This window comes from Benincasa hispida, chromosome 6, assembly GCF_009727055.1.
Source record: "Benincasa hispida cultivar B227 chromosome 6, ASM972705v1, whole genome shotgun sequence".
Classification (NCBI taxonomy): Eukaryota; Viridiplantae; Streptophyta; class Magnoliopsida; order Cucurbitales; family Cucurbitaceae; genus Benincasa; species Benincasa hispida.
This window is the reverse complement of record NC_052354.1, coordinates 18835513-18907601: the sequence shown is the minus strand read 5'-3', so window position 1 is coordinate 18907601 and position 72089 is coordinate 18835513. Positions and strand designations below refer to the sequence as shown.

General features: G+C 36.0%; 1 protein-coding gene and 1 non-coding gene across 6 annotated transcripts; one reads left to right on the top strand and one right to left on the bottom strand.

The window, feature by feature from the left end:
* Positions 1–2851: 2851 nt before the first annotated feature.
* LOC120080668 lies at positions 2852–2957 on the top strand. The gene has a single exon (XR_005482618.1). It is a non-coding gene; the product is annotated as a small nucleolar RNA R71 (small nucleolar RNA).
* Positions 2958–41565: 38608 nt separating this feature from the next.
* On the bottom strand, positions 41566–53956 carry LOC120079016 (paired amphipathic helix protein Sin3-like 4). 5 transcript variants are annotated; one of them, XM_039033186.1, is made up of 24 exons: positions 53797–53956; positions 53420–53610; positions 52865–53020; positions 52580–52769; positions 52331–52429; positions 52059–52211; positions 51672–51960; positions 51232–51353; positions 49632–49707; positions 49520–49549; positions 49070–49353; positions 48804–48958; positions 48362–48477; positions 47996–48250; positions 47273–47914; positions 47084–47157; positions 44444–45073; positions 44236–44336; positions 43567–43705; positions 43314–43466; positions 43045–43208; positions 42626–42737; positions 42182–42361; positions 41566–42017 (listed from the first exon to the last, which is right to left on the bottom strand). In XM_039033186.1, the coding sequence occupies exons 2-23, from the start codon at positions 53491–53493 to the stop codon at positions 42203–42205; spliced, it is 4173 nt and encodes a 1390-aa protein (XP_038889114.1). In that variant the 5' UTR covers positions 53494–53610; positions 53797–53956; the 3' UTR covers positions 41566–42017; positions 42182–42202. The 5 variants fall into 5 exon arrangements, with proteins under 5 accessions (XP_038889114.1, XP_038889116.1, XP_038889115.1 ...); XM_039033188.1 differs by lacking the exons at positions 53420–53610; positions 53797–53956 and having other exon boundaries at positions 52331–52367; positions 52865–53006; XM_039033187.1 differs by lacking the exons at positions 53420–53610; positions 53797–53956 and having other exon boundaries at positions 52591–52769; positions 52865–53006.
* Between the last annotated feature and the right edge of the window lie 18133 nt (positions 53957–72089).

Below are 72089 nucleotides of genomic sequence, written 5' to 3'. Positions count from 1 at the left end.
TCCATATCAAACTCACTACTATAAAATTGGCAGACAAGGTTGGGCCAAATCCTCATATGCCCAACGCATAGTTGACCCCAGCCCATTGCGTCCACAGTTTTGGTTATATATGGTGGCAATGGGTTACGTTCGGGGAAGAAGTCCTTCTCAGTAAAGATGTCACTAAACTGGCGCTTCCTCCCTTTGGTCTTTTTAGGTAACACATCATTTATCTTGCATTTTCCCGCCTCGTGTGCTTTGGCTTCCTACACCAGCTCCCTTAATTCATTTTCCAACTCTTTTTGGAGGGTTGACTTCCTTGGCTTGCCCGCCTCGTGTGCTCTGGCTTCTTGCACCAGCTTCCTTAATTCATTTTCCAACTCTTTTTGGAGGGCTGACTTCCTTCGCCCCTGTCGTGCAGGCTGGTAATGCTTCAATTCCTTTTCTAACACTCTAGACCTTGAGCAGCTCTCATGCGTTGCACCCTCAGGACCAGATGCAAACTGCTCTTCTTCATCCTCCAAAATTAATTTCCTTTTTCTCATCACTCTCTTTTCTTTCGATGGCCTTTCATCAGCGTCAGATTGGTGAGGTTGCTATGCATCCGGGCCAATTTCCCTTTCTCCCTCTTCTTCTTCCAACTCTGCTTCAAGCATCATCGCATAATGCTCTGCTTCATCAATTTCAAGTGATGCATCGGTTGGGTTAGGACACATCACTTGTTCCTCTTTTTCTTGGCCTTGATTCAAACTTGCTAAAATTGATCCAAAAACTTCTTGCTCGTCTCTTCGATCCAATTTCGCAAGTTCTGCACTATTTCGCTCTAACGCAAGACTATCAGAGTTGGGCTTGGGGGGAGTGATTGGTGGGGTGCCGAATGGGGTAAGCGGTGACCTGGGAGATGAAATGATAATGGGTGAATGCGGCTGAAGGGTTTGGCTAGCTCCTTCTACTTCAATGGGGTAAATGGTGGCTAAGGGTTGGATGGATAATGGAGGAATGGACGCACTACGGGTGATGTGCGGTGTGGAGATGAGCGGGAATAGGGTCATGCATTGCACCCACCGGCATAATATTTGGAATGAACGGTGGTGGGGCAGGCTTTGTATAGGGTTTCTCGGCAGCTGCGGAAGAAGAAGGGTGCTGCCACCTCAATTTTGTGGGAGTTTTGGTTTAGAGGCGGTTTTGGGTTTTTATTGGGTTTTAGAGGATTTCGAGTGTGTGGTGATTTCGATGGGCTTCGACCGAGATGGTCGTTGAGATATAGAGGAAGGCCCTCCGTGCGAAGACTTGGTCGGAAACGGAGTTTTTGTGGTTTGGCGAGGGTTTGGAGGGGGCAACATTGAAGTAGAAGAAGATGAGAAGAAACTTACCGGCGACATATCTACATAGCTCGTTGATTGGTTTTGGCTGTCGGATGCTGAAGACATTGTGGCTGAAGGCTGATCGGCATAACAGACTTGAACGAAGGGCGGTAAGGCTTCGGGAGCTAGAGTTTTTTTTTAAGTAGGATTGAAGGAGGTGGAAGAAGAAGAGGTTTTGAAAGTTCGCATTTTATAGGTCTAGGGAGAGAGGATGGTGATGTCAGGCGGCGCCTGACATCCTCATTTATTAAGAAGACGAAAGGACGTGCCTAGGGTTTCTAGGTAATCGAGTGTTTTGTGTTTTCAAGATGCGTCCTTTCAATTTGGGCCATGCATTGGCTTACGTCCAACGCGTCAGTTTTATTCCCATCCTAAGCTTCTTCCGGTTGTACACAATTTTTTTATTTAAATTAAATAAATATCTTAAATAAGAAAGCAATAACATTCATCAATCAACTTAAAATGTAATGCAAAGACAAGCAAACAATGAGTAAACACAAATGCAATGATAAAATACATAATGGAAAAGAAATGAAGGTAGAAGAAGCATCCCTGGAATATGTGTCGATGTGAATGCAAGGGTGCTTCGACGCAAGCCTCATTTTTCTTCGCGTAATTCGAGGGATGACTTTTGTCGTTCTACACCATCTTCAAAGTAGGGTTTCACTCTTTGCCCATTCACCTTGAACATATTTGTGCCATCCTCCCGCATCAACTCTACTGCTCTGTCCTGGGGTTTCCATGTTGCTGGGCAAGACTCTTGGCTGATGACTCTTCAATTCACTCGTAATCTACCCCTCCTGTATCTCCAGAGTTTTGATGGAAGACGCCTGGCTTTTTAGCAATGCATCATTTTGGGCAATATACTTCTTTAAGAGGTTTTCAAGCGGAGATGTTGAACTTGACCTGACCTCCTCTATTAAAGGATTGTTGGTGTGGTTGTTGTGTTGGTTGGAATCCAGGCGGCGGTCCTTGCCTTTGCTGCTGGTTTACCCTTGGGTGATGTGGCTTCTGTTGATTACCTACCTAAGAGAAATTTGGATGGTTCCTCCATCCGGGATTATATGTGTTTGAGAATGGGTTATTTTTAATAAGCATACTGATTGTGGATTTTGTGGGCAATCAGAGTAGGAATGGGGATCTCCACAACCCACACAGCTAACCATGGACTATACGAATGTTTCTATCTGATTTACCTTTTCCGAGTTTGATGCATTCCCCAGGGACATATTCTGCAAAAGGTTTGTCATAGTAGCCACTTGTGCAGAGAGCGTGGCTATTGCGTTAGAGTTAATAGAATTCACATTCTGAGATCACCTCTTCCTTTCTGCTCTTGCATCGTAAGTGTCGTCCACCCATTCCATATTATGCTTGAGTATGCAGTCCAATATTTCCTTAGCTTCATTATAAGATTTTCCATGATACCACCAGTTGCAGCTGCGTCGGCTGCCATTAAAGACGCTCTATTTAATCTACCATAGAAGGTCTCCATCTGGAGGGTTAACGGTAATCCATGATTGGGGCAATTCTTAACTAATCCTTTAAAGCGCTCGTATGCGGCACTCAAGGTTTCAAATTCTTCCTGCTTGAAGTTTATGATCTCTCTCTGCCTTCTTACATTTGTGGTGAGTGGGAAGTATTTCTGCATGAATTTCTCTACCAACTTTTCCCAGGTTGTGATCTCTCCAAGCTCCAAAGAACTTACCCATTGCTTTGCGTCGTCACGCAGAGAATATGGGAATAAAGATAGCCTAATAGCGTCTGGAGTGATTCCAGGAATCACAAACGAGTTGCTTGTCTCCAGGAAACATTTCATGTGGGCGTGAGGGTCTTCTCCCCGAGCACCCCCAAATTGTCCAACTGTTTGGAGCATTTGTAACATCACAGATTTCATCTCAAATCTTGTCCCATCTGGCGTTGGATATATAATCCCTAGTGAGAAATCATACAACCCAGGAGACGCATACTCCCACATGGGAAGCGTACTACTGTTTGCCATTATGATAGAATTTTTCGCAATGTGGGCTAGATGTTGAGCTAAGTTATGCTTCGCTTGTTCGTCCGACATTTTTTGTTGCCTGGTTTGTTGTCTGAGTAGTTGTAGCCTTAACCTACGGCAACGATTAGATCGATTTCTTCGTCGGAATGTCCTTTCAACTTCGGGGTCGTATACAAGTTCAACGGTGCTTTCCCACTCATAAACATTTACAAGCTTCGGCTTAGCTCGTAATACTCCCTCAGTTGAAGTTTTCCTACAAAAGATACAAACAAAATTTCTGGTTAGTTTTATTGTTGAATCCCCGACAATGGCGCCAAAAACTTGTTCGTTGATCGTAATTCGAGCTTAGGAGTGTATTGTATAAAGTAATTGGAAAAATAAGTGCAAATGTGAATGATGCGTCGATACGTTTATGATGCGTTACTGACGCGTTGATGCATTAGTGATGTGCAACAGAACACATGACACTCCTCTATTGACGTTTAAGTTTTCCTGACTCAGATCCAAGCATAAATCCAACTCAGGTTCTTGTAAGTCCAAGGTTGAACTCAGGGATTCAAATTTAAAGCTAACGCAGACCTTGCGTTGTAACTGTTGTAGAAATATACTAAGTGTATGTAGAAATGAGTTATTTACACTAAGTTGTTTTGTGTGTGTGCAAGAAGATACAAAAAGGTCGAGTAGAGAATGATGGGTCGTGTGAAAATAGGGTTTAATGCAAGTGATATGCATCGATCTAAGTTAGATGTACACAAACAAGAATATGATGCGAAAGAGATGACTTATTTATCTCCGTTATGCGTTAGACACTATTTGGCACTTCTCAATGCGAATATCATACAATACCTATCTCTAGGATGTATGCGTCAGATACAGGATCCAATGAAACACCAGTGCGTCTATCTTTAGATGTACTAAGTGTTTCTAACTTGATGCTAGCTTACTTATTCTCTCGAATAATTTAAGCTAAAGTTGCTTTTACCAATTGATTTAGTTGGTTTAAGCGTTTCGAAATGGAATTTTTCATGGAGTTATAGATGCATCCAACATAAACAAGAAATAAACAATGGCAAAGTATGATAGATCAAATATGTGAATTTATAAAGAAACTGATTGTCTTTACAAAACCAACACTTAATCAAATGAGAAGATGAAAACGATAAGTAAGATGAAATGAAAGGAGTCAAGCCACAGTGTACAATCTCTTGTCCTCTTTGGCTCAATTCTAGTTCGTGTACAAACACTTGTGGAAGAATTGGAAGAAATGTCTCTCTCGAGCTCAGTTTCCTCCGCTCCTTGATCGACGATGGTGGTGGTTCTCTTCCCTCTTGTTCTTCTCGTCACCACAACATAGCTCTACAGTCTCTAAATTTCAGAATTATGCAGTGCTAAAGATTAAAGATTAAGCTTTTTCATCTGGTGGGATTTCTTCTATTTATAGGCATCGGTCTTCTCAACAAATTCCATTCCGTGGTCAGCTGCCTGACACTTAGATGCTTTTTAGACGCTGCTCGCTGCAGATGCCCATGCTTGCAAGTGGTGATTTGACACAAACAGCCTCAATCAATGAATCTTCCCTGCGTTGAATCCCTCGACCACATGCCCCATGCGTTAGACTTTGTCTGCGACACCTTTCTTAATCATGTGTTAGACTTTGTTGAGATCCTACAATATCATGCGTTAGTGCAGCAGTATTTTAGCAATAAACATTCTTTTGCATTAGTTTGATAGTGTTCGAGTAATTCCATGCGTTTTCTCTAAAAATGATGAGATTTTATCATTAAAGACCCTAATTGTTCCAACTTTTGAGCCACAATAACTTATATTTCTACAAGTTATCAGTAGACGACTATTTGGTCAAAGACTCTGTTAAAGAGTTTAAGGGATGATGATCAAAAAGTTGTTTAACTATCCAAGGTAAATGTTACTCTTGGACAAACCTAAAAATCACTTAGTTAAAATCCTTAGCCATGTTTTTTCTAAGTAAGCTAACCCTAGATTATAAAATACTCGGTGGGAGGAAGAGATGTATCTGATTTGTCTATGATTCCACTCACGTTTCTCCTTGAATGTTCACACCGTGAGATTCATGCTTGGCCTCGTGGTGCCCTGGGAGCATCCCCCTTCGGATGGTGTTTGCATGAGTCAATATCAACATGGACGGAGAGAGTGTTTATAGTAAATGGGTGAAGGGGGTGTGTCAACACGTCCTATGGTCTCTGTCATTGGTTCACACTGTGAGATCATTCTGTACTTCCTCGTGGCGCCCTGGGAGCGTCCCCCTTCAGATAGGTTTTGTGCAATTGGTCAAGATCAAGGTGAGCTCCAGAAATGGATAGGGTCACTTTAGGTTTTTTCCCAATTGGATTTTTTCCCTTCAGATTGGCTTTTTGGGGCGGACCTCTAGGGCCTAAAATGGCGGGTCACACTTACGGAAGATTATTCAGTAAGTTAATGATCTTTTGGCCAAATCAATGATGACTAGTCGTTAGAGCAAGAGTTATTTTGGTATTAATGACTGGTTGAAAACTTCTCAATTGAGAAGAGGGATAACTGAACTCTGATGCGTTATTTTATGTGATGAAATAATGGAATGAAATGCGGTGATGGGAATGCGTTGAGCAACAAGTTTTCTCAGCGGAATCCAAGTATAAACCTTACTGAGTTTCCTGGTAAGTCCAAGGTCGAACTTAGGGACTAGGGAAAACAGTATGTGGTGATAATTTCTAAGAAGACTTACGGTAACCAAATAATCGAATAGTTGTTTTGGGTTGTTGTTTGCGGTATAAAATAAATGTATGCGACGGATTTGAGAAAAGATTGATTATGCGGTAGATACACTGAGTATAAGAAGGAACGGGTTGAGAAGGTCTTTAGCTAGCGTTTTTCGGGAATACGTCAAACTATGCGATCATGCTACATTCATGCGACAGCAAATCATTTTCCAATGCAAATGCGGTGCTCCTAGTTCTAGGACGCATGTGTTGAATGCAATAGTGTCCATAGAGCTTATTCCTAAGTCTATGCTCTTTTCCTTATGCGATGATACAAGATGCACACAAAGACAAGGTTACCGCACACAATCATATCCTATCTCTAGGATGCATGCGATGCGTTAATAGCAAATAGTGCTTATTCCTAAGCTTCTATCTTTTGATTATGCGTTCTAATCTGACTCTCCCAAGGCTAGATTCTAACCTGACTTTTCCAAGCCTAGATTCTGCACTTAGACTACCCTCCCGAGTATCTCTAACGGACGAATGATGCATACATAATACAAGATAATTGCATAGAATGAAGATCCCCAGTTAAGCTAGCTAAGTGCTTCTCAACCCATTCGACAGATTTAGCTACTCATGCATAATAAACAGAGAGTGAACAGATATAAAGAAGTAAATTCCATTTCTATAGATAAGTAAGTACAAAATGACAATGGAAGATAAGGATAGGGATCCTGGTAGTAATCCCTTGCTTCCCAAGGCTTTTACACTGTTAACTCTATTATGTTCAAAAGATATTCCTACTTCCGCAGAAGTTGGCCCTCTCTCTGATCTCGATGGTTCCGGCACTCTTCCAAGTTCAGCGGAATGATCTATCAGCACAATCTCGCTTCTCTCGCTTCCACCTTAAATAAAAGAAAAACTAAGAACAAGGCTATTCTAACTATAGAGAAAATTATCTAAGTGTTCGAACTCCTTTACTGAAGGTTTCCCTCGGTATTTATAGAGCTTTGGGGTGAAAGGCGCTTCTCTCTTATGATTGCACTGATGGGATGGCATTAATTCTCTATCTGATATGCCGAATATTTGTCACCGAAAAGTTGAGTGTACTTGCTATAGTAATTCGTTAGCGGCTTATCAACTTAATTCGTAATCAACCGTCATTAGCTTTTTGTCCCATCGTGATTAATTATGCTTTTCACCCAGATGCGCCCACCAAGTTGCGTCGACTCTATGCAGCAATCCTTTTTGAGCAGATGTTTGCGACCACAAATCATCGCAAATCCTTGCGATAATGCTGCACTCGACCGTTGCTTTCTTGTGATCGCATTTTACGCTTTGCGTCAATGTATATTCTGCACAAAAATACAAAAGTTAACTGTTTCTATGCGATGAACGTATGCGACCGCAATTTTATAAACTTAATGCTTTTTGGACGCAATCTTATATATTTTATCAACACAAACTTGCATTGTTTAATAACTTAGCACTGTAATAACGTGCATTTCTGCCCGTTATCACACCCTCAAATTTAAACAATGCTTATCCTCAAGCATAAGCCAAAGATTTCCTTTAGAAAGTCGATCGCAATCTCTTTTCCTAGATTTCTCAAGGATACTTCATTCAAATCCTATACACCAAAATTTCCTTAATTCTTATTCAAGTCTCTTCTTAAAATATTTCTAAAATCTAGGGACAGCAAGTTTAACCTTCAAAAAGACACCAATAGTATCAATTGTTCTGACACTGATCCCACTACTCTTCAAAAGAAAAGGAAAGACAGTAAATCTTATTTATTGGTCTTGGAGACGTGTTTTGTAGAGAATGATGATTCTGCCTAGATTTTAGATTTGAGTGCTACCAATCATGTTAGTTCCTCTTACCAAGGATTCAGTTCCTAGCAAACATTGCCACAGGGAGAGATGACTCTACGAGTTGGTATTGGTAAGGTTGTTTCAGCTGTTGCTGTAGGCAGGTTGAAGTTATTTGTTGATAAGAAACGTTATATGCTACTGGATAATATTTTGTAGTTCCTCATATTTAGAGGAACTTAATCTTGGTTTCTTTTCTCATTGAACAAGGCTATACCGTCTCCTTTTCTAAGAATATAGTGTTTATTTTCAACAATGGAATGGAGATTGGTTATGGTTCAATGGAAAGTAACTTATATGTACTAAGGTCGTTGGTCATAAAAGCCTTGTTTAACACTGAAATGTTCAGTACGGCAACAACAGCTAAAAGACCAAAGGTTTACCCTAAGGAAAACGCCCATCTTTGGCATCTTAGGTTAGGTCACATTAACCTCAATAGGATTGAGAAGTTGGTGAAAAGTGGACTTCTAAAGAGTTTAGAAAAAAAAAAACTCCTTGCCGGTATGTGAATCATGCCTTGAAGGTAAGATGACCAAACGACCTTTTACTGGAAAAGGTTACAAAGCCAAGGAATTCTTGGAGCTTGTACATTCAGACCTCTGTGGTCCGATGAATGTTAGAGCTCAGGGTGGGTATGAATATTTCATCTCTTTTATAGATGATTATTCAAGGTTCAGGCATCTCTACCTAATGCAACGTAAGTCTAAAGCCCTTGACAAGTTCAAGGAGTATAAGGCTGAAGTTGAAAACTTGTTGGGTAAGAAGATAAAAACACTACGATCTGATCGTGGTGGAGAGTATATAGACCTCAAATTCTAGAACTATATAATAGAACATGGGATTGTGTCCTAACTCTTGGCCCAAGGTATACCTCAGCAGAATGGTGTATCAGAAAGGAGAAACGAAACCTTGCTGGACATGATTCAGTCTATGATGAGTTATGCTCATCTTCCAAACTCGTTTTGGGGTTTTTCAGTGGAAACTGCATGTTATATAGTGAACAATATTCCCTCGAAAAGTGTTTCTAAAACACCTTTTGAGTTATGGAGAGGCTGTAAAGGTAGTTTACCCCAAGGAAACAAGAGGTGGATACTTCTATGATCCGAGTGAGAACAAAGTGTTTGTTTCTACAAATGCTATCTTCTTAGAAGAAGACCACATGAGAGATCATAAGCCACGAAGTAAGCTCGTTTTGCGTGAGATCTCTAGTGAGACTGAGACTATTGAAGGTTCAATAAGAGTTGTTGAACAGGCCGACAGATCAATAAACGTTGTTAAGGTCGGTTCATCTAGTCAACCAGCTCAAGAGTTGAGACTGCCTTGACGTAGTGGGAGGGTTATGAACCCACTAGATCACTACATGGGTTTGACTGAAGCCCAAAATGTCATTATGAATGATGGGTCGAGGATCCGTTGTCTTTTAGGAAAGCAATGGAGGATGTTGACAAAGATGAATGGATTAAAGCCATGATCCAGGAAATGGAGTTTATGTACTTCAATAACGTCTGGGAGCTTGTTGATCCATCTAATGGGGTAAGACCTATTGGGTGTAAGTGGATCTATAAGTGAAAGAAAGGTATAGATGGATAGGTGCAAACCTTTAAGGCTAAACTCGGGGTAAAGGGTTATACCCAGGTCGAGGGAGTTGACTATAAGGAAACTTTCTCACCTGTTGTCATGTTCAAGTCTATCAGGATTCTCCTATCCATAGCAACATTTTATGATTATGAAATATGGAAAATGGACGTCAAGACTGCTTTTCTTAATGGTAATCTTGAGAAGACCATCTACATGACTCAACCAGAGGGGTTCATAGTTCCAGATCAAAAGCAAAGAGTTTGCAAACTTAATAGGTCCATTTATGGGCTGAAACAAGCATTTAGATCTTGGAACACCAGATTTGACACTGCTATCAAGTCGTTTGGCTTTGATCAAAACGTTGATGAGTCTTGTGTATACAAGAAGATCATCAACAACAAAGTAGATTTCCTGGTACTGTATGTGGATGATATCCTACTCATTGGGAATGATGTAGGATATCTGATTGACATTAAGAAATGGCTAGCTGCCCAGTTCCAAATAAAAGATTTGGGTGAGGTACAGTCTGTTCTAGGGATCCAGATTATTTGGGATCGTAAGAACAAACGGTTAGCCCTGTCTCAAGCATCGTACATTGATCGAATGTTGATGAGGTATGGGATGCAGGATTCCAAAAGGGGTTTGTTACCCTTCAGGCATAAAATCGTTTTGTCTAAGGATCAATGTCCTAAGACACCTCAAGAGGTTGAGGAAATGATACGGATTCCCTATGCTTCAGCTGTAGGAAGCTTGATGTTTGCAATGTTGTGTACCAGACCCAACATTTGCTATGCAGTAGGGACTAATAGTCGGTATCAGTCCAATCCAGGATTTGATCACTAGATAGCAGTCAAGATGATCCTCAAGTATCTTCAGAGAATGAGGGACTACATGATCGTGTATGAAGATAAGGATCTGATCTATACAGGATATACAGACTCTGACTTTCAGATCGATAGAGATTCTCGCAAATCGACATCAGGGTCAGTGTTCACTCTGAATGGAGGGGTTGTAGTCTGACGAAGCATCAAGCAAGGATGCATCGTAGACTCCACTACAGATACGACCTGCTTTGTAGAGGTTTGCAAGTGTTGTAAACTACTATAGATGGTAGATTCTGACCATTCATGTAGAAACGTGCGAGTGGAGGTGTCCTATACAAAGAGTTTGTATAAAACTGAACCACGATATGACTAGACTTTGTATATAACGTCGATGATACTAGAGTCTTACATCTCACCTAAACGACCATAGGTGACATGACCTTAATCCTGAGTGTTTTGGGAACTTCTGCCTTTAAGGGCGGTCCTTTGATTAGTATGGGTGAGAATGGCCAAATTGCCAACACAACATTCCTACCTTTTTGGGGACTTGTCTGATTTGGGAGCTGGGAACTCAATCCACAAGATGGAATTCACTTCTTTCCTGAAGCAGGATAAGTAGAGAGATTGGTCCCTTAAGAGCTGATTATGGGGCTTGAACATAGTGGTCACAACTTCTCTTTGGAAGAGAGGACTCAGTTATAGTAGGACTATGACTTATGTTCAATAGAGGGATCAGTGGTACTTAAGGTGTTAGATGTAACTATAGGGGCATAACAGTTATTGGCCGAGTTGTACTTACGAGCAATCTGTGAAAGGTTGTCGCACTACTGATTGGTTAAGATGGGTATATAATATATCTGTGGTAGGAGAGTTTAGCTGTCAGTCTTTAGTGGAGTCCCTGACAGTTAATAGATGGTAAATCCCGTGACTAAAGAGTTTAGTCAGTTATTCACATACCGTTGGAGCTTCGAGCTACAGGTCCATAAGGTCCCCTTGGTAGCTCAATGGATTCAATTGAGGATCAATTCCTGGTGTTGATTTGAAATGTTCAAAGACAAGAGGTAATTCGATTATATATGATATGATCGGTATGATGTATGAGATACATCTAGTGGAGGATTAATGTAAATGAGATTTACATTAAGTGTCATGGAATAGAAAAAGAGTTATAGTTTATATGTTTCATAAGATGAAATATTAAAACTATAAGTTATAAATATAGTATGATAAGTTGGTTATCATTTATATTTATAATAATACTAATTATTGGATAATTAAATATTTTTCTTTAATAACCAATTGAGTGAGACGTTATTGGTGGTTTCATGGTAATCATGAGATAAAAGGAAAATTGTTTTCCTGATTTAAGTAAGTTTTTTTTACAAGGTTGAAAATTGTTTATTGAGATTTTCTCTCTCGAAAAATAAACTCACGAAAGTTGTCAAGTAAATAGGATTTAATAAGCGACAACTTAAAGCGAGCTAAACGATCGTGTAGTGTTTGTAGGCGACAGACATGCAGCTAAGCGATGAGCTAAACGACCGCTTAGCTTTTGCTAGACGACCGCTTAGCTTTTGCTAAACGATTGTGTATCGACCTATGCGATAGGTTCAGTCTTCTCCCACTTGCTCAATCGTTTACACGATTATTGTTTCCTCCATCTTCTGCCTCAAACCAAGTCCACACAGAGCCCACCCTCTGGATTCTCACACCGAGAATACCAAGGTAGCCTTCTTGGTAGTTCCATACTCAACTCGACACCGTCGAGGTTCTGTGGAGGCCATTCGTGCTATTGGGGTGTTCGTGACCGAGGTGATCGCTGAATTCGAGTGCGTGGTGTTCGTGCTGTGTAGCAGTCATGTTGGACGAGCATTCGAGGTTGCTGTGTTCGAGCGTTCGTGAGCAAGAAGCGTAGAGACGAGTCTACAAACGTGTGTAGAGATTTCTCCTTGATTTCTTGTTGTATCNGCAGTCATGTTGGACGAGCATTCGAGGTTGCTGTGTTCGAGCGCTCGTGAGCAAGGACCTTGGCGATGAGTCTACAAATGTGTGTAGCATTTCTTCTTATTCATTTATATTATCATGTTATAATTTCTGTATTGAATTTATAACCATATGTTTCTATTTATGACTGTAATTGTAAAAGTTCATACATGATTGTAATTTGGAATGATCTTTCCGCTGCTCATGGAAATCTTCGTGATCAATTTCCTTCACCTCTTAACTAGGAACTGGATGGAAACTTGAGTTGAATTAACTGAGGTCCTATTAGCATGCAATGTCACTAAGTAAATTAAATGGTTTAATGCACCTAGAACTATAGTATAAAGATCTTATTATAAGAGTTAGAATTGGCATAGACTTAGATTCATTAGCCGGAATTTAGCTAAGTATAACAAAATCCTAAAATAATTAGAACATTTTAGTGGGAGAAAATGGTATATAAGATATATCATTTTTACGCTCTCACGTCCATAAGAGTTCACACCGTGAGATCCATGCTCGACTTCGTGTCACCCTGGGCACAACCTCCCTTCGGAAAGTGTTTGCATGGGTCAATATTAAGGTGAACAGGGGAAATGTTCAAAGTAAGTGGGAGAAGGTCACGTGTCAACGTATCGTACAGTCTCCTTCATTAGGTTGCACCATGAGATTCTTATGATCTGCCTGCATGTCATCCTAGAGTGAACATCCCTTCAGAGGGCCTGATCATAAGTTTTGGAACAATGCAATCTCCAAAAATGGATAGAATTTCTGATAACAGGCAGAAATGCACGTTATTACAACACAAAGATATAAAACAATGCAGGATTGCGATGGTAAAAATATATAAAATCGTGTTCAAAAGCATTAAGTTTAGAACATTGCGATCGCATGCATCCATCGCATTAAAGCAGCTAATTTATGTATTTTGTGCAGGAAAATGCGTTGGCGCAAGGTTGAGTTGCGATCCAAGGAATTCAGTGTCTGAGCACATTAAACGATTGCGACCGCAAGGCTATGAAATCGTATGCGTTTGTAAAAATTTGCTCAAGAAGGTGGTCGCACTGTCTCTTATACACATCTAGATGTGTATAAGAGACAGAGATCATTCCTAGTCAGCTCGAGAGAGTGCCGGGAAGTGTTGAGAATGGAGAGACGGTCAATTTTTGCGAAAGCAAGACTATTCTTTTGGACAGAGTAGAGAAACTCAGTGTAAAAGCCTTGAGAAGCAAGAAATTGCTACCAAACTCCCTATCTTCATTTCCGATTGTCATTCTGTATTTTGATTTCATTTATAGAATGGAACTTGCATATCTACATCTGTTCACTCTCTTTACATTATGCATGAGTAACTAAACTTCCGAACGGGTTGAGAAGTACTTAGCTAGCATGACCTAAGATCTTCATTTTATGCGATCATCTTGTCTTATGTATGCATCCATCACCCCTTTAGGTCTACTCGAGAGAGAGTCTAAAGAAAGAACCTAGACTTAAGAGAGTTAGGTTAGAATCTAGACTTGAGAAAGCAAGATTAGATCCACATAAGCAAGAGATAGAGACTTAGATATAAGCTCTGTTTGCTAACATGCATCGCGTGCACCCTAGAAATAAGTTATGATAGTATGCGGTCACCTTGTGTATGTGTGTGTCATTCATCATCGCATAGACAAGAGTAGAGGCTTAGATATAAGTCCTATAGACATTATCGTATACATCGCATGCGTCCTAAAATAGGAGTTATAGCATTTGCATTGAGAGATGACTTACTATTGTATGTGTGTAGCATGATCGCATAACATGAACGCAATCTTAGGAAGTGTTAGCTAAATCCCCTTCTCAACCCATTCCCCCGCATACTCATTGAAACTTTCGTGCTATTAACTCTTTTCTCAATTCCGCCGCATAGAATCCATACCTTAAACAAACATACCAATCAAATCACTATTTTATTTGTCAGCACAAAGTAATCTAAATCACCGTCGCATATTGTCTCCATAGTCCCTGTGTTCGACCCTGGGCTTACCAGGTAACCTAGTAGAATTTATACTTGGATTTTGCTAGGAAAACTTGCATGCGTAACACATACATTACCATCGCAATATACACCATTATTTCATCATATTAACAACGTATCAATTTCTTAGGTTAATTTTCAACATTTGTTTTTCCTAACGGTAGCTTATTGAAGCATACCTCTAAAATTCAAAAATGAAAGGGTCAGACTTACAGGATGAATTAAACGGATTAATGAATCATTGACCAAATTAACGATAGCTAAGAGCTATAGGAATAAGAATTATTCTGGAATTAGTAATTAGCTGAGATAGTCTCAATTCAGGGGAGGGATAGTTGATCACCCTTCAGTGGCTATTGTTCTAAACCTCTGAAGTATCGTTACCAAATCAAATCAATAGTTTGTTTATGGTTCTATGATTGTCTAGTTTTGCTAAACTGATTGGATGTTTTGTGTGATGGATCAAGGCAAAGATAACTAAAATGGTCGTTCGTTTGTTTTTTTAAGCATGTCTTCCTCAGTTATCACTTTACTTAAAAACGAGAAATTAACCAGCAAAAATTACGCAACGTGGATATCGAACTTGAATATGATTCTTGTTATCAATGACCTGCGGCTTGTTTTAACAAAGGAGTGCCCTCAGGTCCCTGCTCGAAATGCACCCCTAAATGTTAGGGACACATGTGACCGTTGGATAAAGGCCAATGGAAAAGTCTGAGTTTATATCTTGACAAGTCTATCTAATGTTCTCAACAAAAAGCATGAGGTCATGCTCACCGCTCGTGAGATTGTGGAGACCCTCTAGGGTATGCTTGGGCAACCTTTTATTCAGATCCAACATGAGCCCCTCAAATATGTTTATAATGCACGTATGAAAGAAGGTTAATCAGTTAGAAAACATATTCTTGACTTGATGGTTCAGTTCAACGTGGTTGAAATGAACGGGCCAGTCATTGACGAGTAAAGTCAGGTGTCTTTTATTCTAGAATCTCTTCCAAAGAGCATTCTTTAATTCTGCTGCAATGCAGTTATGAATAAAATCCAGTACACCATAATGACTCTCCTGAATGAGTTGCAGTCTTGCAGATCTACCAGTCTCTTATGAAAGGTAAAGGATCGGCAGAAGGAAAGGCAAATGTTGTCAATTCCAGAAAGTTCCATAAGGGTTCAACCTCAGGAACTAAGTTTGTACCTTCATTTTCTGGTCTTAAGAAGGTACAGAAGAAGAAAGGAGAAAAGGGGAAGGCTCCCTCTGTTGGGAAGAGTAAAGGAAAGGCCAAAGTGGTCGAAAAGGGTAAGTGCTTCCACTGCAATATGAAAGGCCACTGGAAACGAAACTACCCAAAGTACCTTGTTGAGAGGAAGAAGGAAAAGGAAGATAAATGTGATTTACTTGTTTTAGAAACATGTTTAGTGGAAAATGACCACAATGTCTGGATACTTTATTCAGGAGCCGCCGATCTGTTTGTTCTTCTTTACAGGAAACTAGTTCCTTCCAGCAACTTGTTAAGGGTGAAATGATGCTCAAGGTTGGAACTGGAGACACCATTTCAGCTCATGCAGTGGGAGCTGCAAAGTTGGTTTTTGGAAATAGAATTCTTTTCTTAAAAAGTCTATATATTATTTCTAAAATGAAAAGGAACTTAGTATCTATTTCCTACTTAATCGAACATATGTATTCAGTATTTTTTACAAGTAATGAAGTGTTCATTGAAAAAAATGGGGTACATATTTGTTCGACTAAATTAGAAAACAACTTGTATATGTTAAGACCAACCGAAACAAAAGCACTTTTAAATCATGAAATGTTTAAGACTGCTAATACTCAAACTAAAAGGCAAATAATTTCTCCAAGTAACAATAATACTTATCTTTGGCACTTAAGATTAGGTCATATTAATCTCAATAGGATCAAGAGATTGGTAAAGAATGCACTTCTAAGTGAGTTAGAAGATGATTCAATAACTCCATATGAATCTTTCCTTGACGGTAAAATAACTAAACGGCCTTTTAGTGGAAAAGGTTATAGAGCCAAAGAGCCTTAAAGCTCATATATTCGGATCTTTATGGTCCAATGAATGTAAAAGCTCGAGAAGGGTACGAATAATTCTCTTTTGTAGATGATTATTCGAGGTATGGTTACTTATACCTAATGGAACATAAGTTCGAAGCCCTTGAAAAGCTTAAGGAGTATAAGGCAGAAGTTGAAAATATGTTAGGTAAGACTATTAAAACACTTCGATCTGATCGAGGTGGAGAATATGTGGATTTAAGATTCCAAGACTATATGATAGAACATGGAATCCAATCTCAACTCTCAACACCTGGTACACCTCAGCAAAACGGTGTATCGAAAAGGAGAAATAGAATCTTATTAGACATGGTTTGTTCTATGATGAGCTATGTTCATTTCCTAGCTCGTTTTAAGGGTATGTAGTAAAGACTACAGTTCATATCTTGAACAACATTTCATCGAAGAATGTTTATGAAACACCTTTCGAGTTATAGAGGGAGCGTAAACCTAATATGTGCTACTTCAGGATCTAGGGTTGTCCAGCACATGTGCTAGTGACAAATCCTAAGAAATTGGAACCTTGTTCAAGATTATACCGATTTGTTGGTTACCTTAAGAAAACAAGAGGTAGTGTATTCTTCGATCCACAAGAAAATAAAATGTTTGTATCAACAAACACTACATTCTTCGAAGAAGACCACTTAAGAGATCATAAACCACGAAGCAAATTAGTATCAAATGAAGCTACTAAAGAATCAACAAGAGTTGTTGATGATGATGTTGGTCATTCATCAAGAGTTAATGAAGGGACTAACACTTCAAGTCAGTCTCGTCTTTCTCAATCGTCGAGAGTGCCTCAATGTAGTGGAAGGATTATAGCACAACCTAACCGTTACTTGGGTTTAACTAAAACTCGAGTCGTCATACCAGATGATAGTGTTGAGGGTCCATTGTCTTATAGGCAGGAAATGAATGACGTAGACAAGGACCAATAAGTCTAAGCCATGGACCTTGAAATGGAGTCGATGTACTTCAATTAAGTATGGGATCTTGTAGATCCATCTGAAGAGGTTAAACCCATAGGGTGTAAATGGATCTATAAGAGAAAGAGAGATGCAGCGGGGAAGGTATAAACCTTCAAAGCTAGACTTGTAGCAAAGGGTTATACCCAAAGAGAAGGGGTTGACTATGAGGAAACTTTTTCCCCTGATGCTATGCTTAAGTCCATAAGAATTCTCTTATCCATAATCACATATTATGACTATGAGATATGGCAAATAGATGTCAAGACAGCCTTTCTAAATGGAAATCTTGAAGAGAATTATCTTTATGTCTTAGCCTGAGGGGTTCATAGCCCAAGGTCAGGAGCAAAAAGTTTGCAAACTAAATCGATTCATTTATGTATTGAAACAGACGTCCAGATCTTGGAATATTAGGTTTGACACTGCGATCAAATCTTTTGATTTTTACCAAAATGTTGATGATGTTGGGATTGATGCCCTAAAGTCTCGTGTCCTGTAGTTTGTAAATAGTTTGTACAAACGCTTGTGTTGTATAATATATGATATTTACTTCACATCTTGTATTTTGCTCAATTACTTGTTTTATTTTCTTTACCACAAACCAATAAACATAAAATTCCTAGTTATCTGTATGTGACCCAAGCATGTATGTGGTGACATACAAGTGGATCATGTCTTGAGTGATAACCAAAATGGTCTGTAGAATATGGATAAGGAGGGAAACCTTTTCCTGGTAACGCTACAGATGCGGCCCGCTTTGTGGAATGGTCACAAGTGTTGTGACTTGTCACAGATGGTCTGATCCTGATCATTCGTGTTGAGGATATGTGAGCGAGGGCGTCCTATACAAAGAGTTTGTATAAGACCTGACCACGAAGTGTTAACGTCTCGTTATATAACACCGTTCATGACAGAGACTTCACTTCACTAGGATGACCAATAGGTAACATGACCTCAATCCTAAGTGAGTTGGAAACTCCTACCATTGAGAGTGATCCTTTGATTTGTATGGGTGCGAGTGGCTAGTTCGCTGATTCAAACCTACCATTTTGGGGATTCGTCTGATTTGGGAGCTGGGAACACAGTTACACAAAATGGAATTCACTCCTTCCTTGAAGCAGGGGTAAGTAGATAGATAGCTCCCATAAGTGCTGATTCCAGGGCTTGAACATGTGACGTCACACACCTTCTCTTGGCCCGAAAGGTGTTCACACATAGTTGGACTATGTTATATTGTTTATTAGAGGAATCAATGGTACTTAAGGAGTGAGATGTAACTACAGGGAAAAACGGTAATTTGGCCCAACTATAATTACGAGCATCTGTGAAGGGTCATCGTACTCATGATTGATTATATCCGATGGACCCAGAAATATATCTTTGGTAAGAAGAGTTCAACTGTTGGTCTTTAGTGGAATGCCTGACAGTTAACGGATGGTGGATCTCATGGCAAAGAGTTTAGTCAGCTATTCACGTACCGTTGGAGCTTCGAGCCATAGGTCCATTAGGTCCCCTGGGTAGCTTGGAAAGTCGAGAATCAGTGTTTGGTTAATTTGAAATGTTCAAATTGATAAGAGGAAGTTCAATTATATATGATATAATTAACTAAATATATGAGATACATTATTTTGGAGGAAATTAGATATAAATATGATTTATATCATGTGGAGGAGAAATTACTACAGTAGATATGTGATACCAAACTATAAGATAAAAATATAATATGATTATATTTATTAATTATTAAATTAGTTAATTGATAATTGGCCTAAAATTTCTCTCGGGCGTGCGTTAGTGGGAGCAGCCTCATTCGATTATGGTAATCGGTGAATAAAATGAAAATTTGTTTCATTTTGCAAAAGTTTGGAAAAATTGGCATTGGTGTGGAAACGTAAACGATTGCATAGTCGAGAACCTATACAATAGTCGCTCAGTGCCAAAACGATCGCATACGTCGCGCCTAAACGATCGCACACTAGTCCCTAAACGATCACATAATGTGCCATGTTTTCTAAACGATCGTCCACCTTTTACTAAACGATCGCTTAGTAAAACCTACATGATCGTGTAGCTTCTTCTAAACGATAAGCATTTAGCTATACGATAACATCTTTTCTCTCCCACTTGCTTATCGTCTACATGATTACTTCCTTCTCCAACCTCTACCAAACTCACCAAAGACCACACTTTGGGTTCTCACTCCGATAATACCAAGGACTCCATTTTGGTGGTGTCATCCCCGCTACTGTTCACTTGTTCGTGATAGTTCATGCGGCTGCAGACGACTTGTTTGCTGGGCGATGGAGATCGCGTAAAGGTTTTCCGTTGCATCAGAGTTCATCACTTGAAGAGGGTCTTCAACTGGTATGAGAACTTTTTCCCTTATACTTTATTGTTCGAAGCATGCCTTTAATTATTTTAAATTGCATAACTATCTGTTATAATGTATATGTTGTATTTCGGTCACGGTGAAATCGGAAAGATCCAAACGTGCTCATGGATGCTTTTCGTTAAGAGATCCTTCAGATGAGCCTTGTGTGTACAAGAAGTAACTTTCTTAGTACTTTATGTGGATGATATCCTACTCATTAGGAATGATGTAAGATACCTTACTGATTTTATGAAGTTGCTCGTAGCCTAATTTCAAATGAAAGATTTGGGAGAGGCGCAGTATGTTCTTGGGATCCAAATCATTATGAATCGTAAGAATAAAAAGCTAGTTATGTCTCAAGAAACTTATATCGACAAGATGTTGATTCGATATTCGATGCAGAACTCTAAGAAGGGTTCATTGCTTTTCAGGCATGGAGTTAATTGTCTAAGGAACAATGTCCTAAAACACCTCAAGAAGTTGAGGACATGAGACGTATTCCCTATGCCTCAATTGTGGCAGCTTAATGTATGCTATGCTCTACACTAGACTTGACATTTGTTATGCAGTGGAAATAGTCAGTAGGTACCAGTTTAATCCAGGGTCAGACCAAAGAACTGCGGTTAAGAATATCCTCAAGTATCTTACAAGAACAAGGGACTATATGCCCGTGTATAGAGCTAAGGATTTGATCCTTATGGGATACAAGGATTCTGATTTCCAAACTAACAAGGATTCTAGAAAGTTCACGTCAGGATTAGTGTTCACCCTGAACAAGGGAGCCATAGTATGGCATAGAATCAAGGAATGATTCATTGTAGACTCAACCATGGAGGTTGAGTATGTAGCTGCTTGTGAAGTAGCAAATGAGGCAGTTTGGCTAAGGAAGTTCCTAAGTTATTTAGAAGTTGTTCCAAACATGAACTTGTCGATCACCTTATACTGTGACAATAGTGGGGCTACGGCCAACTCGAAAGAACCTCTTAGCCACAAACGAGGAAAGCACATTGAGAGAAAGTGTCACCTGATATGGGAGATTGTGCAACGAGGAGATGTGATTGTCAGAAAGATCGCTTTGGAGCACAACATTTTTTATCCAGCTCTCTCGGCTAAAGTGTTCGAGAGTCGTCTAGAGAATCTAGGTCTAAGAGATATGTACATTGTGTAATTTAGGGAAAGTAGGAGATGTATAATGGGTATGAAATCCCCTTGTTTATTGTATTTTACTTTGTATTTGTAACAGTCCCGTTGTTCCATGTAATGTACATCCCACTAACTAGAGTTTTAGTTCAAGTGGGAGTTTTCTAGGTTTTATGCCCTAAAACTCGTAGATAATGAATGTAATTAAATTACCGTCATTAATAAATAGTTATTAATGTTTTTATCAATAAGTGTTATCGATGTTTTATTTAATTTTATCTTATTAACCTTAAAATACAATAAACTAATATCCTAGGTTGTCTTATAAGTCTTGAACTATATGTAGAGACATATAGGGATCAATGTTCACGATATAGCCTAAAGGGTGTATAGAAGGTTGGGTACCTTATCCTGGTAACACTATGGATACAATCCACTTTGTATTTGATACAAACGCAATGATCCAATGCGTCCTTGTAGGAGACACACGAGTGGGGGTATCTTGTGTAATGAGTCTGCATAAGTGTAACTCCGTTTAGGGAACCGTGAAATAGTAACCACTAAATGTAACTCCGTTGACTAGTTAGGTTTCTATTTCAATAGGATGACCTACGCAACTTAGTCTTACTTCTGAATATATTATAAACTCCTGTTCACGAGGGATTGTCCTTTTATTTGTATGGGTGGGAGTGGCTAGTTCACTAACTCAATATGCCTACCATTTTAGGGATAAGATTGAGTGGGTAGCTGGGAACATAATCATACAAGATGGATTTCACTCCTTCTCGACTTTAGGGTAAGTAGATGAGTGTTCTCTTAAGTGGTGTCTCCGAGACTTGAAAAAAGGGTCCTACCTTCTCACTGGCCCGAAAGACGTTTTTGTTTAATGATTAGACCATAAACAGATTGTTCATTAAAAGAGCACTAGTACTTAAGGATGAAGAGGTAACCCAGGGGTAAAACGATAATTTGACCCAACTGGTGTTACGAACACTCGTGAAAGACTAACTTGTTGTTATTGGTCTAAATTCGTAGACACAGAAACATATTCGTAGTGAGAAGAGTGCAGATATAGGTCTTTGGTAGAGTGTACCCACAGTTAACGAATATTGATTAATTCGGTTAATGAGTTTAGTCAATTAATCTCACATCATTAGAGCTTCTGATCTGCAGGTCCATTAGGTCCCTTCCTAGCTTGTAAAGGGTATTGAAGTAATTTAATATTAAATTAAATTTGAAATGTTCAATTCATAATTGAGAATTCTTTAATGTATGTTGATACATTTTAATATAAAGTTTAATCTCAGACTTTATTATTAATTTTGGATATGACTCAAAATTAATAAACGAGAGAACGAAATATTTGAAAGGAGCTCAAATATTAATTTGATATGAATAAGATTCATACTGAAAACTATAGATTAAAAATAATGTATATTGGATGCGCATTAAAACTATAAGTTAATAAGAGAAATGTTTTTTAATATGATTCAAATGGAAGATTAAATTAAATATGTGATTTTAATTGGACGATTAATTAATTGAAGAATTAATTAATTAATTTCTAACTTAATTACTTGATTAAATCAAAATTATAAGTTAAAATTAATATACATTGGATGCACATTAAAACTATAGGTTATGTGAGAGAAAACATTTAAATATGATTTAAATGATCATTTAATTAAATATGATTTAATTAATATATTTTATTTTATTTTATTTAAATTAAAAAAACTAACTCCCCATTTTAGGGAAATTACGAGAAAATGTGGGATCAATCCTACGTTTTTCTCTCTGCCTCACCATTCCTCTCTTTCTAATAAAAAGGTTTTGTTTTGTAGAGGCAGGAGAAGGTTCTCAATTTCTCATTGTGTGTTTTCTTCTTCAAGAGAAAAGAAAGAAAAAATTGTTCTGTGATATTCCCAAATCCCAAAAGAGAAAATCTCACAATTCTCCATAGACTGAATTCCTTGCAAAAATAGGGAGGCTTCCAAGTGGTGTTGCCCAATCCCAATTCAATAGAGAAATTCTACAGAATTGTCAAAAGGTTTGTAAGGTAGGGTTTCTTCTCCTATATAATTAGTATTTTTGGGAATAACATGCTTAACCGTTATTACTTTTTATTCCAATGCAAAATTGTTTTTATTTTAAATGAAAATTTAAAAAAAAATGGTTATGTGTTTTGGTTTTCACTGTGCCTTAGGGTTTTCATCCCTTCGGTTTCAAGTGATCTAATCTTTTAGTTTGTCTATTCTGTTTCACTTGTTTTAGTCCTGGTGGCTTTGGATGAATAAAGAGGCAAGGAGACACGTGGAAGTTTATGCTTTTGATTTGGTAAATTTGGAAGAACATGAACAAATTGACTTTCAGGGAGTGTTTGATGGATGGGTTGGAGTTAGGTTGGGTGGGCTTAAAAAGCTCACCTCATGCTTGGTGGACGCTCAAATTAAAATGATGGGTTTTAAACCCACCGTTTTACTTCCCCAATTTCTCCCTTAATTTCACTCCCCATTTGCATCGTTTTAATTACTTTGGCCCTCCTCTCTCTCTTCCTGTCACACATGTTCATTAATCACCTCTCTCTCTCTTCTCATCACGCATTTTCATTAATTGCCTCTCTCTCTCTTCTAATATTCTCCCTTCTTTCACCATTCAGTTTGTTTTCTTCATCTGGCCTCTTCGTTTTCCCTCTGGCTAGAGTGAGTTGTATTCATCTCTTCGTTTCTCTTCTTTGGTTTGTTTGTATGTCTTTTTTTTTATTTCTTTGTATGTCTACTCCTCTCAGATTTCTTTGGTTTCTTCTTAGATCAGGTAGATACGAATGCTTTTCTAGTAAATCTAACGATATTTCGGTAGATCTAACCATTTTTTTAGTATACATGGACGATTTTATAGTAAATCTAGTTTTTTTTCTATTGAGATCTAAATTTGTTTTCGATTACTTTGTTTGACACTGAATATTTATACGTTGTTCTCTTGATTTCCTCATATCATATTCTTCCTTGCATGTTTGATATTCTTTCATGATTTTCCGATTCCGGATTGTTCTGATTTAGCTTACATGTTTATGGACTACCTAGGGTATACTTTATAATTTGTTCTTCACCTCTTACAATTAGTTTTCACTTTTGTTTCCACTAACTCGAATGGGTTATTTTTTTTATCCATTTATATTGTATTAAATCCGTCTTTGTTCTTCCTTCCCGTGCTGATATTTGCTCTGTTTCTTGAATGTATTCCATACTTTCTTTAATCTAGATTTCCTCTTGTGGCTTCAATATTAAAGCATGTATCCTTCCTTTGCCCTTTTTCTTATGTTTTTCTATCGAAATTGGATGGCGAGTGAATTCCTGGTAGGGGATGTTGACCATGATATTGGAGCTTGGTGAGGGGTCAATACACCCCAGCAACAGGTCTGTTTTTTTTTTTTTTTCCTTTGAAGGCCGATTTGTTCCAAAAATATGCAGCTCAAATTTAAATATGATTTATGTTTTAATTTTATTTCCTTTTGATTTTTAGATTAAAAAAGGCAGGCAACTCTGCTTTTTTTTTTTTCTTAACTTCTGAATGGATTTCTTTTATTTCCTTTCAGTCTGTTTTTCATTATCTTTTGAGTATGATTTATGTTTTAATTTTCTTTCAATCTGTTTTCTGTTCTAACTCTGGTGAATAGATTTTTTTTTCTTCATTCCATTGAATTTGTTTTCAGTATTCAAATAAATTTAATTTTTGTAAATTTAAATTTGACTTCAACTTAAGAAGTGTTGAAATTGTTTATTTTCTTTTCTTGGAGGATTTGTTCCAATGAAATAGCTTATTGAAATCCTAAGGCCTTCTAATCTGTATTATTATGTTCCTTCATTTGTGAGATATTATGTTGTATTTATATCCATTTTTAGCTCAACCACTGAATTAATATTAACCTGATCATTACTTAATTTATTTATTTTTTAGTTGACTATCTTTAATATGGGTTTACTGTAATTACCGTTTGATTTTATGGAGGCTAGATGCACTTAAGTATACCTAACTTTCCTCGCCAACCATCCTTATTATATCCTCTACTTATATCCCAATCTCTCATATTTTTTTAGACTTCTCCAAAAACTCCTTTGGTAAAGTGTGTTGGTACGTCTCTGATCCTTCCTTTTTATTTCAACTTTCTCTGAACTGATTATTTTGCCCCCTAATTGCAGACTCTCCCGACCTTCGTTCACTCCAAACATAAACAAAGGTATGATCTCGTATATTTTATTATTACTTCAATCGTATTAATATACACTATGGTCTATCTATACTTATTTTTCTTCCATGTAGAGCCCATCTAATCGAACATACCTTTCGTAACTAGTTTGAGGTTCATAAGTTTTACGTTGGGAATGATCTTCGTTATTGTCTATTCTTTGTTGTACTTGTTAGGGACTATTTAGTTGTAATGTATTATGGTTATGTATTTTTTACTTGTATGTTCAACATTTGTCCACATTTTTTCCTTTGTGAGAATATTGGACTTCTTTTTTCTCCTCTGTTTCTTCAAGAAGACTACTATAACAAAACGTTATTAGGAAAAATATTATTTTGTATTGTTAAATTCTTGGGTTGTGTCAATTTAAATTTTGAATTATCAAATGAATCAATTTAAATCCTAAGTTTTCTTAAAAGTATATTAATTTACATCTTTCATTATGTTTAGTTTGGATAAACACGGTGCCAAACTTATAATTTTGTTAATTAAATCCCTACATTTTCACAAACGCATCAATTTGAACTTACTTTAAAAGTTGTTCCTGCATCAATTCTAATTGTCTATTTTATTAATCTAGAAATAATTATATTTTTTGCATGATATTTTTAAAATAATTCTAAAGAGTATTAATTAATACACTTAAGAGAAGTTCAAAGTTTCAGTTGATACAATTATTATTTTACGGTTTAAATTTATACAATACAAATATTAAAATGTATAAACTGAAAATAATTATATGTTTTGCATGATATTTTTAAAATAATTCTAAGGAGTATTAATTAATACACTTAAGAGAATTTCAAAGTTTCAATTGATATAATTATTATTTTATGGTTTAAATTTATACAATACAAATATTAACATGTATAAACTGAAAATTTTCCCAAGTCATTTATTATTAACTCACTGTATTTATTTTAAAACATGCTAACAGAAGAAGAAGAAGAATAACTAAATTTAGGATAAATTGATTTTTAGTTTGATGTTTTTACACATACCATATCCAAAGTTAATAGGTTTCTATTGATGTTTTTATTTATCCTTTTTAAGTTTTAAATAAAAATTTAAACTACACACATGAAATAATTCAAACAATATAGATTAAAACTTTGAAATAAAGAAGACATAGCAATAAAATGAAAAAGGTCTTAAAATAAACTTTGAAAATTAACTACACACATGAAAGTATTCAACCAAATTTCTTATTTTTTGGGTGTGAGATGACAAGGGCCTTCCTAGAAATAATTTTAGGTACTTTGGTATTTTTTTTATACATTTTTTGTCCACTATATAACTTCTTCAAAAATGTTAACTATCAAATATTGACTAAAACTAAATTGTCCAAATTATTTTATAATATGAAAGTAGTGTTTTGTTTTAATGTACATATATTAAATTTTAAGTTGATATTTATTATATTAATTACACATAGTTGTTGTAAGTAAGGTTAAATAAGTCCTAAAACTGTCGTTACAAACCAACTTTAAATTATACTTAAATTGTAGACTATTATAATAAATTTTAGATAATCCCAAGAATTGTAGACTATAATATCAAATTTTATACAAATCCAAATATGTCAAGTATTATAATACTTATGTGGACTTCTGCCACTATTACATAGAGACATTCTGTCACTTTAGTTTTTTATAGGTAGTAAAAGGTTGTATTAAGGGACCCTTATACCATAACCTCTGCATCCTAACTCCCCAAAAAATCATTCATTTCAACGTTCATTACTAGTATTGACTACCCTTGTTCTAAAAATATAGGTAGATGGGAAAATACAAATTCTATGTCGTTTTCATTGGTCGTAACCCTATCCTGGCACGAATATCATGGATAAGTTGTCACACCCCATCCCAAACTACTCTCTGAGTCTAGGAAAGGATATGACTGCAGCAGTTATCAACCCTTTTGTTGACACTTACTGCCTAATAACTCTAGCGAAAATCTTTGATACCAACATGTAACTCATACACAGCGGATGCCTCTTAGGCAAAATTCATCAAGTTTAAAAAAAAACACAACATATTTAGAGTGATTACATTACTAGTTTCATAAGTCCTAATGCCTAAAACCTTAGTCCCTATATGAACAACTAAAACATGTATACAATATTTACAGTAACCACCTAACAGACGGGTTACAACATCTTTGTCCTTTAGTGGCAGAGCAGATGTAGAGCTATCTCTTGAGGATTTGACCGCTACCTGGGGGAAAGGAAAACATTTGAAAACGGGGTGAACTTGCTAGCCCAGTGAGTGACTTAAGAAAGAAAACTGATTCTCATGCAAAAGTCTCAATAAAGAGATTAAACTAAAATATAAATTTCTACAGTAACCTTGTACTGCAGTATAAGCATTTTCCAAACATAAAGCATATAAAGTTGTTTTTGTCAGAAAACACTAAAATTGTTCCTTAGTTAAGAATAACCCTGTTGTGGTTAAATCCCAATGTCAACTGCTATTCAAGAGAGAACCCTTTTGCTCAATCTTTAACTTTAACTACCTACGTGCATGGGCCATACTAAGTACTGTCATACCTTAGTACTTCTGCTCATATAACTTCTCAAAACTTATCCTTCAGTATCAAGCTGTCGGATACCTTTCAAATGCCCTTCGGTATCGCGTTTCAAGTAAAACAGTATAAAATGACTTTCTCTTTAAAGCATGTAAAACATAACGCATAGAAAACATGTCTTTAAAGTTACTAAGCGATGCTGGTTATTTAAACAACATAAATATTTTTCAATAAAACTTTCATACATGGCATGCGTTTAAAACATAACTCATGGTTTGCTTGGAACATTTTGTAAAACTAGCTAGTATGAGAATAATCTTTCTTTAAAATATGGTTTCTTTTAAAATATTGTAAATATTTAGTAAAATATTTAGTCACTCACCTTGTTCGTTTAGGAAACTTTCTCTCCAGAAGTTCTTTGGTTGACCTCGGGCTCCCTTTTGAACGCTAAGATCCAGATTTAATTAAGCTCAAATACTCATAGCTATAAGTTTATCTTGAGGTACTTCCTTCTGTAAACATGCTCCACAATGTCTCAGAAGCTTCACTTAAAATCTTAGTTCGAACTCCTCGTGGTTGGCCGGAATCATCAAATCCTTAAGACTGGCTCAAGCTTACCCGACAGCTTGACTCTTCTGTCTTTTCTTCACTTTTCAGCCCAATTCCTTGGAGATTCTTCTCTGGCAGCCCTATCCTGAAAACTAGACTCGCGGAGCTTTCAGGTGGCTTTGAAATCACTCTAAATGCATGAGTATGCTGGGAGATATCCTCGTCCTAATTTGATGCTATTTTCAGACTTCACTGTCCGACAGCGTCTCCTTCTCTTGAAACTTTATGACCGATGCATAGGTTTGCTACCAACGCATGTGTTCTTTCATAAATGCATAGTTTCCTCACAATTAGCTTTCATACACTCTTCTTAATGTTCTTTGAAGAGAATTTGAGTTATGATCTGAAGTCCTTGGCCCTATTTATAGGTGTCCACAATCTCTCTAAGGCCGACACCTCCTACTTGGCCGCATGTCCAAGTGTCTTTTCCCCACACTATTAACACAACCTGCTTGCCATCGCATCTAAGGTGTCTTCTTTTCCTTAGCCAACACATAATGCTTAAATTTGCATATCTTCTTGGGCATCCACCTCATTTGCTTAAGGCCTAAGATTTCTTCCCAATAAGCCACATGTTCGAATGACAACCTTGAATGCATCCATCCAATCTCATATGCGCCCATCTAACCACAATTACGTCCATCTAACCACAAATGCGTCCGTCCAACCTCATTTGCATCAATCCAATGGGCACAACATACCTATGAACGGACACCACCAGTTGGCGCATGCGTCCATCCAACATCAAAATGCGTTCATTCAATCTTACCTTGTGCATTCAATTGAATAACTTGGTCACATATGCTAGATGCTTGCAAGGCTCATCTTTGGCCGCATATCCTTCTGTTTCGCATGGCTTACCTTTGCCCTATGCGTTCAACTAGGATATTGACCAACAATCTTCCAACGATACTATTAGCCTTTTCCTATGTGCCCACATGCCCTCGGATGTCCAACGCATATAGCAGGTCGTATAGTTCACACCATGCGTTCAACGCCAACGCATAGTATTAGCCTTATGTACCGCAAGCCTTAGCAACGCAAGACGTTTCAACATGCGTCCACATAGCACCATCGCATAGCGTCTGCGCCTATCGCATAGCACATAGTCTACCGCATAGCTCTTGCTCATCGTGTAGTGTTGATGCCCATCATCTAGCACACACGCCTATCACGTAGCGCCATCGTCTAACATTGATGTCGATCGTGTAGTGCCAACGCCTCATCTTTTAACGTTATCGCCCATCGCATAGCATTATCGTCCATCGCATAGTGCTATCATTTAGCGCGACTCCCCGTATCGTCTAGCGTCGCACTTTACCACATGATCGCATACCACATCACTTAGCTCCCCGCATTGCTACACGATCATCCAGCGGCCGCTTACATGATCGCCTACCTCATCGTGTAGTGCTGCTCACTTACTATACGATCNTAGCTCCCCGCATTGCTACACGATCATCCAGCGGCCGCTTACATGATCGCCTACCTCATCGTGTAGTGCTGCTCACTTACTATACGATCGACTAGCGCCCATGCCTGCGCAACTTGAGGCTGCCGCACGTCTTGCTAACCTCTCAAGACATTGGTTTCCGCATGCGTTTCTCATGGCCACACTTTGGCTTCCTTCAACGCCCAAATAACCTCTAAAATGAACAAGGCCAACGCATGGAATAGTATTTAGCCAATTTTCTAGCTTCCGACGCACTTAGCCAATTTTTCCAAGCTTTACCCAAGAGTCAAGCTTTCAAATTCACACTTTTCTTGTAATTCTTCACTTTTTTCTCTACAATTACACATTAATTTTCACATCAACCTACTCACCACACTAGTCTCAGTAGGGAACATACTCAAGTAGAGAAATTAGGGCTCAGGGTTCACACAAGTGAGTGAGTACAATGGGTCATTATACAAGTTGTATGAAACATGCGATGAAGTGCAGCATGCGTATAGGTCTTACAATACAACGCACATTGGACAAGTTGGTAACTAGAGTGTAAGACAATGTAGTACTCGGTTGTCACGACTTGTCATTTTGTAATTAAACCCAAGTTCATTGATTCCAAGCATAGTTCATACTCTCAAGATCTACATACTTCCCTTATTACCCTCATAAGATGGAGACTGTTCAGAAGCTATTTAAAATCATAACAAGCATTACTGAGTCTCAAAGACAATTATTCTTTCCTTTGGCAGCGCTGCTTAACAATAATAGAAGGATAAAACAATAACCAGTGAATGTTAGACACAACATTCGACAATTGACGTTCTTCTGCCTCATTTATGAGAGTAATTTGGCATGTCATGAGAGTACTCGGATCGATAGAAAGACGTTTATGATTTTGTGCAACATGATTCAAACAATGGGATGCTTAGAGCCAGATAGATGTGTTGGTATTGAAGAGATGGTGCCAATGTTCCTACATATTCTTGCTCATGATGTGAAGAATAGAGTAGTACGCACACATTTTTTAGATCTAGCGAGACAGTTTCGAAATATTTCAATCTAGTTCTTAGAGTAGTAATACAGTTACATATAGTATTGTTGAAAACCCCCGAACCACTTACAAGTGCATGTACTGATGAATGATGGAAATGGTTTAAGGTAGAAAAAAAAGTTCCAGTACCATTCTATTAATGCATCTAAAATAAATTGTGCTAACATCTTCTCAAATTATCAAGATTAAACAATATCAACAGAATTTCCTAGATGCATTGGACGGCACTTACGTGAAAGTGAATGTCAGTGTCGTAGATTGACCACGATATAGGACGAGGAAGGGAGAAATCGCCACAAATGTTCTTGTGGTATGTAACAAGAATGGAGAATTCATCTTCATTATGCCAGGCTAAGAGAACTCGACCGCCAACTCTAGGGTCTTGAGGGATGCAATTGTGTGACCACACAGACTGAGGGTTCCAAAGGGTATAAAAATGACTCATGTACATAAGCAACCTTCAGTTATTCCATTAATAGACATGTATTACAATCACAAAAATGGTACAAGGTACTACTACCTGTGTGATGTTGGCTATCTTAATGCTGAAGGATTTTGGACTCCGTATAGAGGGGAACACTACATCTCTTAGACTAGGATGGCGCGAGTAATGTACCAACAACACCGAGAGAATTTTCCAACATGAAGCATTCGTCGGCAAGAAATGTTATCGAATAAGCATCCAAACTGTTGAAGGGTCGATGGGTAATTCTTAGGGGAAAATCCTTCTACCCGATACAAGTCCAATGTCGAACGATAACTGCGTATTGCCTGATTCACAACTTAATCACAAGGGAGATGGGGATTGGTGCTTCATTTAATGATCCGTTGGATGAGAATTGTGCTTTTTCTATTATGGAAGGAGAGAATATTGAATTTATTAAGACCTCGGATGAATGGACCCAATTTATAGATGATTTAGCTGCCGAAATGTTTTCCCAATGGGAAAGATCATGATTATGTTTCTGTCGTGAACATTTTTAATTCAACTATTTGACTTCATGGTTTTAGTTTTTTATTTTTTTAGTATGTCGCACGAAACTGTTTAATTTTCAACAATGTCTTACGATGTATACATGCATGAATTAGAATGATAGACGATGAAAAAATATTGAAACACACATGGACAAAAGCCAAGGACGTTGGGTTGGTGAATGCCCTAACCTCTTTGGTCGAGTTCGATTGAAAGTCCGACAATGGGACCTTCCAACCGGGATATCTACAATACTTGGAGCGAATAATGGAGGAGAAGTTTCCCGGGTGTGGCCTAAACTAGAATACCATCGAATGCAAGATTAGTAGTTTGAAGAAACAATATTCAGCAGTAACGGAGATGTTAAATCAACCAAGGTTTGGTTGGAACGAGGAGTTCGAGTGCGTTCAGGTGGACAAAAAGATCTTCGACGTCTGGGTTCGAGTAAGTTTTTTAAATTATTAAACAATGTACACCGTACTTGTTTTTGTATAATTTTTAATATTGCTTCCATATACGAATGCAGGGTCATCCTAACGTGAAGGGATTATGGAACAAGCTATTCCCCCATTACGATGAACTATCAAGTGTATTTGGGAAGGACATCAACAGGGTACTATTGCGAGCTCCCAATGGTGATGGCGTCAAATTTGTTCTAGGAAATGAAAGAAAAAATTCGGCTAGAAAAATCCCTATCCCTGATAATGAACAAACCCAATTGCTTAAAGATGCAATGGAAGAAGATCAAGTAGATATGTCCATGATGCATTATTTTATGATGTGGAATTGTGGATGAAATGCGATGATGGAAATGCGTTGAGAATTCAAGTTTTCTCAGTGAAATCTAAGTGTAAACTCCACTGAGTTTCCTGGTAAGTCCAGGGTCAAACTCAGGGACTTTGGAAAATAGGTTGCGGTGGTAATATTTAGGAAAACTTTGCAGTAACCAAATAAATCAATAGTTGTTGATTTTGTTGTTTGCGGTAATGAAAAATAAACAAATGCGGTGGAGTTTGAAAAGAGTTTAATACACGGAAGATGCGATGAGTATGTGGTGAACGGGTTGAGAAAAGTTTCGACTAACACTTCCTAGGATGTGTTCATGCTATGCGATCATGCAACATACATACAATAGTAAACCATCTCTCGGTGCGAATGCCACGGCTTCTAAGGCTAGAACGCATGCGATATATGCGATAAGTCTATAGGACCTACACATAAGCCTCTATTCTTATTTATGCGATGACAAAATGACACACACACAAATAAGGTGATCACATAATATCATTCTCATCTCTAGGATGCATGCGATGCAAGTTGACAAATAGAGCTTCTCTCTAAGTCTCTATCTCTTGTTTATGCAGTTCTAATCTTGCTCTCTCGAGTCTAGATTCTAACCTAGCTCTCTCGAGTCTTAGGTTCTTTCTTTAGACTCTCTCTCAAGTAACTTTAAAGGGGCATTTAGCACAACATAACACCTGTCTCTTATACACATCTAGATGTGTATAAGAGACAGGTATAGATGAAGTACAAAATAACAATGCAAGTATAGAATAAAGAGCCTGGTAGCAATCTCTTGCTGGCCAGGCTTTTACATTGTTTTTCTACTCGTGTTCAAAAGATAATCTCACTCTCGCGAGAGTCAGCCCGCTCTCTGCTTCTACACCTCAAGGTTCTCTCTCGAGTTGCCCTAAGCGATCTCCAGCGTCTTTACTCTTCTCGTGCTCCGTCTTAAAATAAAAAGGAAAAACTATAGACAAAGACGTGCGATTCGAACTTATGAATTTTCGAACTAGTGGACCCCTTTTCTGAAGGATGCCTTTGGTATTTATAGAGCTTCAGGATGAAGGGTGACTTTTCTCTTATGATTGCACAGATGGGATGGCTTTAATTCCCTGACAGATGTACCGAATATTTGTCACTGAAAAGTTGAATGTACTTGTTATCTTTAGCGGTTGTCAGCTTAATTCGGATTCGATTGTCATCAGCTTTCTGTCCCATCGCGATTAATTATGCCCTTCACCTAGATGCGCCCACCAAGTTGCGGCAATCCTTCTTGAGCAAATGTTTGCAAATACAATCACTGCAAAGCCTTGCGATAATACTACGCTCGACCAATGATTTCCTGTAATCGCAATTTTCACCTTGCGTCAACACATATTCTGCATAAAAATACAAAAATCAACTGTTCCTATGCGATGAGCGCATGCGGCCGCAATATAATAAACTTAATGCTTTTTAGACGCAATCTAACACATTTTATCAATGCAAGCCAACATTGTTTAAGAACTTAGCACTATGATAACGTGCTTTCTGCCCGTTATCACACCCCTAAATTTAAACAATGCTTATCCTCAAGCATAAGCTAAAGATTTCCTTTAGCAAGTCGACCACAATGTTCTTTTCCTAGATTTCTCAAGGATACTTCATTCAAATCCTATGTACCAAAGTTTCCTTAAGTCTTATTCAAGTCTCCTCTTAAAATATTTCTAAGACCTAGGGATTGCAAGCTTAACCTTCAAAAGGACTTTACTAAATTCCGGAACATCGCATGATTTATTTCAAAAAGAAAACTTTTCCACCGGGGTGTTAAATGATTTTATCCTTGCATATTTCTTGACATTATTATTTTTTTCTGACCTTGCACTAATCCAAGTGCCTTTCCTTCATTTCGGTCTGCCCCCACGTGTGTCATGCGGACATCCATCTACGAGCAATGCGCTCTTCCTCAGACTAAACTCATACCTTCTTGGCAGCAGAGTTGCGGTCATTTATTTATGCGTTGATCTTGATGACTTACTTTCTTTTTGGCTTTACCCTACGTGTGTTATGCGGACATCCAACTACGGGTAAGTGCCTTTCTCAACTTAACTCTTATCAACATGGGTTTCCCCTTTGCGTTGACAGTGGAGTTGTTATTCTCAATTTTTTTTTTTTTTTTGAATAATAGCAAGGTTGAAAATAAATACCTCACCCCCAAATTCAAAATGCGGCAATGTCCTCATTGCCAAAAGATGGAAATAAGTCATGCGATGTTCTTAGAAGGCTTCGTAAAGAGAGTTTGAAAGAAAGCTAGCAAACCCCTAACTTCTAGAAATATTTCATGAGGTGACTATCTTAAGATTAAGTTGACTCTAGTATATATGAAAGAAATAGAAGTATATTTTTCATCATTGAAATCATAATTGGCAAAGAGACAACATGTTGTAACTTACTAAATTTATCCATGTCAAATGATTGCGATAATCAGAGAGGACGCGGTGATAAGACTTTTAAAACTAAAATGCGATGCGATAGCGTAAAATTTGAAATAAAGTGAAGGAAGAATACAACCCCCAAATTTGCGATGTCGCCCGCATTATGTATTGATGCGTCCTTCTTTGCGGCGATCTATCTTCTTTGGATTGCGGTGATGGAGTAAGATGAGTTGCTTCTTTGTGTAACACCTCCGCAATCTTGTGCCTCGATCGTTGCACTAAAAACAGTGAGAGGGTCAAATGATTTTAAACAAAACAAAATTCTTTTACTTTTTTTTTAAATTTTTAGAAGTAAGAAAAGTACAGATAACAATAAAGTAATTGCGATAATAGATAATAACTAGTATGATGAAAGTTCATGAAGTATTGATGCAAGAAAAATGATATTCAAAAGAGTTGCGTCCCTGATGAGGTTAAGTCATATAATAACTCAGGGGCCGCTTATTCCAGGCTGGGTTGTTCACTCCATGGTGGCTTTTCCCTCTTTTCTTTGTCCTCTAGGATCTGCATTGCCTTAATCCTGAGTTTTTCCCCATGAATATTCATTACAATCTCCCCTTTGCGCACATCAATTTGAGCGCGACCAGTCGAAAGGAATGGTCGTCCCAATATGATGGGCGCATCTTCGTCCGCCTTATAATCCAAAATGAGGAAGTCTGCCGGCAGGATGAATTTATTGATTGAGATTGCAGCATTTTTTAACTCTTCTTCAGGGTGTATTCGTGATCTGTCCGCAAGTAGAAGAGTCTCTTTCATGGGCGTGAGTATGCCGATATTCAATTGCTTGAATATTGATAGAGGCATTACATTTATACTCGCCCCAAGATCGCATAGTGCTTTGCCACTGTAGGTCCCTCTGATAGAGCATGGTATCATGAAGATTCCTGGGTCGCCCATTTTAGGTGGGATCATAGCATTTTGCACTACATCCACTATTGCGATCTTTTCTTCATCATTTTGTTTCTCTTTCAATCTTTGCAGAGTTACTGGTGATTAGACTTCTTCTATCTCAGGATCTAGAGGCGTAAGGGTGGACGCAATTTCAGGGTCTATTTTCTCGGGCTTTTCCGAACTATAGGTCACGGCTCTTCGGTTGTCACCGCATTCAAGTTGGTCGCAATGGGCTCCTCCCCTACTTTCGCAGTCATGTTGTTGCTTAGCAAGGAGACTGCTAAGCATTGTTCCTTCCCGGTACCCCTAGTATTGCGAGGGAGCTCAGTTGAGCTCGGCAATGCTCCTTACGGTCTATTTTTCAGCTCGCCCGCAATTTGTCCTATTTGAATTTTGAGATTTCTAATGGATGTAGCTTGATTCTGAAGCACTGATTCGTTTTTCTCAATGTACTGCTTTAACAAGCTCTCTAAGGATGAGGATTCTGGTGGCGAACTACTGGCTTGACTATGCGTTGGACCATTATTTTGCGGGAAGAATCCGGGTGGCCCTCCTTTTTGTGCCACAAGTTGAAAGCTTTGTTGTTGATTTTTTCACGCAAAATTTGGGTGGTTTCGCCACCCGGGGTTATATGTATCGGAATAGGGATTATTTCTCATGAAACATATCGACTGCGGGTTTGTTGGCCATTCTTCCATCGAGTGAGCATCTCCGCAAATGACACAACTTGCGGTCGTTTAAGTAATTGCGTTGACCTGCCCTTTCTTCGCTCTCGTATTATTAATTGTGATGTCTTATATCAAGCTCATCATTGCAGTCATTTGATTTTGTAGGGATGCGATGGCCCCGTTGTTTGAGTCATTATCTTTAATTCTTAATCTTTGATCGCTTTCCTGCCAATCTTCGTGGTTTTTGGAAATGCAATCAAGTATACTTTTTGCTTCCTTATATATTTTGTCTAGCAGACCACCAGCGGCTGCCGTATTGGCAGCGGTCTGCGAAGAGGGATTCAGTCTTTGGTAAAAGATCTCCATCTACAGACAGTCTGGTAAGTCATTATGTGGACAATCTCTTACCAGCTGCTTGAACCTTGCCCAGGCATCGTTGAGCGATTCGTCATCTTTTTGTTCAAAATTTGTTATTAATTTCCTTCTCCTAGCATTCTCAGTTGGTGGGAAATACTTCTTCATAACTTTTCCACCACCTATTCCCACGAGGTTATCTCCTCCGGTTCGAAAGAATATGCCCATTTTCTTGCTTGATCACATAAGGAAAATGGGAACAGAGTGAGTCAAACTTCCTCGGTGGAGATATTTGGGAACACAAAAGTGTTGCAGATTTCTATGAAGCTCCAGAGGTGGGCGTGCGGGTCCTCGCCACGCCTTCCTTCAAACTGCCCAGCAGCCTAGATCATCTGCAACATTACCAGATTCATTTCAAACCTCGATCTATCTAACGATGTCCTCATGATTTTTGGAGAGAAATCATAGAGGTTAGGCGATGCATAGTCCCGGATGGGTCTACTGCAATCATTCCCCAGAAGGATGGCGTTGGCCACAATATTATTCGCGTTAGCGGCCCTTGCTTCCGGTTGCTCCACCATTCTTGGTGTTCTCTCTTGTTGTTGGCGGTTGTCTCTCAGCCTGCGTCGAAATGTTCTCTCAATCTCTGGGTCGTAATTTGCCAGAGATTGAGAGTTTGCAAAGAAATCAGAAAAAAACACCATAAGTACACTATTTTGCCGAAGTCCCCGACAACGACGCCAAAAACTTGATGCATTATTTTATGATGTGGAATTATGGATGAAATTCGATGATGGAAATGTGTTGAGCACTCAAGTTTTCTCAGTGAAATCCAAGTGTAAACTCCACTGAGTTTCCTAGTAAGTCCTGGGTCGAACTCAGGGACTTTGGAAAATAGATTGCTGTGGTAATTTTTAGGAAAATTTTGCAGTAACCAAATAAATCAATAGTTGTTGAGGTTGTTGTTTGCGGAAATGAAAAATAAACAAATGCGGCGGAGTTTGAAATGATTTGAATACACGGAAGATGCGATGAGTATGCGGTAAACGGGTTGAGAAAAGTTTCGGCTAACACTTCCTAGGATGTGTTCATGCTATGCAATCGTGCAATATGCATACAACAGTAAACCACCTCGGTGCGAATGCCACAACTTCTAAGGCTAAAATGCATGCGAAATATGCGATAAGTCTATAGGACCTACACATAAGCCTCTATTCTTATTTATGTGATGACAAAATGACACACACACAAATAAGGTGATCACATAATATCATTCTCATCTCTAGGATGCATGCGATGCAGGTTGACAAATAGAGCTTCTCTCTAAGTCTCTATCTCTTATTTATGCAGTTTTAATCTTGCTCTCTCGAGTCTAGATTCTAACCTAGCTCTCTCGAGTCTTAGGTTCTTTCTTCAGACTCTCTCTCGAGTAACTCTAAAGGGGCATTTGGCACAACATAACACAAGATAATCGCAAGCAATGAACTTCTTAAGTCATGTTAGCTTAGTTCTTCTCAACCCATTCGACTAGTTTAGCTACTCATGCATGCTAAGAGAGTGAACAGATATAGAATAAGAACTTCCATTGTATAAATATAAAGATGAAGTATAAAATAACAATGCAAGGATAGAATAAAGAGTCTGGTAGAAATCTCTTGCTGGCCAGGCTTTTACATTGTTTTTCTACTCGTGTTCAAAAGATAATCTCACTCTCGCGAGAGTCAGCCCGCTCTCTGCTTCTACACCTCAAGGTTCTCTCTCGAGTTGCCCTAAGCGATCTCCAGCGTCTTTACTCTTCTCGTGCTCCGTCTTAAAATAAAAAGGAAAAACTATAGACAAAGACATGCGATTCGAACTTATGAATTTTCGAACTAGTGAACCCCTTTTCTGAAGGATGCCTTTGGTATTTATAGAGCTTCGGGGTGAAGGCGGCTTCTCTCTTATGATTGCTCAGATGGGATGGCTTTAATTCCCTGACTGATGTATCGTATATTTGTCACCGAAAAGTTGAATGTACTTGTTACCGTTAGCGGCTGTCAGCTTAATTTGGATTCGACCGTCATCAGCTTTCTGTCCCATCGTGATTAATTATGCCTTTCACCCAGGATGCGCCCACCAAGTTGCGCCCACTAAGTTACGGCAATCCTTCTTGAGCAATGTTTGCGAATACAATTACCGCAAAGCCTTGCGGTAATGTTGGGCTTAACCAATGATTTCCTATAATCGCAATTTCCGCCTTGCATCAATGCATATTCCACATAAAAATACAAAAATCAACTATTTCTATGCGATGAACGCATGTGGCCGCAATATAATAAACTTAATGCTTTTTGGACGCAATCTAACACATTTTATCAATGCAAGCCCGCATTGTTTAAGAACTTAGCACTATGATAACGTGCATTTCTGCCCATTATCAGTCCACGAGGAGAGCAAGTGCACAAGATATTTCTACTGACAGAACAAGCGTATCAGCAAAGTCATCCAGAGGGAGTACGAGGAAACGACTCACATTCTAGAATGAAATGGTCAACATCATGCGATCAACCGTTAATATACAATCAGTGCACATGGGCAGACTTGTTGCATGGCAAGCTGAGAAATATGAGATAGAATTTAGACGTCGAAAAGAGGTAGTTCAAGTCATATTTGGTATTGAATGGCTTACTGAGGATGATAGATGTGATCTAATTGATATATTTGGCACAGACATACAAAAAATGGACCTCTTTCTAATCGTACCAAAAGATAAACAGCTACGGTATTGCACACATCTACTTGCTCAGACCCACTAGACTAACCACCTAATATTTCAACCCGAAAACATATATTTTGTGAATTTATTTTTTGAAACAACCACATGTTTGGTTGGTTGATATTATTTTTGTGATGTTCAGAACAATGTTACTATACTACACACTCACATTCTCACTACTATTATGAAATGGATGGTAATTATTCTATATACAACTTCAATTTCAAATATACGATTCAGATTATATAAACATAAACTGTTAAGTTATCTAGTTATTCAAGTTCATGTGTACAATATGTAAAATAATAATGTTCAGTTAGCAACATTCAATTTACATACATATAATATACCAATTCATTAGTAATTTAGCAGCAATATAACATGTATTTTGGTAGTATATTTTATAGATTGAATAGAATTAGAATTATTACAGTTTTTAAAAAGAATTTATTGAAAATAATCTGTTATGTTTTACAAATTGAGATAAAAAAAAAATTGAGAGTGTCCAATTTATGTCATAAAAGATTGGAGAAAATAGGTGTATAGTTGAAAATTAATCAACAATAGCAAAGAAAAACAAAATAAAATAAAGAACCAATCTCATTTACAAAAATGGCATTAGATACCTCAACTCAACTTTGCACTCAAACACAAACTTCCAAACTTAACTCAACTCAATTTAATTCTCCAGATAATAATTACCAATTCAACTAAACTCAATTCTCTGTTTTTATCGTACACCAAACACTCATTCATATACGAAAGAATGGACTTGCAAACAGTAAAGATCAAAATTGCCATCTATCTAGAGGATCTAAATAGGCTCTCGTCTCCTATGAGTAATACTGCCAACTAGCTAATTGGAGGGTAGATTCGAGACCCCAGCCTAAACCTTGGGAACCACCGCCTAACGACCATTACAAACTAAATTATGATGCTGCATTGGGAATGAAAGCAAAGGGTGACCATTGCTGGACAGGTTTGTGACCACAACGACAACGTCATCGTGGCAGTCTCAAGTTTCTTAACAAACTTATTACATAGAAAACAAAAAGTTGATTAATTTATTACACACAAAATAGTTTAAGCACTGTAAACAAAAATTTTAAGACCAATCAAATACATATTAAAGTTCAGGTTCAAACAGACAAACCAAAAATTTAGAACGTATACGAAACATAGGTTTATATGCAACCCATCTGTACTGTTATTCCTAACATGTATTCCAATAAAAATTTGGTACTATTCCCCCAAACAAAACTGAACACTTTGGTCCCATTTGAATCAAATGATTTGATAACCATTTTATTTTTATTTTTTATTTTTGAAAATTGCATATTTTCATTTTATTTTTACAAAAATACAATGGTTTAATTCTTAATCAAAAAATATAAATAATTTTTTAAAAGCTACTTTTATTTTATTTTTCAAATTTTAGTTTGGTCTTTTAAACTAGTGATAAAAAAATAGATAACAAATGAAGAAATTTGGAAAAGAAGCAGTGTCCATAAACTTAATTTTTAAAAACAAAAATAAATAAAATGATTATTAATGGACTTTAATATACTTTAATATTTGAGTTCAGAAGTATTATTCTTAAATATCTATTATGACTACGAGCATCCAAACAAACTTCACACCAAACTGCCATATGAAAACATTTTCGAGAAATTATAATAGGTACAAAGATAAATGGTTAGATCTGCAAGCTGCCTTTAGTTAGAAATGAAAGACATTAAACACCGAGTATTAAAGTGAATAGATCATGAATGCATATAGATAAAAGAATAGTCCATATCTACAACTTTCACAAGAATCCATAGAAGAAGAAACAAATAAACAATCTAATCATCTCTCAAGGCCGTGCATGGCACATAAAAAAAGCAAAAATACTCATGAAGTCCAAAACTACAGCCGAAAAACAAAAAATAGGCATTTAAAAACTGTTGGTATTCTTCCTTTTCTCACTCTTTTTATGGCACAGACAAAGCAGCCAATGATTTTACAATGACCTCAACAAATTAATTATAGATGAAATACGCAACCATCTTCTGTATACAAATACAGTTTATTGAAGAAGCCCAGAAAGAATGAAATGTAGAATTGTAGGTGACATAGTTCCCTCTCCATATCACAAATTACCTCTATTTACAAGAGATTCCAACGCAACAAATCTATCGCCTGGATCCAACCTCCATCCGTTGTGTTGTTGTTGTAAGTTGTCTGATTACAGACAAATAATGGCTAATATCTCACACACAGCTTTTCCTTCTCTTTCTTTTTCTTTTTTCTCCTTTGGCACGCTCAGTTCTTTCATTTCCTGAGCTTCTTTCTATGCCCGTATATCGTGCCATTGGAAACCTAGATATGCAGAGAAAAGGAGTCTCAAATGTTTTCTTGCTCCAGTGAGGCAACATATAAATAGGAAAAAGAATAGGCCATGAATGCAAAAGAGAGAAATGTGACGCTCTAACGAAAAAAGAAAAAAGAAAAAAGAAAAAAAAACGAATTAGTGCAGTTCTTACAGTTAGGTAACGGGATGTGCATCATGAGCTTGACAGCCATCGTTGATATCGTTGTCCTCTGCTTGAGCTTCCATTTGAAGACCTTGACTGGTGGTGACGGCATGAACCACTTCTATGCAAACTTCTTCGTCTGCCTTTTGTGCGAAACAAATAGTCTTCTGTATCTAAAACGTAGGAGACCTATGGTGTATAAACCACATCATATCAATAGAAATCCCAAGTCCAGACAAATGAATAACATCATCAAATAAGAATTCAACGTTATCAAAATAAAGTCTAATAATAAGCTTCAATCTCTCCCAGCTCTCTTTCTTTACAAGATATTACATAATAAAAATCGTGTTTGGTAGGGCCTTTGTCTTTGTATTGCTATAGCTTTTGTACTTTCGTTCTATTTCAATAGAAATTGGTTTTATTAAAAGGAACATTTTATAGGAACTCCACCTTTGATGAATTGCATGTGATTTTACACTCCAAACCATTAACAACCTTAAGTCCTTCCATGGCCTGGCATGCAGCAGAAATTTCATCACTGCAGACAAGCTTGCACTTATTTCTGAGGAGAGAAGAAAAAGTATTAATATCCAAATCAAACAATATTAAGGGCATGTCTAGGAGAAATTTTGAAATTGTTAAAATCACTATTATCATCTTCGAAATAACTTCAAAACACGCTTTTAATCGCTCAAAGTTAATTTAATTCTATATTTTTAAATGCAATTTTCTTATTATAAATATTAGATTTGAATGATTAATAAAATGTTTCAGAGTAATTTTGAAAATGACAAAAGTGATTTTGATGATTTTAGAATCACTCCCAAACATGCCCTAGTAAAATCTGGGTATGTCAATAATCGGCATGCCTGTGTAAGTAGATTCCAGACTGCTCTTTTTCGTCCGGGAGAATGGAGAGGAAATCATTGTGCAGGTAACCTGAGAAATTGGGATCCAGTGAAACAGCCGTCACTTCAGGCTTATCATTGCCAAATTCCATTAGCTGAATGGATAGATGACCTGGACTACATGACTGGTGAAGAAGGTACAAGTATAATTACTTAAGAGCACGGCTCAAGAGTAAAAGTTTAAATCAACGTATCATCGTTCACAAGAGAAGTAATTCACAAACTCTTACACATTCGATTCGGTAGATGCTATCGTCATGAAGAAGCACACGGGCATTATCATGATAAACTGTGTCTACATCTTTTCCACGTTTTCTTGAATTCTCATATGCATATAATTGAAGAAGCTTGGATTCTATCTCATCAGTAGCAACTGTTTGAAGCTGAAAATAGCATTGAAATAACCATTTTCAGGTCAAAAGCACAACACAGCAGCTAAAAGACTGTCGAAAGAGAAACATCTATGGAGCTAAGAAATCTTGCCTGTTTAACGAGTTTATAAATCAATTTGTCCAAAGTGAATAGAACATACGACTGGGTTCCAATAATAGATCGGCAGTCATCCTCAAACTTCATATTATCAGAGGAGCCATCGAGTAAACTACGAAGTGCACTCATGAATCTGTTTCATGAACATGTTCGCAGAATGTCAAGTGATAACGAACAAACTGATAATTATCAAGAATGTGGATAAAAGATGAACAAACCTCAAAATCAAAGCCAGTGAATATAAAAGGTAGGATGCTTCTTGGGAATGGGATATCTAAGTGTAAGAACAAGTTACCGATTTTCCTCACCAAACAGTTTGAAGATTACACGTGTCATTCAGTTAGCATAGGTTGCCAACTTAGTTTTATAAATGGGATTATATAATGTCCAGTGGCTTTACAAACGGACCAGATTATACTGTAAACGATACTTGTTGGTATCACAATCTTACAAAGTAACACAGGACAAGAAAAAGAAAATATGCAACAGTCTACTAAGACCAAAATATGTAAGTCACTTTGGAACACAATCTTATCCAAGATTCAGATCTGAATACATCTGATTCTTCCCTCTCCCATGTTACTATGACCAAAATTGGGTGACATTTAGCAGTCAGTAACCATGAGACACAAGTTTTTATAAATTCATGCAAAGGAAAACAACCTGGAATAGAGATCATTAGGGCTAGTATCATTTGAAGCCCTCCACTTCCTCTCACCAAATGATGAATTAATCTTTGCTGATCGTATCCGCTCGTACAATGTCTGCCAAATCAATGAAATGACGTTAAATGGTCAGTGTAATGGCAAAGTCAAAGGTAAATTCATCATTAATCTCATTAAAATAAAGAACTCAAATTTATGAACCTTACTCGGTGAAGTCTAAAAAGGACATAAAAGGAGTCATTTCCATAAAAAATCCGGGAGTTCTTTTTTTCATTGCGTAATGCCAATGGGACGTACTTGGCAAGTGGCTTCACATTAAGAAGAAAACGTTCTGAGAAAGGTAATACTGTTCCATCACCCCCAGCACTATGGGCATCATCCATTCCTTCAGCCTCGCCATCACTCTCAACCTTACTATCACGGTCATGATGACCCCTGTCTTCCTGCCCTTCACGAGTACTGTCCTCTCCATCAACAGACTCGGTTCCAGAAATATCACAATTCTCAGAACCATTTTCGCTGTCCTCGGATGACCGCCTAGCACTTTCCTCCCCTTCATCATCAGCATCGATATGCATTTCTCCTGCCACATTCCTGCAAGATATTTTGTCTGCATGGGTTCTGAAACATTGCCTGCCCGAGGCACTGTGTTTTGCTTTATCGAGACTAGCATCTTGATAATTTGAAAAATTATCCTCAAGTTCTCCGGTTGGTGATAATTCGCCCTCTTCTCTCTCTATCTTTGAGTGTCCATCACATTTTTCATTGAAACTAGGAGCATTTGAGCCTTCTGCCATCACACCATTGGACAACAGTGGCCTTGATGGACCACCCCCCTGAAGTATCCAAAAGATTTTTTAGTTCGCAGCCTTGCACAAAATGTATTAACCTATATAATAGATCGTACTTTATTATATAATGGAGACATTTGATTACTATCAAGAAATAAAGGTTGGAGGATAAAATTCTCTCCCAAAAGAAGGAAAGAGAAGGGTCAAAACAAGAATTCTAATGATTCTTTTTGAATTATAAAATTGAGGGCAGAATTAAAAATTTTAAAACACTGAGTTTTTATTGGATAAGAAATATTTCATCGGTAAATGAAATAGGGAAAACTCCACACACATAGGTGATTACAATATAGATTTCCTATTGAAAACAAGACATGATAAACCAAAATGAGCGAAAGGGTGTTTTGCACCAATAAAAAGTTCTATGGATTTGGTTTTGTCTACTGCTTTTTATTGGTACAAAGAGTCCAAAAGAAGCATGCAGAATGGCCAGCTAAATAATCTTTTCAGAACCACCAAAAGGGATGACAGGATATCACGAAGGTTGTAAAGACACCGGAAACCACCCAAAAGCATCCCAAATAATATGCCAAAAACAGGTTGGAAAAGAACAATGCATAAACAAGTGCACAGGAGACCCGTAATTGTGATGGCACATGATACACCAAGAGGGAGAAAGAGACATGTAAGGCATTCGAGTATTAATAGCACCAAGACTTAACTCCCAAAGAAAAATTTTACCGGTGAGTAAAATCATTTGATTAAGTAATGTTAATCCATCCAGGTTCGCCAAATGGAACCAAAAAAACTGATGTTATCATTTGATTTTATGCCATTAAATACAATTATAACATCCAATATTAATAATATGATTAATGTTACAAATTAAAAATTTTCTTCACAAATTTAAAATTTTATATGAGAAATAAAATATTAATTCTGAAATTGTGCATATGTTTTTAAAACATTGCTTTAACCTACTTGACATTTTAAAGAAGTACCATCCACATCTAGTAAAATTCAAAACTTACAAATTTTTGTCAATCTATATATTCTTTTAAAAAAATGTCTATAGGGTAAGAATTTAAGAACTTATTAAACATCAAACTGAGAAATTTTGAGGACTTATTGAACATTTTTTAATGCTTATAAATGATAAACCTATTATATTACATGTAAGACGAGTTAAAAAAATCTACAAGTAAACTACTAGTCTAATGAGGCAGTTAAACTACAGTACTCTGTCGCTAAATTTTAATCAACTATATCCTTGAATGCTAAAAGGTGGTTATTTAGTCAGCCTTGCCTATTAAATTTGCTAAAGAATAGCTGATTCATTAAAGCTGCTAAAATCTTCATTTTTTAGGTTAAAGATGGTGCATTAAGAGACCCTGCTCCCATTTCTTTAACTTTCTTGGACCACCAGGCACCAACAAATTAACAAAGTAAAACTCTTTCATATCCGTCTATCAAGACATGTTCTTTGTTTCTTTGTTCTTACTTTTACTTTTCCCTCAATGAAATTTTTGATGTTATACCTCAACTCTCATTTCTTTTCTTTTATTTTTGTATACTCTCAACTCTCACGTCCCTGACCCTCCCCCACACATCTGTAAATCCTTTTAAATTTATTTCTTCTCGTAAAAATTGATCCTTGCCCTTTTTCTCTCTTCTCCTCCACACCACCCCCCCTCTTGAGGCGACTTTCTTGAGAAGTTGGTTTTTCTTTTCCTGTTCTTTTATTCATAATTCATAAAATAGAAAATAAGAGAGAGAGAAACCCCTAAAATTAATCTCAAAGCACCGTGACAAAAAAACAATAAGAAATAAATAAACACAAAATTCTTCAAAATAAAGTGTTTATAGAGTATCATTAAAACAAAAGTTTTAAGACAATGCGTGGCATACATATTTTCTTTGTTTGGATAAGAGTGGCATGCTTATTTTTATCATCGATTTAAATAGTAATTAACCTTAAATGCCAAAAAAGTCGGGACAAAAAAAGCATAAGGCAGTTCCGATAAAAAGAAATTTTGCTGCCCCATTGGGCCGTACCTGTGATGATGATACTAACTCAAGCCCTTTATCAACACTACCATTCCAAGTTCTGGATGGAGTGGAACGCAGCCCTTGAACAACCAAAAGACAGACATTAGATCATAGTAGTTAGAAAAAGATTAAGATGAAAATTGAACTATTAATTTGAAGAAATTGTCAATTGGAACTTGGAAGCATTCTGCAAACCTGATGCAGTTTCTACAATTACTTTTCCATTCCCTTGTTCGAGCACAGCGCTAACCAACACATTGGATTTTACCAACCTCTCATTAGAATGCTCTTGTTTGTTGTTGAACTGCAATTTACAGAGACCATCAACCTTGCTGTCAACACGGTTTGCTTTGTGAAAAATATTTTCTTCAAGACAAGAATCTCCATTCATGGGCCAAACCCTGCAAGGGCTTGATTGTTTAGGTGGAACACCTTCAACTTCAATTCTGGGAGGATCTGGCAGCTTGGACTCGGCACCTCCACCAATAGAACTACCACTAATCTCTACCATACCAATTGCAGTACCTCTAATCGCAAAATTATTTTCTCTAATAATATCTTTGGAATCCTCGGCACCCTGGGGCCGTGAAGGAATACCAAGCATGGGCTCCAGGAAGGTTGTCCAAATTCTCATAGCTTTATCAGACTGATCTGTGGAGCATAGTTCTCTACAGGAATATTTGATAAGATGATAGAGATCTTCATGAATATCCTGATCAGGATAGTCAAATTCCAAATTTGGAATTATAGGTCGTTTGTTTTCTGCAGTAATAGTGAGCAGTACATCCTCTTCCTTATGCTTCTTTTCATTAATTTCCTTGATCTCAGATAACAAAGCTGCAAATAACATGCATAGAGAAAATGAAATATGGAGAGATTACTTGTAATTTACCTTTTGTGCTTGTATTGGAAATTTACCTTTTGTGCTTAAGCTCTTTGTATCCTGCTGCTTGAAATAGAAGCTGCGATGATCAAGAGATTTCTGATAATTCTTAAAATATATTTCAGCCCAAACTTTATTAAAATCAGATCGACACCGTGCCCACTCTTCTTGTTTTTGCTTCAAGCGGGTTAATATAACAGGGAGAGAAAGAGGTGCGTTCTTCCTTAACACATCCATCACATCAAGGCCATGATCACCATATAAGCGTTCAATGCATCTCAAATTAAGTGCTGCGAGAATGAAAGGTTTGGAAAGTTCTAAGGAGAACGTATTTCTTTTATTATTGACAACATAGCAATTGAGCTCATTAAATATCCTATAGATTTCATCAATAAGATTACCTGTTAAATGATCTTCAATATGGACTGGACTGTCCGACAAGTTGATTTTTTCTAATAAGTCTTCGACACGCTTGGATGTTACATTAACAGATTCTAACAACATATCCAATTCAAACCTGCCAGCATAAACAGAAGACAGCTAATTATCTGTTGAAATAAAACTTCCAAAAGGAAGGAAAAATAAGTGAATAATTCATAATATAAGTTAAGATAGTTATAAGAAAGCATAGATCAATGGAGATGAATAAATACTTCAATTTGATGATAGATTTAATGACAGAAAATCAAAGCCTCTGCATCGGCACGAAACAATTAGTGCAAAAAATTGCCTACTGTATCCAACAATGCTAGCACAATAGACCCTCAAAATTTGATTCCATCTGTTAACTCAACAGATATGAAGTAAAGAAAATAAATAAACTAATCTCAGTTGAGGTTCAACCTGTCATCCTCACAACGAAAGAGGCTTTCTTCATACTGATTTTTACGCATGTGTTTAAAAGAGTAATCCTCACTTCCTGAAGTGACAGAAACCCAATGATCATTTAAAACTTGAGCACCAATTTCTGTTCTCTGACTAGCAAAGGGTATTGGATACTGCACATAAATTACCAAAAAAGAAAAGAACACGCAGCCAGAACCAAAATATCAGTTCATAATAATATTTTTTTTTTAATGCAAACAAATAATAGTTATTTTACTTCTTACATTCTTTGGGAGAAGACGGTAACTGGGTGTACACCGCTCACAATTAGAGAGGTCAAGTTCATTGATAGGTTTTGCAAAATATTTGTCCTTACTAGAAAATAAAGACATCTTCTGGCTACCAACATCATTATAGCCAAAAGCAACACTTTTTTCAAGTCTATTATCCCTTTCTCGATTTCCATGGTCTCGGTCTTTAACACCATCCTCCCTTTCATGATCTCGATTTCTATCCTTTTCCTCTACCTTCGCCGATCTTGGTAAACTACCTTCATTCCACAAGGATTCTGTAACATAGTAACAATTCTTTAATGCTCAAAATTGTCTCAATAACTTTTGCAAGTATATGGGAAAGGCAAAGAAAGAAAGAAACATAGCAGGGCCACATGTCTGAGAAAATTTCAGTTTATTCACTGATACTAGCACATAGAGTAAGGCAATCACTTCACTTACTTTTACTCATGATATCTGCTAGAAGCCCATCTGCAGGATAGTAATCAATATAGTTATTGTTTAAGCAATACAGCATCAATATCAGGTAATAAATTAGTTTACTAGCAGTTACCAGTTCTGTCACAAAGTGTCATAAATTCACCAAAAGCATCCATAAGGTCTGGATATCTTCCAAGTAAATCTCTCACCTGATTAAGGATAAATGTAAACAAACAAAGTTAATGTAGTATTCATTTTCCTAAAACCATCAAAGGTTTTTCATAGTATAAAGGAGATGGCTAAACAGCACTAGAAATAACATCAGGAGTGTTGAAATTAGCCCCACTACTTCTAACCACCACAAAATAACCTCCGAATTCTCTTCTTTCACCAAGTGTTCAGGAGCTGTTATGTTCCTTATGTCTTTTACTCCAAAACTATGCTGGTTCATGCAGGAAAAGAGAGCTAAGGAATTGAACTAAGATCCTCTTTATTAAATGAGAAAGGAATTGAAAGACGCAAAGAATCAAAGTATACAATATACGGTAGAATCAAATATATCATATTTACTAAAAATGTTTTAGAATGAATCAATTTGATATTATATACCTATTTTTTTGGTTAAATATATCATGTGGTCCTATACACAATCTTGCAATTTGGCCCCTAAACACTATTGAAAAAACCCACAACAACCCCACCAAAGAAGGTTTCCACCTAGGTAAGATATTGCCGGAGTGTAATTACAAAAAAGTTACAAAAGATCTTTGAAATCAAAGCCCAAAGAAAAACATGAAACACCACCGAAGACCAAACCTCACTAGGGTCCCTCTCCACGCCCCTAAACACTATTGTTTTAAAAGTTTCAATTTTATCCATAATATATCATAACCTTTCAAAAGGGACCTAAAGAATGTCACCGAAATTGAATATCAAAATCATGATGTCGGACTTTAAATACTATTTCATGAGTTGGTCATTTTCTTGTTTTAAATATCTTACCTTATTTCTACCTGACTTAAAAATCTAACAGATCTTATCCTAATAAAACTCACCAAGCAAAATGTTATCATAGGACACACTTCATATCTCACCTAATCAAAAGCAAAACTCATCCAATGCCCTACATGTCCCAACCCTCCCCTCACCGCCTACACATTTCACTCAACTAAAAGAAAAAACCTATTCTCATAACTTCATAAATAGATTACCAAATTAAAACTTATAAAATGTTAGAGAAATTGGAAAATGCCAAACAAATGATATATTTAGCTAACTTTTAAAATTGAAAAATAATTTAGAATTATCCTGGACAACTCAAATATTTTATAAGAAGTTTCAGAGAAATGTTTAGCCTTGAGGAGTGGGAAATGGGCATGAGCATCCCCTACCAGAAAGGAAATATCAAGACGATGACTAATTTTGTCTAGTTCCCAAGGTAAAATAATTATAAGGTCATGGGGTAAACTTGAGGAGGACTAACACTAAGGAAGAACAATTATTGTTGTTATTCTTAAGTTGTAAATATGGCCACATCAATATATAAATTAAATCAGATATCAACTCAGTGGTGTAAAAGAGAAACTGTGCTTCCAAATTCATTCATTGTTGCCATACATTTGCAATCCTGTGAGTTTCTTCCATGGTTAATTACAATAACACGATTTTTATGAGCAAATATATTCAACAAGACGAGCAATAAAGTTTTTGAGTCATAGACATATATTTCATACCAAAGAATGCAGTTCTGATCGAGTGATTATTTCCTTGTCAAATATATCAAGGCACTTCACAAATTCTTGGTAAACATCAACATTTGGTAACTTCTGCCTTACCTTCTCAATAAAAGACATACCTGTCATGAAATACGCAAATTAAAAGATGCAACAGAATGAACGTTTAAACTATCAATCTCTTTGCTACCAATTATAAGGACACAGTTACAGCTCTTTAATCAAATACAGATTACAGATCCAAACAGGATGTGTGCGTAAAAATTTAAAATTTTAAGAAAAGGAACCTTTGGCTTTGGTTAATATAGGATGTGTAGTGAAAGTTACGTTGCAAATAGAGTTTTATTTGAATTAACAAAATAAAACTCCAGTAGTTTAAAATATTCACTTTTCATTTTTTTTGTCATCAAGACAGGAAACAGACTCCAGAAAGTACTCACCTTCTCCACCTAGATGCAATTTCACTGAAGTTGTATCTTCAACTCTAATGGTAGGTTTCCTCTTCTGGGAAAAACTTTGCATGCTGATGTCCTTACCGTTATCATGCTCATTAAATTTTTTATCAGCATCCCTATACTGTTCCATACTATCTGTGTTGTCTCTCATATCCTTCTCTTTTTCACTGTGCTGACATTTCTCTTTATCGCCATTTATAGTAACTCTAGCGTTGTCACAATCAGGATGATGAACAATGTCGTGGTCAGCATGTGGAGCCATTGTTCTCTCTTTCTGTTAATGGTGAACACAAACCAAATATTGGCCAAACAATTGGAAAAAATAAGAATTTTATAAAAGCACGAACACTTCAAGACCATGTTAAGACATACTTGTTGAATAGGTGGTATGGAAGAATTTCTATCACGAAGCACAGAATTTCTCATAGATGACATGTGATTATTTGAGGTTGTGGCTGAAGCATCAGGCAGAAAATGAACAAACTCCCTAAGAAGGTCCGGGTGGTCGTGCAGCAGTGCAGAAACCTGCAAAAGGCAAAACTTGTCATCAAATGTTTTCAGAGCAACAAAAACAGGAAATTTTGAGACTAAGAGCCATAGGGTTGTTATAAAAAGAGGCATGGACTTGAAAAGTGAAAACAAACCTCCCGGTAGACCTCACTTATAGACTTGTTTTCCTTCCTGTACAAATTCAAAATTTCTAAAAATGACTTGTATACATGGTTATCACCTTCAAACCGTGTCTGCATGTAAAAAAAAAAAAAAAAAAAAAAAAAAAAAAAAAAAAGAAAAAAAAAAAAGGAAAAAAAAAAAAAGAGAGAGAAATCTGCATATAATGCAGGAAAGGGAAAAAAAATCACATCAAAATACATCAAAATACAACTTTAGTTTACCTTAATCTTACCGACAAAGTTGATAGCTTCTTCAAATTGAACAGGCTTCTTCTTTTGAGGAGGTGTTTCATCCTCAAGAGGACAAGTTATTGCATATCCTTTTGGCAAAAACGTATTAAAGCCCAAAATCAGGTCACGATGACCTTTAAATAGCTGCTTCACTCTTGCTATGACACCGACAGTATCAATTCTACAAACAGATAACATCAAAACAGATCATTTATAACTTAAGCGAATACCCATAAACAAGATTGGAAAAACGTACACATTTCATTGTAACCAAACCTTTGTGCCTTGAATTCTTTCATGACTTCAAGAAAATCTTCATATTTTTCCTTCTTGTCTCGGAAGATGTCCTTCACATTCTTAAGATATTCTAGGGCATCATTCGTTGTTAGTTTCTGCAAACTGCCACCTCCTACCATTTGGCTCTGCACAGTTCTTCATTTACAAGGCGACATACAGAAAAGGAGAAAGATCCGTTAATTACGGTGATATACAGAACTCACCACTGAACAAGTCTCAAGATAAAATATTGCACAAACAAGCACTTTTCATCAATTAATTTGGAAAACCATCCGTCCTGATCCTAATATTCATTCAGATGGATTCGATCAATGTAAATCCTCGACATAAATCCATATATTTCGCATCAAGTTAAACCACAAAAAAACTGTCAGAACTTATAAGATTGTTCAAGGAGAAAACGAAGTAAAAGGATAAAGCAAACGCAACAAGCAGAAGTTTACTCCCTTAAAAGAAAAACAAAATCAATATTCGTGCAAAAAATTGAAATACTGAGAAATCAAATACATTAAACATATCAAAGATAATACATACGATTCTCCCCTAGAGGGGAATACAGGACGCTGGAGCTGTGATTCCATGTTAACATCTTCTCTGGACCTCTTCATCGCTGAAGCTAAATATTTCTTCTGAAATACCAAATCATGCCCCAAGCTTGATTAGAAACCAAAATCCTAGACGCCACAGTCGTTCGTTCAAAGAAGAGCGGCAGGCAAGCAGCAGATCTAAACAACAGAATGAAGGGAAAAAGTTAGAAAACTACAAACGAGAAATCATTGGGAAACTCTAGATGGATCATCAACAAATTAACAAAATCCTAAAACAAAAAGATTGAAAGAGTAAAACCAAATAACATTCGGCTATAGCAACAAAAGATGATAAAACTATGGAAAGAGAAGATAAAGGATTACGTGAAGAAATTTTGGGATGGATCGTCGAATTTCGGTGAATGAGCAAGAGTTCTGCAGTACCAAGTTATGAGGGAAACGCAATGAAAAGGAAGGAAACTGAATAAGAAGGAAGCTTTTTGAAGATTATGTGATTTTCTAACAACCTTAGGTGAAGAAACTATAATACTTTAAAACTCGAAAACTACTTTTTCTTGTATTGTTTTTTTTTTTTTTTTTTTAAAGAAAAAAACGATGAAATCTAATTTATACCTTTAAACTAAAAAATAAAATAAAATAAAAATAAAAACTATTTTCAAGATTTCTTATATGTTTCGGAATAATGAAAGTCTAGGAAATCAAATATATGTAAAGAAGATTATTAGAAACTATGGATAGATAGATATCTTTTCAAAAAAAAAAATAGAAGATAGAAGATAGATAGATAGATATGTCCCGGTGGAGGAATTTTTCATGAAAATTTTATATGAATTTGAACACAAGACATTATGAATCAATTTATACCATCTTAAATTACTAATTGACCCAAAAGCTTAAGCTTATGGATGAAAGTAAATTTAATTATAATATTTGACAAATTCTATATGGATAAATTGAATTTAACGAGAACTACTCAAATTTTCTAGTAGAAGGAAATGATTACCAATAAAATAATTCACATATAAATTTAAATTTAAAAGTTTAATTCAAATATATTACTTATCATGAACATTAAATAAGAAAATTTGAAATTTAGATATATTATTAATATAATAATAATAACATAGCATTAAATTATTATAATAAATGAAAAAAAAAACTAATAGCGCAGGATGGGGAATGTTTACGAGGAATTTTTTCAACTCCCTCTCCCATTCTTTTCCCCATTAGAAATAGGTCCAAACCGTTGGAAATGACGAGAGAATGTTGTCCTACATTGGAGAATTGAGCAATGCCTTAAAGGTATAAATACCAAGGCATACTAGAGGTAACTCCAAAGTGTAGTGGTGGTGAACAATAACCCTTTCACTACACTCGTGCATTGTCGTTTGGTCAAATGAATGGTTAAATATATCCATGAGTATGAAAACTTGGTAGCAAACATTTACTCTACTAGAAGTTGAGTCTCTTGATATGTGGCATGGTAGAGATTAGATCATAAGAAACTTAAAGAATTAAAATTGATCAATGCATCTGAAATATGTGAAATTAGTAAATGTTTTGTTTTTTTTGTGGAAGCAAAGTTTATCAAGAAAACTTTATTACCAATAGAAGTAAAAAAAATTGCTTGAATTGATTCATTCTAATTTAATTGATTTTAAAAACACCACAAGTAAAGGAGGAAAAAATTATTGCATATCTTTTGTTGATGATTTTAGATATACTAAAATCTATCTTTTAAAAACCAAAGATAAAGTTGGTAGTATATTTTTGAGATATAAAGTAGAAGTAGAAAATTAATTAGATAAGAAGATTAAAATGTTAAGGTCAGATAGAGGTGATGAATTCAGTGATAATTCTCTTAAAGAATTTTGTGTATCCAATCACATTATTCATAAATTTACGACACATATTTACCACAACAAAATGGTATAGCATAACGTAAAAATAGAACTCTTAAGAAAATGATGAATGCTATGTTGATAAGTTCTAGACTCTCTGATAATTTGTAGGAGATGCTGTGTTTTGTGCCTCTTTTATTCTTAAAAGAGTACCTCACAAAAAACTGGATAAGACACTTTACGAATTTTTGAGAGGTTATACACCTAATCTCAATTACCTAAGGGTGTGGGGGTGTTTGGCTAAGGTAGCATATCCTACATTCAAGAAATCGATCTAAAACTTTTGATTGTGTGTTTATTGATTATGCTCAAAATAGTGTTGCATATAGATTATGTGCTTGAATGATAGATCCATTTGTGAATATAGGGATGTCAAATTCTTTGAACATATATTTCCAATGAAAAAGGCAAAATTTGAATCAGATAAAACATCTCAAGAATGTATCTAGAAGCTTCATTTAATAATATGCATGAAACTGAAATTAATAAATCTTCTAGTAGTATGCTTGAATTGAGGATGTTAGAACTTCTGATAGAATGCATGAAATTGAACCTAGGAGAAGTAGGAGACAAAGAACTGAGAAAATTTGTTGTATTGATTTCTTGACTACTTTTTTAGTTGAAATGCTAGATGATATTGATTGACAGTTTGCATGTATATATCTAATAAATGGGGATCCTAAAATTTATATATATATATATATATATAAAGCCAAGTTTTGTAGACTCTAGCTTATGAAAGGAAACTATTAAGAGTGAACTAGATTCTCTAACCATGAACCAAACTTGGAACTTAGTGAATCTTCCTAAAAAGAGTAAGCCTATTAAGTGCAAGTGGATTTTTAAGAAGAAAATAAGACCAGATGGTTCAATTGAAAGATACAAGGCTAGGTTAGTAGTAGTAGAGTATACACAAAACCAAAGTATTGACTACTTTGACATGTATTCTCTTATAACAAAAATAGCTACAATTAGAGCCTTGATTACACTAGTTGTCCATGGACTTCTGATTCACCAAATAGGTGTAAAAATAGTTTTTCTTAATGTTGATCTAGAAGAATAAATTTATATGATATAGCCCAAAGACTTTACAGTTGTCGGTCAGGAAAATAAAGTATGTAAACTTAGAAAATCTCTTCATGGTCTTAAGCAAGCTCCCACACAATGATATGAAAAATTCCATACTACTTTAATAAACAATGGGTTCAAGGTGAATTCCTCAAATACATGTATTTATTCAAAATTCTTTTAAGCAAAGTGTGTGATTTTATGCTTGTATGTTGATGATATGCTCATATTTGGAACAAACATAGAGGTAATAAATAATAATAAATTATTATCATCATCACATTTTGAAATGAAAGATATAGGGGAAGCTGACGTAATACTTGGGGTTAGAATAAGGAAAATTGAAAATTGTTTTTCTCCATGTCAATCACAATACATTGAAAAATTATTAAAAAGTTTTGGCTATTTTGATGATCCTCCTGTAAGAACACCTTATAATGCTAGTATAAGTATTAAGAAAATAAAAGGAGTTAGTGTGTATCAATCTGAATATGCAAAGATCATAGATAGTGTTATGTTTCTAATGAACTATACTAGACTTGATATTGCATACATTGTGACTAGATTGAGTAGATATACACATAATTCTGATAAAGATCATTGGGATGCTCTTCGTCATTTGTTGAGATATCTTAAGGGCACAATAGACTATTGTTTGCATTTCAATAGATTCCCTGTTGTGTTAGAAGGTTATTGTGATGCAAATTGGGTAACTAATAATGATGAGGTCAATTCTACTAGTGGTTATGTATTCTTACTTGGCAGAGGAAACATATCGTGGAAGTCTGCAAAACATATGTATATAGCTAGATCCACTATAGAATCCAAAATAATTGCTCTAGAGTTAGCAGGACAAGAGGTTGAGTAGCTTAGAAGTCTACTAGAAGATGTACATTATAGGGGACATCAATACCCAGTTTTGGTACATTAAGATTCATAAGCTACCACATGAATTACCAAGAATAGTGTATATAATGGCAAAAGAAGGCATATCCGTCTGAGACATGGAGCTGTGAAACAATTGTTAAAATGAGGAGTTATTTCCTTAGAATTTGTGAGGCCTGGGAGGAATCTAACTTACCCTCTAACCAAAGAACTAACAAGGAAAACAATTTTAGAATCCCCAATGAACATGGGACTTAAACCCTTATAGTGGTCCATAGCCTTCTATCTGGGGGTCTATTGCGATAGACTTGAGGACCATAGTCCTTTTTTTGGGAGGTTTATTGCGACAAACTTGACGATCCATAGCCTTTATTTGGGTGGTCCTAGTACGAACTTGATGGATAAAACTAAAACCTTTAAATGATCCATAGCCTGTTCTTTGGGTGATCCTGATATAGAATTGATGGATAATGATGAATTCTTCATAGCTCAGTATTTGAGCGGTTTGTCTTTGGCAGACTTGATGAAGTTGGTTCTGGTACGGACTAGACGATGAAGTCTTCATAGCTCAGTTTTGAGTGGTTTGTCTTTAATAGACTTGATGAAGTATTTGATGTGATAGTGAAGGTCTGACCGCCTTTTATGAAAGAGTTTAAGAGTATCTTTCTAGAGTTTTCACGGTGACCCGAGGTTTATATTCATAACCTTAATTAGCACACTTTATATCGCAGAATCACGGAAAAATACTTGTAGTAAAACATGTTGTGGGGGTCTCAACTAATGTTATTGAAAGTTCACGAGGTAACTCACTTTCTCTAATGAAGTTGTTGCCTTGATTCACTATGCATCAATTCAAATCGTTAGATATTGGTGTTTAAGTTTGATCTCCTATCTTTACTTAGAATAGTTTCGTCAAATAATTTGTTTTATTTCAATTTTGCTATAAGAGTTATTTATGGGGGATTGCTGGAAATGACTCTTAAGCTTAGGCCCATAGCAAAAGTTAAATGAAACGAGAGAATGTTGTCCCCATAGTGGAGAATTAACCAATGCCTTAAAGGTATAAATACCAAGGCATACTAGAGGTAACTCCAAAGTGAGATGGTGGTGGAAGTATAATACTTTCACCATGTGCGCCGTTGTTTAGTTGGACGAGTGGGTTCAGTTACAGGTAACCTCACTTGCACGAAAAAGAAATATCTTTCTATTACTTATCCATTTAATTTTTAACCTAAAAATAAAATGTTTTAATATTAAATGAGTTAACTGCTTTTCTTCCTATTATACTCTGTTATTTAAGACTGTTTACTTTCTGTTTCTTTTTCAGCCCTAGCCATTTTCATATGCTTCTTCTTAAAAAACCCAGAAACAACGATCTGGAAATATAGGACTTTTTCAATATCGTTTTTTGGACTTTTCCCTATCATCTTTCTTGACCTATTTTGTTTTGACCATTATTTTTTTCCCCTTGATTCCAATCCATCTTTGGGTGAATGTACACCTGTTTTTGGATGTTGTGTTAACCTTGTGGACCTCGCAAAGAGAGAACGTGTTTTTTCCTTTGAGTTTCTCTCTCATTCGCGGAGCAACTGACACAGTGGTTGACACTAAGATCATGCCGTAATTGCTATCAAGGCAGTGATTATTTGGCATTTATTTTTACGCGAACCTTGTAGGAAAAATATCTTATCTCTAACCATGAATTATTATTTTTTTTTTTGGTTATGTAACTAGAAATTCTAAGTTTTATAATCACCAGTAAAAAAAACACGTACAATCCACTTAAAATGTAAATGTAATTTATTAGTAGTATTTTAAAATACGAAAAATAAATTTTAATAATTTTTTTACATAATTGAATAAAAGAGTTTCACACAATTAGACTATATTTTCATTTCATAGTAATAATTATTGAGTGCTAAATAAGTATTATTTAATAACTTTCTAATTACTTGGTCATGAAAATAGACGAGAGTTTTCAATTAGATAGAAATCTATGATGGATGGAAACTAATAGAAATTTATGAAGATGGTTGAACCCAAGCTTGGAATAAGGTGGGCTTGACATCAAAATCCAAGCCCACGTTTGGCCCGTAGTTTTAAAATTTCTTCGAATAAAGAGAAAAGGCATGGGTTTTGGCACAAAAACCCATCTCTGTTAACCTACTGGCACACGTCTCCTTCTTTTCAATCTCTCTCTCTTTGTTCTTCTTCTTCCCCTTCCTCCTTCCTTCCGCCCCTTCATTTCATCTCTTCCTCTTCGTATCTGATGAGAATGACGCCATTATCATTGCATGATTTCGTCAATCGCAAAGGCATCTTCATGCTTTACTCCACTAGACTCGAAAGCCTTATTTTGCAAACTCTGCATCTCCTCCTCCATTGCAGTGGCGAGCGGCTTTTGAGGTGGGTGACTTGATGCTCAAGTCGTTATTAAACTGGATTAGACGCCTTCAATGGTGAAGTAGGATTAGGAATAAAATTTTTAGAGAAGATGAAGCTCCGGGGTGAAGGCAGAAGCAGTTAAAGCAATTAAAGCAAGTATGTAATTTTGGGCTTTAGATACAAAAGTTGGTATTGAAGGCAGAGGTAGTTCAAGCAATGGGATTGTTCAGAAGTTCCACCGTTGTTTAAATATTGTACAAATCTCTCATGTTGTTTGGTTTGGATAACTGGTTTTTGTGTGTGGCTTCTGTTGTCTATTCAATTACTCTGCTTTCTTTTGCTTTTGCTCTATTTTTCTCACCAAGTATGTAATTTTGGGCTTTGGACACAATTTGGTGCCTTTTCAATGTAATTCTTCAAAACTATCTTCTTCTCTACCTTGAAATCTCTCTCGTGATTGATCACCATGATTAGTTTTGTAGGGTTGAAATGTAAACTAATTAGTATACTCTTCCTTTTTTTTAATAGGACTTCAAAAAAATCCGATGAATCGATCCAACCCAATCGTATAGTTTCGGTTGATTTGAATCTAATATAATCCAAATTAACTACCAAATTTATTATTAACTTTAAAATATATATTTTTTATTATTTATAACATAATTATTTATATATATATTGATTTTAATTTTATTTAATTATAATATTTTTTGAATAATTTATTTTCCAACTCTTAAAAATAGNATATATTTACATTTTATTTCTTTTTAGAACAAAATTTTAAATAAATGATCCTATTAACTCAAACCAATTTATGTTGGATTGGGTTATTGAATTTGGGTTGAAGAAATTTACAATCGAAACAATTGGGTTGGGTTAAAAAGTTTTTAAAGTCAACCCAATCCATGAACACTCCTACTTTTTAAGGTTTTTTTTCCTTCTTTAATTTACACCAAATTAATTAGTCTACATGGCAAATATAAAAAGGTGTAGGATTATGCTAGATGAAATATTAAAATTTCTAGTTGATACCTTAATTGAAGAAATTAAATTAGAATTTTATAAAAATTTACTTTAAAAATGATTGGACTAATATTGCATTCAAAATTACGCTAGAGATCTTACAGGTCACACTACAAGAGCTATAAATTAATGAAGGCAAAACTTAATTTCAAAATTTTTGTAGTTTTTAATCAAATGTTGTTAGTGAAAAAAAGACATAGTTTACCTTTGTCATGAGATAAAACTTTTTTAGAACTATGATACTTCATTATTAAAAAATAATTTTTTTTAGGAAAAAACAAAATTTGTTAGTAGGGACAAACAATCTACATAACCTCAAATTCAAAACTATGATATTTAGTGATAAATAAAAACGAAATTTAAAATTAAAAAAAATTGTAATAGAAATCAATAGTATAAAAGATTTGAATTAGAGGTACACAATAGGTAGAATAGCTAATATAACCCTAAATTTAAAAAGAATTGATTGTTTGGTTCAAATTCATCTTAAAAATTGATTCATGTACACTAGAGGTTATACAACTCAGAATTATTATTTTAAAAAAGAACAACAGGTTACCTAGATCTATACTTCCAAAACCTACACCCTAAACCTAACTTCCAAATTAATAAGCGCCTAGACATTTGATTTCCAGACTTTTGATTTTTGAACCTGTGTGCCAAAAACTTCATTAGTGTCTATGTGATAGAAACTAATAAAAGTCTAAAATTATTAAATTTTTCTATTTTGTATAAATAATTTTCTTTATTTTTCTATTTTTGAAAACCCCCTAATAATAATAATACTATCACCACTCAAAAGTTTATTATTTAAATAGTTATCTTTTGTTGGAATCTATAAAATTAATTATAACATATTTTATTTAATCGAAGTTGTAAGATAAAATGGGAAAATTGAACTTGAACACAATACACTTATTAGATTTAACCATTATTTAAATCTTTATTTCTTGCTCTTTACTTTCTTTTATGAATAGAATTGTTGTTTATGAAACATAAAATGAATAAAAGTATATCTAGTTTGTTGGAGATATTTTGCATCAATTGCAAATTACCACGTCATTTACTAGATTATGATGAAATTCCAAATAATTGAAATTGAGACTAATTAGAAGTTGACATTTGTCTCAAATTGAAGTTGAAAATATAAATTAGAGAATTTCGATGATGTCGCATGTTTTCTTCACGATAGTTGGATTGAATAAAATTAATTTGGTCCAATTTGATATTATTATTTGGGCTAAAGTTCAATCGAGCAAAAAAAAAAAGGCTTAATTTGACCCAATGTCAAATAAAGCTAAAATCCAATTAGTTGGACCCAAAGGCCAGGTTCATGGATCAACCAAACCCAAGTCCAGAAAACCCACCTCAGAACTCTATAAATAGATGAGTTCTCTTCAGTTGTGGAAGTCAGCAATTCTACACTTTAGAGAGCCTTAAGCAAATTCTCTATAATTAGAAGACTCTTTGACTCCTAAAACTGACTACACTTGAAAACTGAAGTCCTTTGGAGCTACGAGCATTATTCCAATACTCCAACTTCAAGAACATCCACATGCTCCGCTTCCATACATCAAACGTACGCATTCAATCGAGAGAGAATAAGAGGATTAAGTACTAGAAATCAAACCAAATCCACATCAAATCTACATCAACACAAGTTTAACTCCACAAAATATGTTTCTCCAGAAGTCTCGTGTGAAAACTGATCCTCTAAAAAATCCTCCAAGAAGATTATCAAGCCCAAAGGTTGATCATCCAAGAAGATCATCAAACCCAAAGACTGATCATCCAATAAGATCATCAAGCCCAAAGGTCGATCATCCAAGAAGATCATCAAACCCAAAGACCGATCATCCAATAAGATCATCAAGCCCAAAGGTCGATCATCTAAGAAGATAAATAAGCCCAAAGGCCGATCATCCAAGAAGATCAACTAGCTTAAAGATTATAATTTATTTTGAAAGCAAAAAAGGATTATGTGTTAGAGATTATACTTGAAATACCCAAATTAATACAAATATGAAAGTTCAAATTCAAGAAGCAAGTTTCTCCAAAAACCTCGTGTGAATAAATTGGCACACCCAGTGGGACATTTCTACCTTTCATCTCTTTCGTCATCCAAAGTTATCATTGCAAGTGATGCTTACATAGGACCTATCACTTGGAGTCACTTAAAGGGGATCCTACATGAGTAAAAACAAGGCTCTATCATCTTGGAGAAAATTTGGGAATAGTTGAAGAAATTTTCTAATGGCGGGATCGTCATTAGAGAAAATTCCTTGTTCGACAACTCTATTCTTGCTTCTGATCGATTAGAGTAAGAATCACACTTTGATGAAGTATTTGTCATGATGGTTGACGTAATAACTGAGTCGGCCATGGCATAGATAGAGAGGAAGATAAATCTCTTAATGAAAGTTGTTGAGGAGCGAGACCATGAAATCACGATCTTAAGAGATCAAATGCAGGCTTGAGAAACTGCTAAGTTGAGTCAAACTCCAACTGCCAAAGCTAATGACAAAGGAAAGACTGTTTTGCAGGAAAGTCAATCGCAACAATCCACCTTTGTCACCTCCCTATTAGTTCAATAGTTGCAGGATACTATTACAAACTCCATATGAGTCCAGTATGGAGGGTAGGTGCAATCTTCTTTTATCCAAATCGTATACCAAGAGAATCGACAACCTGAGAAAGCCAACTGGGTAACAACCTCAAAAGTTCCAGCAGTTTGACAAAAAGGGCAATCTGAAACAACATGTTGCTCACTTTATTGAAACTTGTAAAAATGTAGAAACTAGAGGAGACTAGCTAGTCAAGTAGTTCGTCCGTACCTTGAAAGGAAATGCTTTCGGTTGGTATACTAATCTAGAGCCAAAATTGATTGATAGTTGGGAATAGTTGGAAAAAGAGTTCCTCAACTGCTTTTATGCACTAGGAGTATCGTCAGCTCACTGAATTATCTGCAATGGAGACGTGCACCCAAGGCATGCATTGAAAACTTCTCTATATTCTGCAAAAGATAAAGTCTCGTACATTCGAAGTGCTGACGACTCATGCCCATGACATGGAGTTGAGCATCACTAATGAGAGAACTAAAGACTTTTTGGTTCCTGAGGTGAGAAAAGACAAGAATGAAATCAAAGACACTGAAAAAATCATTAGAGAATCTATGGTCATTCATGCAACCCCAATGAAATTTTCCTTTGAAAGAAAACAAATAAAATTGAAAAGAAAACACAATGAGAAGCGTCGCCAAACTCTTAAAGAAAGTTAGGAAAAAGTTTATCTATTCCCCGACTCTGATGTTGCAAACATCTTGGAGAAATTATTAGATAAACAACTCATTCAACTGTTGGAATGTAAGCAGTTGGAGTAGGTAGGAAATGTAGATCCTGACTGCTGCAAGTATCATTGGGTCATTAGCCACCCAGTAGAAAGGTGTTTCATGCTAAAGGAGCTAATTCTTAAGTTGGCTCATGAAAAGAAGATTGAGCTGGATCTTGATGAAATAGCTAAAAGAGATCACGTTGTAATAGCGACAGTTTCAAGTCTTCCAACACCATCTGCATCTTATGATCAAAGAGAAAGCTTCATCCAGTTTGGGACCTTTGAGCCTATAGTCGTTTGGTTTAAAAGGGACTCTAACAATAGATTTTTGAAACAAAGATGATCTCATTGAAGATAACAACGAACGGTAGATATTTGTGACTCGTCGAAAAAGAAAACAGCTAAATTTCACCCAAAAAGAGTCGCACTCCTATCAAAGTTATGAAGAGGGAATAAGACTCATAGAAAGAAAGGCAAATGGATGACATAGATGAAGGTATTGACATTCAACATACGAAAGCAATTAGGATCTTAAGCACTCTAATTCCATCAATTTAAGTAAAGAAACATACACGTTCCATAAGGAAAAACAAGTTGTAGATCACCGCTTGATCTTCCTTACTATTCTCTAGGCCCTTAGATTGGATGGTGGGATCTAAAATGAGAAGAATTTTGAGGGAAAAATTGGAGAATTTTCTTGTTTGATGTCTAATTGTTGAATAATTACTTCTTCATTCAAAATCTCAACAATTTTCTTCAAAATTGCATCTCAAACTCAGCTAAAAGCTTGTGGTTTTTAACCCACTAAGTCATCAATCCAATTGCTCTAGATGACACCAAAAAACATTCCACACAAGTAGAATTTAGGTGTTACATTGTCGGTTAAGTGGGAAAAATCCACTAACCCTTATTTTTTCAATTTTAATATTAATTGATTTTTAGTTAATTCTTTTTTTCAATTTTGAAATCTAATTTCAAAAATAAAAATTAGATTTTAATAAAAATTAATTTTTGAAATCTAATTTAAAAAATTAAAATGGAAAAATTATTAATTCTAAAATTTATTCTTAATTAACTAAATAATTTAATTAATTAAATTAATTTAATATCAAATATTAAATTAATAAAACACCTATATCAAATATGAATCTTCATTCATATAAATAATATTTAAATCATATTTAAATATTTTTCAATTCTCCAATTTCGTTTAATTCGGTAATTAAATGTATAATTATATCGTATATAATTTCTGATTCCCTTAATTCAAATTTGAACGTTTCAAATTTACTCATCACGCTATTCTAAGGTTTAATCCCTTTGTGAGCTTGTAGGGACCTAATGAACCTACAGATCATGGGCTCCAACGACCCGAGATTAACCGGCTAAACTCTTTAACCTAATTAACCAATATTCATTAACTATCAGTTCACTCCACTAAAGCCCAGTGGTTGCACTCCCCTCGCTGTAGATATAGTTTTGTCCATTCGATATAACCATAATCAGTAAATCAACCCTTCACAGGTTATTTGTAATAACGGTTGGATTAAAAGTTGTTTTACTCTCAAGATTACATTTTGCTCCTTAAGTTATGCTGATCTTTTAATGAATAATTGGTTTGTGATCCAATTACCATACTGAGTCTTTCTCAGGCCAATGAGAGAGTGAGAACCCTTATTCAAGACCCGGAGTCAGTACTTTAGGGAATAACCTCTCTACCATCCCTAAAAGCGGGTAGGAGTGAGTTCTATCTGGCACTATATATCCCCAGCTATCTATCCCGTCTTACCCCTGAAATGGAAGGCTTATTGAGCTGGCACTGTTGAGCCAACCCTCACCCATGAAAATCTAAGGACAATCTCGAATAAATAGGAGTTCATAGTTAGCTCAGGATTAAGGTCAAGTTATGTAGGTCATCACTTTGAAATAGTCAGTCTTAAACGGTAAACAACGTTATCCCCAGGTAGGAGGTGTTCAATAATTCGGCCATTATCCCCAGGTTGGAGGTATTTCGTAAACCGTCAACTTAAGTACCCCTAACCTTAGACAAATTATATACCAATTGAGTTTGTAACCTGAGTTTTACAAGTTTTAACTATTAAAACAGGTGGTCAACCTACGTGAGCATGCAACTGTTCTTTATGGATTTTAAATGTCTAACCCAATTTTATAACAACTTATAAAATTTTAGACATGCTAAACATCCATAACATATATAAAGACATTTAATATTTAATATAACACTTATATTACATACAAAAACCCTAACATGCACACTATATATTATAACAAATTCTAACATACTTTCAATGCATGTAACATGCTTCCTATGGTGGGATTTTAAATCTAAATGGCATATTGTATGCACATACAAGATTTAATTATAACATACATCAAATGCATAATAATTAAATACAGACTGATATGGTTTTTAGTTTTGGCATAAACAAGCAAACAAAAGCCTAACTTTCACAAACAACTTCAAAATCATCTTTGAATCGCTCGAACCGCTCCAAACCGAACCCAAGCAACTTGAACCGGACTGGATAAGTCTGAACCAGATCAGCCAAAAACCCTTTGAGGTTGAACCGGATTGAACCTCGAGAAAATCGGTCGAACCGACTGCTCTCGATCCAACCTCAAAATCTCGCCAAGGCCAATCGTGTATCACTGAAGGCTATCATCTAACACCATCGCCTTACGTTGAGAAGAGGTACACGATCGCTTAGTGTCTTCTGTCTATCATATAGCACAATCATTTAGCTCTCAGGTAAAACTACACGATTGCTTAACATCATCGCTTAGCGCTTTATGTCACCGTTTAGTGTTCGTCGCAGCTAAACGATCGCTTAGTTCCATCGCATTGTTCAGTGTTGTAGCTACACGATCGTTTAGTTCCATCGCATAGAATCTTCAACACATCGTTTAGCACTGCAGCTAAATGATTGCTTAACGCCATCGCATAGCACTTCATCGCATCGCTTAGTGCACACTATAGCTACACGATCGTGCAGTGCCATCGTATAGCACCTCCAACGCATCGTTTAGTTCCCACGCAAAGCTAAACAATCACATAGTGTTATCGTATAACATTTCAACGCATCGTTTAGCTCTCGCAGGTACACGATCGTCTAACATCCAACATCACAATGACCATAGCAATCTGGTTGAGGTGGGACTCAAAACATGTCCCAACCCTCCCCTCACCGTCAAGCTTCTAGAACTACTTTGTACATAGAGCTTCACCTCTATTGGAGACAATTGCAGCCACAACTGGAGGTCACAGACAAAGACATGATGACAGAAGAAAGAAAAGAGGGGTATAAAAGTTGGAAGGAATCTATGGACATGTTTGGATTGACTTGAGAAAAAGTATTTTTTTAAAAAACTCTTTTTTATTTAAACACTTTTGACAAAAATTATTGAAAATACACTTCAAAAACTATTTTGAATGGTTGCCAAACACTCTAATTTTTTTTTCAAAATGACTTATTTTTTAAATTAAATACTTGAAAATGAATTCCAAACACACCTGTGAAGAAATGGATTTGGTTGGTTACATTACAAGAGACCTTCAACATAATCGAGAAAGAGGACAAAAGAAAGGAGTGGGAATGGAGGTCGAATAGTTTCTCACTCTAGATTGTAGAGGAAAGTTTAAAAAATGAAAAATTGTTGGTGAAAAACATAAATAGAAAAATACATTTTTGAGAATCCCATATTGCTAAGAATAATAAGTGGAACCTCCTTTTTAAACCCCCACTTTAAGTTATGGGTTTTGGCTTTAAAGGGTACCCATGTTTTAGAGGGGTGAGAAAATAGGTAAATGTGGGTATGGTGGATGTCCCACATGTGTGTCGTTGCCGTCCGATCAGGCAAGATAATGAGTGTGGATTTAATTTTATTAAAAAGATTATTAATTTATATTTATCTTATTACAAAAATCATTTTCCATCCATTCGTTTAGTTGTCCAATATTGGCGTGGTCATCTGCATTTTACATGGTCATTCGCCTCCTCGGTTCATGCACGTCCTCCACCCATGCGCAGTACACGTTTTACAGTTGAGCTCTCTACCTATAAATTGAATCGCATTCAGAAGAAGCAAATCACAATTTCATTCTTCTCTTCATTCTCAAGTGTCTCCGCTCCTCTCTGTTCTCTAATTCATTCTTGTTTCCTGAGCAAAAATAGTTGAAAGGGTGTGAGTTTTCTGAACGGTTCCAGTGCAGTTCCGTTCGAGACAGTATTATCTGGGCTATTTTATCCTGGAGACAGCGTGGCCATTGTTGAACTGCTTGCATGAGGGACAAAACTGTGAAACTAAAGAGAACGAGCTTCGCGACTAAGCTTGTGACAGTTTTTTGTTTTGTAGGTTAATTTTCGACGTCCGACACCGTTTGATCATCGTGTCTTCTGTATCAGAGGTAGTCGTTCGAACAATTTTAAGATGAGATCCATTTGTCACTGTTGTGATGGCTCTGTCAACTCAAAATGACATATGTCCTCTAATCTCAACCATCCATTCCGATTTGAAGGAACGAACTTCAAAAGGCTGAAACAGTTGATGCTATTCTTCCTCACTGTCAAGAAGATTGTTGACGTCTGTACTATGGAGAAGCTAGATGTGCTAAAGGAAGATTCGACTAAACAAAAAATCAAAGATGCAGCTGATTGGGAAGAAAATGATTTTTTATGCAAAAAAATTATCTTAAATGGTTTGACTGATGATCTATATGACTATTATAGCACAATGAAGACAACAAAAGAAGTATAGGATGCCCTGTAGAAAAAGTACGATATCGAGGAGGCCGGTTCGAAAAAGTATGCCATTAGTCGTTACTTGAAGTTCTAAATGACGGATGAAAAATCTATGGAGGCCCAATCCCATGAATTGCAAAAGATAACCAATGAAATTATAAGTGAAGATATGCCCCTGAATGAGCAATTTCAAATCGCTATCATTATTAACAAATTGTCTCCGCTGTGGAAGGATCTTAAGAATACCTTAAAGCATAAAACTAAGGAGTTCTCCTTGGAGGATTTGATCACCAGCCTGAGGATTGAGGAGGAAGTCTAGAAGTAGAACTAGAAGGAAGAGGTAAACATTGTATCGTGAAAGTCTACCTCAACTACCGTTAAACCTAACCAAAAGCAAAAGGGAACCAAGAGGAAAGGTCAGAACCGTGGATCCAACAACCAGAACAATCAGAAGAAACAGAAACCCCTTTCTGGAGAAATAGTACAGTTCCTCTACTTTAACTGTAACAAACCTGGGCATATGGCCAGGAACTGTAGGAACAGGCGTCGTCCTGCTGAGCAGACGAACCTGATAGAAGAGCCTTTAGTAGCCATGATCACAGAAGTAAATGTGATCGGTGACTCTGAGAGGTGGTGGATAGACCCTGACACTATGCGTTATGTCTGTCATAACCTTAGTCTCTTTAAATCTTAAATTGAAACTAAGGATAAAAACATACTGTTGGAGGATCACCACTCAACAAAAGTTGCTGGAATCGATGAGGTGGAGCTGAAGTTTACCTCTGGGAAGACTCTTACTTTGAAGGAAGTCCTGCACACTCTAGAGATAAGAAAGAATTTGGTCTCAAATTATCTCCTTAACAAGGCCAACTTCACTCAGACAATAGGGGTAGATTTATATACCCTCACTAAGAATAATGTTTTCGTAGGGAAGAGTTATGCAATTGATGACATTCTTAAATTAAATCTAAAATTGAATAAAACGAAATCTTCTATTTATATGTCATGTTCATTCAATGTTTGGTATGCTAGACTTTGCCATGTTAATAAAAGATTAATTAGTAACATGATTAGGTTGGAAATGATTTCTAAGTTACCTATGAATTTTTTTATAAAATGCGAATAATATAGTCAGGCTAAAATAACTAAGACTTCAGATAAATTTGTACTTAAGGAATCTGAATCTCTAGATTTAATTCATTCTGACTTATGTGACTTCGTGTCTTGACTAGGAATAATAAAAGATACTTTATCACTTTTATTGATGACTGTTCTGATTCACGTTCATATATTTGCTGAAAAATAAAAGTGATACTTTTGATACCTTTAAACTTTTTGTGACTGAAGTAGAAAACGAATTTAACCGAAAGGTTAAGAGACTTCTAGTGATAAGGGAACTGTGTACGACGACTCAAACAGTTTTAACGAATTCTATAACTTGCATGAAATAATACATGAAAAGAATGCACCCTATTCTCTTGAAATGAATGAAAAAGCAGAAAGAAAAAAAATAAAATTCTATCTGCATTAGTAGTTGTTATTTTGCTTAATTTAGGAGCTGAGTCTTAATGGTGAGGAGAAATTATCTTTACCATGTGTTATGTCCTAAATAGAATACCAAAATCCAAAAACATAATTTCACCCTGCAAACTCCTTAAGAATAAGAAATCTAACTTGTCATACTTTAGAACTTGGAGGTGTCTAGCCTTTGTAAGAATACCTAACCCCAAAAGAAGAAAGCTTGCTAGTAGAACCTTGTTGGGAATGTCCTAGAACTCGCAGTTCATGTTAAACATTCTATTTATCAATAAAATATTATTGAGTATTTTATTCAATAAAGTTGTTAATTTTTCATTTTTTATGAAAATCCAATAAACATATCTATGGCTATAGTATAAATACTTTAACTTTATGTGGTGAATAAACAGGATCAAGTTAATAGTATATAGCCTAAATGGTCTAATAAGTATATGGATGAAATTGGGTATCTCATCATGGTAACACTATTGGATGCGACTCATTTTGTATAGGTAATACAAATGATGTGATTAACAGATCATTCATGTAGAGACATGTGAGTGGGGGTATTCTATGCAATGAATTTGTATATAGACTGGACCACGAAGTAGTCACTTTTCTTTATTTCGACCATTTAATGTTAAAACTGACTATTTCATATTTAAGTAACCTAGGATAACTCGATCTTAATCTTGAGCTAGCTATGAACTCCTGTTTATTCGGGATTATCCTTTGATCTACATGGGTGAGAGTAATCTAACAAAACTGCTCAATAAGCCTTCCATTTTGGAGATAAGACCAGATGAATAGTTGGGGACATAGCCCTACAAGATGAAATTCACTCCTACCCGTTTTAAGGTTAGTAAATAGGTTGTTCTCTTAATTACTAATTCCAAGTCTTGAAAAATCGGGGTCCTGCCTTCTCATGATAGAGAAAGGACTTGATTCATAATTATTATGAATTAAATTGTTCATTAGAAGGTCAGTGGGAACTTAGGAACAAGATGTATTCACAAGGGTAAAACTATAATCTTGACCCAGCTGTGATTATGAACGACCTGTGAAGGATCGACTTACTGATTATGGTTTACATAGACAAAAATATATCTACAGTGAGGAGAGTGCAACTATCGAGCTATAGTGGTGTGTCTTGATAGTTAACGAATAGTAATTAATTCGATTAAAGAGTTTTAACAAATTAATTACATATCATTTAAGCTCGTGATCTGTAGGTCCATTAGGTCCCTCTACTAGCTCATTAAATTGGAATAACAAATTGAGTATTGATGTATGAATTTAGAGTTTTCGATTAATTTTATATGCTACAATTATAAACGTTTAAGTTAATTGAAATTAAACTAAGTTGGAAAATCAATTAATATTTAAATTATGATTTAAATATAAAATTGATTTATTGGTGATATTAATATTTTATTAATTTAGATATTAAATTAATTAAAATTAGTTTTTATTTAAATTAATTATTTTGAATTAATGTTATAAAATTAATTTAAATAAAATGGTTTTATGAAATCATTTATGTTAATGGGTTTCTCCAATTTTAGGAAAAACCCCATAACATGTATTATTGGAGAATCACCAACATCCATTACTAGTCTTCAAGCTGGAGCTGTCCAACATGTAACCTGATAAAATTGGATAGTTTTTACCTATATATAGAAGCTTCATGCATGAAGACCAGTGAGAGATTGAAAAATAGAAAAAGTTCTACTTTGATAACTCTGCTCTTGTTCCTCAGCAACTCAATTTGATTCAAGTGTTTCCA

Bases quoted from the DNA above. Each gene is read 5' to 3' on its own strand.
- LOC120079016 (XM_039033186.1), bottom strand. From the start codon at position 53,493: ATGAAGAGGTCCAGAGAAGATGTTAACATGGAATCACAGCTCCAGCGT. The intron at 52,212-52,330 runs GTTTGTTTTCAC...TGCCTTTTGCAG, and splicing joins TAAGTGAGGTCTACCGGGAG to GTTTCTGCACTGCTGCACGA. The intron at 51,961-52,058 runs GTATGTCTTAAC...CACCATTAACAG, and splicing joins CCATACCACCTATTCAACAA to AAAGAGAGAACAATGGCTCC.